At 51.2% G+C, this 70,255-nt stretch overlaps 3 protein-coding genes across 3 annotated transcripts in view; 2 read left to right on the forward strand and 1 right to left on the reverse strand.

The window, feature by feature from the left end:
* The first annotated feature begins 21,130 nt into the window (after positions 1 to 21,130).
* Positions 21,131 to 35,067, forward strand: CIDEB (cell death inducing DFFA like effector b). Its single transcript, XM_060256308.1, has 5 exons — positions 21,131 to 21,258; positions 23,093 to 23,237; positions 25,880 to 26,029; positions 31,075 to 31,265; positions 34,644 to 35,067. Exons 1-5 carry the CDS (start codon positions 21,218 to 21,220, stop codon positions 34,780 to 34,782), a joined length of 666 nt encoding a protein of 221 aa, XP_060112291.1. The 5' UTR covers positions 21,131 to 21,217; the 3' UTR covers positions 34,783 to 35,067.
* Positions 35,068 to 37,442: 2,375 nt separating this feature from the next.
* On the reverse strand, positions 37,443 to 55,356 carry LOC132584433 (nucleolar protein 9-like). Its single transcript, XM_060256309.1, is given in 10 exon segments — positions 37,443 to 37,828; positions 39,653 to 39,758; positions 40,760 to 40,996; positions 44,297 to 44,419; positions 44,512 to 44,652; positions 47,684 to 47,873; positions 48,813 to 48,954; positions 51,457 to 51,582; positions 52,700 to 53,107; positions 55,090 to 55,356. Coding segments are annotated over 10 exon segments (1,836 nt in total). The 5' UTR covers positions 55,295 to 55,356; the 3' UTR covers positions 37,443 to 37,670.
* Positions 55,357 to 64,405: 9,049 nt separating this feature from the next.
* Positions 64,406 to 70,255, forward strand: part of LOC132584598 (geranylgeranyl transferase type-2 subunit alpha-like) — a 44,940-nt gene continuing 39,090 nt past the window's right edge. The window contains 3 exon segments of the mRNA XM_060256500.1: positions 64,406 to 64,514; positions 67,427 to 67,483; positions 68,381 to 68,491. Of these exon segments, the coding sequence (XP_060112483.1) occupies positions 67,481 to 67,483; positions 68,381 to 68,491 (114 nt within the window). The 5' untranslated portion in view covers positions 64,406 to 64,514; positions 67,427 to 67,480.

Here is a 70,255-nt window from a genome sequence, read left to right on the forward strand (position 1 = left end):
GATGTTGATGGCGGATTTCAGTTATTCATAAGCTAATTTAAAAAGGGTGGTCTTGCAGGCCCTGCGGAACTGATCAAGGTTCCGCAGGGCCCGCACCTCCTCTGGGAGTTGGTTCCAGAGATGTGGGGCTGCGGCCGAAAAGGCCCGAGAGCGAGTATTCTGTAGTTTAATTTGTCTTGGCCCAGGGGTAGTCAGTCTGTTCTTTCCTACTGACCTCAGTGCTCTCTGGGGTTCATACGAGGAGAGACGGTCCTTCAGGTAGGCTGGTCCTCGGCCATATAGGGCTTTAAAGGTGATAACCAGCACTTTGTACTGGACCCGGTATACAATCGGTAACCAGTGCAGTTCGCGTAGCCCCGGCCGCACATGTTCCCATCTTGGGAGACCAAGTAACAGCCTGGCCGCCGCGTTCTGCACTAGCTGTAACTTCCGGGTCCGGCACAGAGGCAGCCCCATGTAGAGGGCGTTACAGTAGTCCAATCGTGAGGTGACCGTCGCATGGATCACCGTTGCTAGGTCCCGACGCTCCAGGAAAGGGGCCAACTGCTTTGCCCGCCTCAGATGGAAGAAAGCTGACTTGGCAGTGGCTGTTATCTGGGCCTCCATTGATAATGAAGGCTCCAGTAAAACACCCAGACTCTTCACCTGCTGCGCCGCCTTTAGCTGCACACCATCGAAGGTCGGGAGAGATATTTCCTCCCCTGGAGCGCCGCGACCCACACAGAGAACCTCTGTCTTTGCCGGATTCAGCTTCAGCCCACTCAGTCTAAGCCACGTTGCGATAGCCTGTAACGCCCGATCCAGGTCTTCCGGGGGGGAGGCGGGCCGGCCGTCCATTAGCAGATAGAGCTGGGTGTCATCTGCATATTGGTGGCAACCCAGCCCAAACCTCCTGGCAATCTGGGCAAGGGGGCGCATATAGATGTTAAATAACATCGGGGAGAGGACTGCTCCCTGAGGCACCCCACAATCTAGTGTGCGCCTCTGGGATCGTTCACCCCCGATCGCCACCCTTTGTCCCCGACCCCTGAGGAAAGAGGAGAGCCATTGTAAAGCAGACCCCTTAACCCCAATGTCGGCGAGGCGGTGAATCAGTAGCCGATGGTCGACCGTATCAAATGCAGCCGACAGATCTAATAACATCAGCACTGCTACACCGCCTCGATCCAGTTGCCGTTGGAGGTCATCTGCCAAGGCGACCAAGACCGTCTCCGTCCCGTGGCCCGGTCGGAAGCCAGACTGGCACGGGTCTAGGACAGAAGCGTCATCTAGAAATCTCTGTAGCTGCAACGCCACTGCCCTCTCGATGATTTTACCTAAAAATGGTAAATTAGACACCGGTCGGTAGTTCGCCAATTCGGCCGGGTCTGCTGTTGATTTTTTCAAGAGGGGACGGACCAAGGCCTCTTTCAGAGGCGTTGGAAAACGCCCCTCTAAGAGGGATCTATTTATGATGTCCCGTAGAGGACATCTAAGCTCCCTCTGGCAAGATTTAATCAGCCAGGAGGGGCAAGGGTCCAGATCGCATGTTGTTGGGCGAGCAGCGGAGAGAATTCCATCAACTTCTTCCAGGCTGAGTGGGTCGAAGTGGTCCAGCAGTGAATCCGAAGACAGGCGCGGAGCCTCAGTCTGACTTACTGTATCTAATGTGATAGGCAGGTCTTGGCGGAGTGATGAGATTTTATCTGCAAAATATTTCGCAAATGCCTCACAGCCAATCTCCAATTCTCTAACATTTGGTTTGCCTTGTGGCAGTGTTATAAGATCTCCAATTACCCTAAACAATTGTGCTGGGCGCGAATTTGCAGATGCAATCTTGGCTGCAAAGTATTGTTTCTTTGCAGCCTTGACTGCCATCTCATATGACTTCATAAACGTTCTATAGGATGTTCTCGTCACTTCGTCCCGAGTATGCCTCCACCGCCTCTCTAGTCGTCTGAGCCCTTGCTTCAGCTGGCGTAGCTCCAAGGTATACCATGGAGCCAGCTTCCTACGAGGGCGCAGAGGGCGCCGGGGTGCGATTTCGTCGATGGCCCTGGATAGCTGATCTTGCCAGACTTCCACCAGGTCATTGAGGGAATCGCCAGTGGGCCAAGGGTCCCTCAGGGCCGTTTGGAACCGTTTGGAACCGTTCCGGGTCCATCAGGCCCCGAGGGCGAGCCAAAATAGGCTCTCCGCCCATATAAATCCAATATCTTCATCTACCTCACAGGGTGTCTGTTGGGGGAAGGAAGGGAAAGGAGATTGTGAGCCGCTCTGAGACTCTTCGGAGTGGAGGGCGGGATATAAATCCAATATCTTCATCTACCTCACAGGGTGTCTGTTGGGGGGAGGAAGGGAAAGGAGACTCCCTGGTCGTTTTCCAGTGTGTCTCTGCTTATCTATTCAAATGCCCCACCTTCCTGTATGAGTCCGCTATCAGCTTTCAGCAAGAAGCTTCTTCTCTGCGGGGCCCCTGTCTATTATCTATTTTACAACCTTGGATTCCACCCCTTAGCCTGTCGGTTTTAACAGTTACCGCTGCTTCAAATATTGCATCAGACATTCGCTTCTGACGGCACAAAAACCATATTTTCATTTATTATTATTATAGAGGTATTCATTAATTATTCAGGGGTCTCCCCTTCAAGGTGATGTGATTTACCTCCACCTGAGGCCCTGAACTTGTGGTCTTTGGGGATGAAGGTCACCCCGATACGCGTGATGGAAAAGGGCTTGACTTGGGGGCAGAGAACAGCCTATCGGTGCTTTAAGTGTTAAGAAATGGAGTAAAGAAACAACAAAGACACGCAGCACTTTGGAAGCACAACAGAACGTAAGAAGAGCCCCGCTGGGTCAGACTGGCGGTCCATCCGGGCACCCGCTGAATTCTAGTTTGGTGAGGTTCTGGACAGCATCCAAAGATTTATCTCAGGCCCACCTGGGAAGAGGGAATGTCCAGTTTAAGCTGGTACTTGCTTTCAGCGGCTAGGTCATTGTATGCGCACTTATGGAAGCAAGAAAAAATACCAGAAAAATGGGATTGGATTGTAAAAGTTATAACATGGAGTGAGATGGACAAACTAACAAGAATCTTAAGAGACTATGATTTGGAAGTGTATGAAAAGGAGTGGAAAAAGTTTAGATGTTATGTAGAAGAAGAATGGAATATAAAAGGATATTGGACAATTTTTTGATAATGATAATACTAGAAAAAAGTAGAATATGAATATAAGTTCTTATGGTTTAAGGGTACCTTTAAATGTTAGTATTTTAAGTATATGACTTCGGCAGGAGTCAAGTAACGGGGGGAGGGGGGACTAGAAAATAGCATATGGGATAGATAAAAAGAAAGTATTAATGGATATGGTTACCATATGTTATCAATAAAATTGTGTTTACCAGTTTAAGCTTTTAAAGTTTGGGTTTGCCTTCAGATCTTGGGAGACGGAGGAGCTCCCCAGCGAGACGTACAGCAATTTGCCTTCCCTGACCTGCCCTCTTTCTCCGTTGCCTTCTTCTTTGCTTCTCAGAGCACCTCCCTCCTCCCAAGTTCTCCGTGTCCCCCAGTCGAAAGCTCTACAGAAGCGGGGACCTCATAAACCTCACATGCTCGGTTCCCAACAATCGTCGTCGTGTGTCCAAGCTCATCTTTCTCAAGGGCAGCTGGAGCCTGTCTGCCACCCGGAAGAACTTCACGCACACCATTCGCCTCTCGCCACAAGATGGTGGAGAGTATTCCTGCCGTTACCAGGCTGTGGAATCTGGGCGTCAGATCCCATCCCTCCAAAGCAACATCATCAGGATTTCTGTGATGGGTGAGGCCTTCTTTGTTGATATCCATGTATTAGAAGGGCACGTGCGCATTGAGTCATTTGACTGGAAGGAGAACAGGTAACCCATTCAGTGATATATCTAGCCAGTTTGGTGTAGCGGTTAAGTAGGCAGACTCTTATCTGGGAGAACCGGGTTGGATTCCCTCACTCCTCCCCTTGCAGCTGCCGGAATGGCCTTGGCTCAGCCATAGCTCTCTTATCTGGGAGAACCGGGTTTGATTCCCCACTCCTCCACTTGCACCTGCTGGAATGGCCTTGGGTCAGCCAGAGCTCTCTTATCTGGGAGAATCGGTTTGATTCCCCACTCCTCCACTTGCACCTGCTGGAATGGCCTTGGGTCAGCCAGAGCTCTCTTATCTGGGAGAATCGGTTTGATTCCCCACTCCTCCACTTGCACCTGCTGGAATGGCCTTGGCTCAGCCATAGCTCTCTTATCTGGGAGAACCGGGTTTGATTCCCGACTCCTCCACTTGCAGCTGCTGGAATGGCCTTGGGTCAGCCACAGCTCTCTTATCTGGGAGAACCGGGTTTGATTCCCCACTCCTCCACTTGCACCTGCCGGAATGGCCTTGGGTCAGCCATAGCTGTGGCAGAGGTTGTCCTTGAAAGGGCAGCTGCTGTGAGAGCCCTCTCCAGCCCAACCCACCTCACAGGGTGTCTGTTGTGGGGGAGAAAGGTAAAGGAGATTGTGAACCGCTCTGAGACTCTGAGTGGAGGGCAGAATATAAATCCAATGTCATCGTCTTCTTCTTCTGAGTTGGACTTGGCAACCCTACCCCCTAGGGGACGTTGGTGTTCTGCGGTTCATTCTGTTGTTCTTCCACTTGTCACAGTGCCGGAGCCCCTCACCACTATCCAGGCTGTTCACCCGTATGAAACTACAGCAAGATTTGCTGATTCTCCTGGAGCTCCAACATCATCAGCTTTACAAGCCACGCCATCCCAGCCAGCTATTGAAGAGAACTCAACCTCAGCAGAACCTGGTGGACCAGTGACCCCCATGTCTAGATCTGCACAACCGACATCACATGAGAGCATCTCCAGCAGCACTGGTGTTCAGGGTTCCACAAAGCCATTGGATTCTCAGGGATCGACAGGCGTGTTGGATTCTCTGGGCTCCTCAAAACCATTGGCTTCTCAGGGCACCACGAAGCCATTGGATTCTTCCAGTTCCAGAACAACATTTACAAACAGTACCAGTGATCCCTGCTCAACCTCACAGACAAGGACGGTATCTGAGCCGGACAACCGAAACGGCACACGACCTACTGGTATAATTGTTGGCAGAGCAGGGATGGAATTCTAGCAGGAGCTCCTTTGCATATTAGGCCACACCTCCCTGATGTAGCCAATCCTCCAAGAGCTTACAAAAAAAGAGCCTTGTAAGCTCTTCGAGGGTTGGCTACATCAGGGTGTGTGTGGCCTAATATGCAAAGGAGCCCCTGCTAGAATTCCAAGCTCTTGGGGGATTGGCTACATCAGGGTTGTGTGGCCTAATATGCAAAGGAGCCCCTGCTAGAATTCCAAGCTCTTTGGGGATTGGCTACATCAGGGGTGTGTGGCCTAATATGCAAAGGAGCCCCTGCTAGAATTCCAAGCTCTTGGAGGATTGGCTACATCAGGGGTGTGTGTCCTAATATGCAAAGGAGCCCGTGCTAGAATTCCAAGCTCTTGGAGGATTGGCTACATCAGGGGCGTGTGTCCTAATATGCAAAGGAGCCCGTGCTAGAATTCCAAGCTCTTGGAGGATTGGCTACATCAGGGGTGTGTGGCCTAATATGCAAAGGAGCCCCTGCTAGAATTCCAAACTCTTGGAGGATTGGCTACATCAGGGGTGTGTGTCCTAATATGCAAAGGAGCCCCTGCTAGAATTCCAAGCTCTTGGGGGATTGGCTACATCAAGGGTATGTGGCCTAATATGCAAAGGAGCCCCTGCTAGAATTCCAAGCTCTTGGAGGATTGGCTACATCAGGGGTGTGTGTCCTAATATGCAAAGGAGCCCCTGCTAGAATTCCAAGCACTTGGAGGATTGGCTACATCAGGGGTGTGTGTCCTAATATGCAAAGGAGCCCGTGCTAGAATTCCAAGCTCTTGGGGGATTGGCTACATCAGGGGTGTGTGGCCTAATATGCAAAGGAGCCCGTGCTAGAATTCCAAGCTCTTGGGGGATTGGCTACATCAGGGGTGTGTGGCCTAATATGCAAAGGAGCCCCTGCTAGAATTCCAAACTCTTGGAGGATTGGCTACATCAGGGGTGTGTGTCCTAATATGCAAAGGAGCCCCTGCTAGAATTCCAAGCTCTTGGGGGATTGGCTACATCAGGGGTATGTGGCCTAATATGCAAAGGAGCCCCTGCTAGAATTCCAAACTCTTGGGGGATTGGCTACATCAGGGGTGTGTGGCCTAATATGCAAAGGAGCCCCTGCTAGAATTCCAAGCTCTTGGAGGATTGGCTACATCAGGGGTGTGTGGCCTAATATGCAAAGGAGCCCCTGCTAGAATTCCAAACTTTTGGGGGATTGGCTACATCAGGGGTGTGTGGCTTAATATGCAAAGGAGCTCCTGCTAGAATTCCACCTCTGTGGCAGAGTAATTCACACAGCAACAGTGCACAACCTGAATAAAGAGTAGCTAAAAGTTTATTTAGGAATTAGACTACTTGAGAGGAAAGGGAGGGGGGAGGGATAGGTGCTTAAGTACATCTCTAGCTGAGAGAGAGGTAGTAAGACTGAGAGAGATGTAGTAAGACTGAGAGAGAGGTAGTAAGCACTGGAGAGGGAAGTTAGCCCTTTTTCCTCCTGTTATTTCTCCAAATAAGAATCCCTGCCCAACTGCTTTTGAATGTTAAAGGATCAAAAGTTCTGATCTCCAGTTTCCCATGTGACATACAGTTTTAACTCTCCGTGTCGGAAGACAGTGTTTACTTCTCAATATTCAAGGAGAAGGCATCTCTGAGCATGCACAGAGTTTTTTAAATTCACCAATGAGTAACTATTGCAACCAAACTTGAAACCAATTACGGCCTCCTGCTTGGAGGATTTGATAGTTAATGTCCAAACCGAAGAGGAAAACAACGCTCGGCCAAGGGAGAAGGTGGGGGATGCCATCAGCAGAAAGGAGCCCAAGAAAGCTAGGGAGCTTTGGAGTGTGAAGGACTGGAAACCAGGGAAGACGGGGAGGCTGGCCAGAAAGTCACAGGTCTGTGCGGGGAGAGGGGATATAGCCAATCAGCCTCCCCTCCCGTTTGTACCTGTTAAAACATTCATTGATCAATGACCATTCTCTTGTGCAGGTGAAACTCTTCATCTCCCCCTGGTGGCAGGTGGCAGTGCTGCAGGAGTCCTTTTCCTGGTGTTGCTTCTCTGCCTTTTCAGGAGGAAACTGAAAGGTATTTCATGGAGCAGGGCAGTGCAGGAGGAGACTATTTCAGATCTCTCGGAGGTCCACTGCAGAGCTGGAAGAAACAACAAATTATGAATATTTCAAGTCGGGGTCCCCAGCAAGTTGCGCTTGGACACCACGGCACCCACCGAGTCTTTTCAGAAAGTGTGTGGGGCCAGTTCTGATTGGTTGCACAGACTGAAATAACATTGCTTCGGCAACAGCTCCCACCCCAGTGTTGGTTTTATCCTCTGTTTCATTCTTCTTTCCCAAGGTATTTTTTTTTTAAATTGCCTCACTTTTCTTCTGCACTCCCTCTGAGTGTGCAATTGGCTCCACCTCCTGTGGCCACCATTTTTGTGCTTGGCTCCACCTAGGGTTGCCAAGTCCAATTTAAGAAATATCTGGGGACTTTGGGGGTGGAGCCAGGAGACTTTGGGGGTGGAGCCAGGAGCAAGGAAGTGACATCACTTCCAAGTCAAAGGTCAAGTGATGTCACTTCCTGAACTTCACTCCTCTATATCACTTCCAGCACACTGCATCAAACCCCACCTCTAAAACCCTTCATGGGGGTTTAGGAATCCTAATTTCTACATCACTTAAATTGAATGTGTCCATCTAAAAAATTCAAACCCATGGGCAATGGCTATCCTCCTACACTTCAAAATGGGGTCTCTTCTAATACTAAATGTATATATCCCTCCCCAGCAAAAATGATCAGATATAGCAAGGTGCTGTAATTAATCTGAATTTTTTATTGAAGAACTTTTATTAGATACTCCAGCACACCTGATTCTAAAGGGGGGGGGGGGGGAGAGAGAGACTTTAGTGCTAGACTCAATTCAAATGATAAGATTCTAATTGACAAATTTGGATGAAAGCTTGCTAAATAATGTCACTTAGAACACCTGAGACTCAGAAGCAATGTTCCCTCTAAGCTGTGGGGTCATGTGAGCAAAAAATCTACTTTGTGAGCTATTGGCATTGAAGTCATGAGGTCCTGCATAAATTAGTTTCATGTGGGGCCATTTTTCCTGAGCTAAGACCAAAATGTGTGAGCTGGAGACTAAAAACTGAACTAGCTCACACTAACTCAGCTTAGAGGAAACATTGCTCAAAAATATGTTTAAAAGTCATCTAGAACCAACATATTCATAATGCAATAAACTATATTGCTTCCTTTTCACAAAAATACAATTCCTGTCAAACTATCTGATCTTTACCTGGAAAATCCCTCCCCCCAGTCGTTATAGGATTGGTTTGTTTGGTGTGTTTGTTGTGATAAAAAACCTGCTATATCTTAAGGGGGGGGGAGGAGAGCAGGATAATTAACTCAGCAAAACAATGCTAGCAAATAAAAAATAGGTTAGTTTTAACACCCATTTTCTCAAGTGAAAATGACTTCTGTAATCTGCAAATCAGTTGAATAAATATGCTTGCATATGAAAAAATATACCTTGAATTAAACTTTGTTGGTCTTAAAGGTGCCACTGGGTTCAAAGTTTTAACAAGGTTTTAAAAATTAAGACAAATTTCTTCAGAATGTTCCAGACACCCGGGCCAGCATATACCAAAGTTAAGCTGAACATGGGGTAGCCAAAGGCAATAAAAGCAGAGGAGGCAATAAATCAGATAAGACAATGAAAAAATAAACAGTCTCCACAAGAACACAAGGCTGGGACTGCGCTTAGCCCAGCCCGGCTGAGAAGCACATAAAACGAAAACTTAAGCACTCTAAACCGATACCTTAATCATTTAAAATCAAGCTTTAGAAAGCACCTTAGTCGCAGAGCAAAACAGCGTCAGAAGACTACTCCTTGCCTGCACTTCCTGTTCTGGAAGAGAGGCTTTTCTTCTTAAAGGCAAAACAACCCAAAAGTTCTCAATAAGTATTCTACTGCAAAGTTCTGCAGAAGTTGCTGCTGACAGGTTGAGGGCAAGGCAGTTTATCAGTTCATGCATCATTCAAAATCTCATCAAGAACACCTCATGCCTTTCTGTTCTGCAGTGAAGGCACAGAGCAGTTTGTGTGACGAGAAAATGTTTGCTAGATCTCCCTCTCTCTGTGCCTGGAAGGAATGTTTATTTACACACCAACCACCTCTACAAATCTTCTTTACTAACAGGACAGGACACACACACACACACCCTCCCTTCCCTTCTTTTTCGGCTCTTGCTTAGCATGCCTGGGTGAGGACTGGACTCCAGTGCCGAGCCTTCGGTGGGTGCAGGGAATCAGGCAGGCTCTCTCCGGAGAGTGGCATGAAGTTCCTCCCCTCCCCCCGCTTCTGGACTTTTGGAGACCGGGGGAGGAGGCTATAAATTCTGGAGTCCCCCGCCAGGGCGGGGGGGTTGGGAAGCCTAGCTCCACCTCCTGTAGCAGCCATTTTGTCGTAACGTCTGCCATTTCACCTCAGATTTCCAAAGGTGCCCACTGGCTCAGTAAGTCTGGAGACCCCTAGTTTAGATCGTCACTTTTCTGGCCCTTGGCCCCTCACCTTTCCAGAGCTGGTGAGGCGTTTCCCTACCTTTTGACTCCTTCAGTTAGGAAAGGCCTTGTTTGTTCCACCTATCTGTGTCCCAAATAGCATAGGAGAAATCCTGATTTAAACAAACAAACCAACCTTATGATAGCAATTTCTATCCCTTCCCCTTGTGCTGCCGGCAGAAACGCAACAGGTAAAGCATCCTCTGCCATTGCAGCTTCCTCTCACTGCTTGTCATGCTGCTTCTGATTACTCCTGAGGAGACCTGCACGGGGGGGAGGGCGCAGCGAGGCGTAATCCTCCCACCAGAAGCTGCAGAACAGGCAGTGAAAAGAAGGTAAAAACAACAGGCAATACTTTACCTGTTGCATTTCTGCCTGCAGCACAAAGAGAAGGCGGGCTAAGGTCGACATGGCTGTCATAAGACTGTCCCCCGAGTTACAAAATTCCTGGTGCTGCACGAGAAAAGGGAGGATCTGGGAGCAGAAGGAAAGAGAAACTAAACCCCCCATTACAAAATGCTTTTTCCTCCTTTTTGCAGGTAACAGCAAGAAATCATCCAGGTGAGCAAGGATGAAGCCAGAGGTTGGGGAAAGGCCTGTTGGCAGTCTCCTCTGAAGGCATTTGGAGTGTTGGACTTTATCCAAGACAAGTTTCCCCTTCAGCATTTAAAAGGGGGGGATTTCACAGCCTTCCATGTCAGAGGGCTGCAGGGGCAAGAAGAGGTGGATTAAATTCCCTCTAATGAACTAAGGAGCCAGGAGCACCCGGCTCCTTTCCTAGGGTAGCATCCCTTTTTTCCGCCCTGGCCAGCCTGATGCTTGAAGGAAGTGATCCCAGAGAGCTGATTCCTTCTTCCCTCTCCAACTTCCAGGTCCTTCTGGGAAACCCTGGACACTCAACACGTCCGGAAGTTGAGCCGGTAAGGAGGCAGACCGCCTGGGCCTTTCCCTGCAAGGCTCGATCTAATGTATTTATTGTAGCATGGCACTCAAAGGAGGCTTGGTGGAGATCTGAAGAGGTGAGGTTAGGGTTGCCAATCCCCAGGTGGGGGCAGGGGATCCCCCGGATTGGAGGCCCTCCCCTCGCTTCAGGGTCGTCAGAAAGCGGGGGGAGGGGAGGGAAATGTCTGCTGGGAACTCTGTTATTCCCTAGGGAGATTTATTCCCATAGAAAATAATGGAGAATTGATCCGCGGGTATCTGGGGCTCTGGAGGGGCTGTTTTTTTGAGGCAGAGGCACCACATTTTCAGTACAGCGTCTAGTGCCTCTCCCCAAAATACCCCTCAAGTTTCAAAAAAGATTGGACCAGGGGGTCCAATTCTATGAGTCCCAAAATAAGGTGCCCCTATCTTTCATTACTTCCTATGGAAGGAAGGCATTGAGAAGGTGTGCTGTCCCTTTAAATGTGATGGCCAGAACTCCCTTTGGAGTTCAATTCTGCTTGTCACAGCCTTGATCTTGGCTCCACCTCTAATGTCTCCTGGCTCCACCCCCAAAGTCCCCAGATATTTCTTGAATTGGACTTGGCAACCCTAGGCGAGGTGTTAGTTAACATCAACTCTTTATTGATTTCAGAATAGTAAGGAAAGGAAAGGTCCCCTGTGCAAGCACCAGTCATTTCCAGCTCTGGGGTGACGTTGCTTTCACGTTTTCACGGCAGACTTTTTACGGGCTGGTTCGCCATTGCCTTCCCCAGTCCTCTACACTTTCCCCACAGCAAGCTGGGTACTCATTTGACCGACCATGGAAGGCTGAGTCAACCTTAGGCCGGCTACCTGAAACAGCTTTCGCTGGGATAGAACTCAGGTCGTGAGCAGAGAGTTCAGATCACAGTACTGCAGTACTGCTGCTTTACCACTCTGTGCCACGGGGGCGCTATTCAGAATAGTAAAGGCTAAACATAAGACTGGTGAACAGGGCGGACTTTATACAACTCTGGGTTCCCACACAAGCCTGCTATTGGACCATTCAAACCAGCAGGGGGCTTGTGATTGGTGCAGGGCAGCAGCTATTTGGATCCTACTGTCCATTGTTCCCAAGTACCCAAGCTCTGGTTGTCTGGCTCCAATGAGCCAGGCAGGAACACCCAATTCAGTTCTCACTTGAGTCCACATACACAATGGAGAATTTGAATCCACAGCTCCCCAGCTGCTCACCTTGTCTGCCATCCTTGCTGTTCTCGTGGCTTTTAGCAGCAACCTCAGAGGCAACCCCGTGGCACAGAGTGGTAAAGCGGCAGTACTGTGATCCGAACTCTCTGCTCACGACCTGAGTTCGATTCCAGCGGAAGCTGGATTCAGGGAGCCGGCTCGAGGTTGACTCAGCCTTCCATCCTTCCGAGGTCGGTCAAATGAGTCCCCAGCTTGCTTGGGGGGAAGTGTAAAAGACTGGGGAAGGCAATGGCAAACCAGCCCGTCAAAAGTCTGCCGTGAAAGCAACGTCACCCCAGAGTCGGAAACGACTGGTGCTTGCACAGAGGACCTTTCCTTTCCCAGAGGCAAAATAAACGGGGCGGGGGTGTCAAAGGAAGCTTTTTCTATTATATCACCAGCCTGCCACCTTTTGACTGGGGTTGAAATGCCAGCTTGAAGCGCAAAAGCAGGGCCAGCAACTCCACACCCCTACCTGGCTCCCACCTGACCCCCATGCCCTCCCCCCAGCACCCAGCCTCACAATCCCAACTTGTTATCTTTCCCTTTCAGAATGAACCGTCCCATCGGAACGCATCTCGGTAAGTGGGACCCAGGTCTCTGTTTTCCCCTTTGCTGGCTCCCACGAAACTCCGAGCAAGGTTGCCCCTTCTTCCCTAGCAAGTCTGTATCTTTGAGAGCCGCAGGGCAGGCAGAAATTCAAGCAGGGAAGCTGACTCCTCCACAGATGGATGAGCAAGTTGGGTTTCTGTTTTTCTTGTTGGTTACAGCAGTTGTGCTCGAAGTAAAGGGAGGGAGGGGAGCGCTCGGGCACCACAGTCGTACGGTTGCCAATCCCCAGGTGGGGGCAGGGGATCCCCCGGTTTGGAGGCCCTCCCCCCGCTTCAGGGTCGTCAGAAAGCGGGGGGAGGGGAGGGAAATGTCTGCTGGGAACTCTATCATTCCCTAGGGAGATTTATTCCCATAGAAAATAATGGATAATTGATTCGCAGGTATCTGGGGCTTTGGGGGGCCTGTTTTTTGAGGTAGAGGCACCAAATTTTCAGTATAGCATCTAGTGCCTCCCCCCAAAATACCCGCCAAGTTTCAAAAGGATTGGACCAGGGGGTCCAATTCTATGAGCCCCCAAAGAAGGTGCCTTTATCCTTCATTATTTCCTATGGAAGGAAGACATTGAAAAGTTGTGCCGTCCCTTTAAATGTGACGGACAGAACTCCCTTTGGAGTTCCATTATGCTTGTCACAGCCTTGATCTTGGCTCCACCCCCAAAGTCTCCTGGCTGCACCCCCGAAGTCCCCAGATATTTCTTGAATTGGGCTTGGCAACCCTACACAGTCACCAGCAGACATACACCAGAAGTGCCGATAGTAGAAGGGGGTGGCAAATGTACGGTGGCACAAATGCCAACAACGGCTGTGCCCGAGCTTTTAAGTGACAGAAAAGCACCACGGCATGGAACCTGAGAGCCCACAGGGGCTGACATGAGGCATTGTTCTGAAGGACAAAGGCTCTTGCCCTTTAAAAAAATGCTGAAGCAGAGCAACACCGGGGAAGAGTGGTGTTGGCAAGGGAGGAACCAAGTTCTCCAGGTCTTTTGAAGAAACAACGGCCTAAGGTTGTCAATTCCAGACTGGGAACTTCCTGGATATTTGAGGGTGGAGCCTGGGGAGAGGCGGGACTTCAGCGGGGTATAACGCTATGCAGTCTATCCTCCAAACATCCATTTTTTTCCACGGAAACTGATCTCTGTCGTCTCAGTTGTAATTCTGGGAGGGCTCCAGGTTCTAGGTGGAAGTTGGGAAGTCTAACCCAAAGTGTTTGAGAAGATGCTGTCATTGTGCTCCAGAGAACCTCCCTTTTAAGAAGAGAGTATCTACCTTTGTTGTGGTTCAGTCGCACATCGACTCTTTGCGACCCCATGTACAAAGTCACGCCAGGCCCTCCTGTCTTCCACCATCCTCTGAAGTCTGCTCAAATTCATGTTAGTTACATCAGTAACGCTGTCCAGCCAGCTCCTCTGTTGCCGTCCCCTTCTTCTTTGGCCTTCTGTCTTTCCCAGCATCAGGGTCTTCTCCAGGGAGTGCTCCCTTCTCATTGGGTGGCCAAAGTATTTGAGCTTCAGCTTCAGCATCTGACCTTCCAGGGAACAGTCTGGGTTGATTCCCCTTAGGACTGACTGACTGGACCTTCTTGCAGTCCAAGGGACTCTCAAGAGTCTTCTCCAGGGAGTGCTCCCTTCTCGTTTGGTGGCCAAAGTATCTGACCTTCAGCTTCAGCACCTGACCTTCCAGGGAACAGTCAGGGTTGATTCCCCTTAGGACTGACTGGTTGGATCTTCTTGCAGTCCAAGGGACTCTCAAGAGTCTTCTCCAGGGAGTGCCCCCTTCTCATTTGGTGGCCAAAGGATTTGAGCTTCAGCTTCAGCATCTGACCTTCCAGGGAACAGTCAGGGCTGATTTCCCTTAGGACTGACTGATCGGATCTTCTTGCAGTCCAAGGGAGTCTCAAGAGTCTTCTCCAGGGAGTTCTCCCTTCTCATTGGGTGGCCAAAGTATTTGAGCTTCAGCTTCAGCATCTGACCTTCCAGGGAACAGTCTGGGTTGATTCCCCTTAGGACTGACTGACTGGACCTTCTTGCAGTCCAAGGGACTCTCAAGAGTCTTCTCCAGGGAGTGCTCCCTTCTCGTTTGGTGGCCAAAGTATCTGACCTTCAGCTTCAGCACCTGACCTTCCAGGGAACAGTCTGGGTTGATTCCCCTTAGGACTGACTGACTGGACCTTCTTGCAGTCCAAGGGACTCTCAAGAGTCTTCTCCAGGGAGTGCTCCCTTCTCATTTGGTGGCCAAAGTATTTGAGTATCTACCTACCCAGTCAAAATTTCACCATTTCTCTGTGCAAAAGGGCCAAATTGCAGGTACTGTGTGATGCTGGAAGATGCATCCGTCATGTTATTCTAAGATTATGTTCTGTGGTTAGATCTTCAGGAAACGGCTAAGCCGCAGGAGGAAGTGAACCAAGACTGGGGGATCCTGTCTAAGTCTAAAACTGTGTCCTCCAGACGTGGGGGCCCGTCAAAACCGAGCAAGGCGGATGACGATGCTGACTCTGGAGCCGAGTTTGAATTCCCAGTGAGTGTCAGATTCATTGTATACTCCAGTTTCTGATCTTGATGGAGGTTTTTAATCCCACTATTAGGGTTCCCAACTACAGGGTGAGAAATTCCTGGAGTTTTGGGGGTGGAGCCTGAGGGAGGGCATGGTTGGGGGAGGGGCACGATGCCATACCGCCCACTCTCCAAAGCAGCCAGCTTTTCCACAGCCACTGCCTTCTGTAGTCTGGAGCTCAGTTGTCATCCCAGGAGATCTCCAGGCCCCACCTGGAGGCTGGCAACCTACTCACTAGTAGGGTTGCCAGATCCAATTCAAGAAATATCTGAGGACTTTGGAGGTGGAGCCAGGAGACATTGGGGGTGGAGCCAGGAGCGAGGTAGTGACAAGCAGAATTGAACTCCAAAGGGAGTTCTGGCCATCACGTTTGAAGGGGCCTTGCACCTTTTAAATGCCTTCCCTCCATTGGAAATAATGGATAAGGGCACCTTCTTTTAGGACTCACAGAATGGGACCCCCCGGTCCAATCTTTTTGAAACATGACGGGTGTTTTGAGGAGAGGCATTGGATACTATGCTGCAAATTTGGTGCCTCTATCTCAAAAAACAGACCCCCTAGAGCCCCAGATATCCACAGATCAATTTCATATACCCTATGGAAATCAGTCTCCTTAGGGGATAATATAGTGCCCCCCCTTTCTGATGACCATGAAGTGGGGGGAGGGCCTCCAAACCAGGGGATCCCCTGCCCCCACCTGGGGATTGGCAACCCTACTCACTACCTACTTGGTCTTTCATTTTCCTGTCTCTTCCAGGACATAGATCCTTCTTACAGCCTTCTTGGCTACCCGTTCTCCACGTTCTTTGAGGAAGGAAACAACGCTCCTCCCCAGGACACCCACATATATGAGGATGCTTTGTGATAAAGCCCCTCCCCTCCAGGACAGCAGCGCATCACATGACCTTCTCCCGGTCCCCCTTCCCTCTAGGGTCGGATTCCTACGAACCCAATGTGGGAGCATCAAGTCTGAGACACCGTTGGGGCTTCTTGCTGGGTGTACGTTCTTCTCCATCCACAACCCTAACCCTGTAGAGCCGGGTTTGATTCCCCACTCCTCCACTTGCAGCTACAGGAATGGCCTTGGGTCAGCTCTCTCAGAGGTTGACAAAAGAGCAAAGGAAGAAAGGTTGTCAGCATTGCAAAATGAAATAAATAAAAAAGAAAGGGACTTGAAAAAAAGGCCAGGGAAAAAGAAATTAATAAAAGAAATTACGATATTACAATCCCAAGTTAAGCATTTGCTGAACAAAGAACTCGAATGGAATTTAAAAATCTGAAACAGAGAGGTTGTCCTTGAAAGGGCAGCTTCTCTCAGAGCTCTCTCAGCCCCACCCACCTCACAAGGTGTCTATTGTAGGGGAGGAAGGGAAAGGAGATTGTGAGCCGCTCTGAGACTCTGATTCAGAGAGAAGGGCGAGTATAAATCTTCTGTCTTCTTGTTCTAGTAATTTCTCCTCCAAGTAATACCCTTTAGAGAAGTAAGGGAATAAAGCTAGAACAATTTAATGTAAACCTTTAACTCCAATTAAAAGTTAAAAGAATCTATTCCCCCTAGGGCTGCCAAGTCCAGGCTGGGGAATTCCTGGAGATTTGGGGGCAGAGCCAGGGGTAGAGGAGGTTTGGGGAGGGACCACATCAGGGTAGAATGCCAAGGAGTCCATCTTCTGAATTTCCTGTTTTCGGGGGGGGGAGGGGGAGGCAGGATTGATTCCTGTCGTCTGGAGACTACAGTTGTAATTCCGGGATATCTCCAGGCTCTGCCTGGAGGCTGGGAACCCTAAATTTCCCCTTCCCCACTTTGCTAAAGGTGGCTCAGAGAACGTTCTAATCCGGGGATGTACCGTGAAAGGGCTTTTTGAATGATTCTGGGTTCCAGCAGATATGCAGAGATAAGGAACAGCTTAACTCAGGAGCTTCAAACTCATTTGTTATGAGGGACGGATCTGTCATAAATGAGACCTTGTCGGGCTGGGCCATGCGTGTCTCCTCCTTCCTTCCTCTCCAAAGGAGGAGCCTCAGCCAATGGAGAAAATAGAGGCTTTGCTCTGCAGCTCCTGTGTGATTCAGCAAGCCTGGCAAAGCAAGCTATCCAACCCCCCCTTCCTTCCCAAGGGAGGAGCCTCAGCCAATGGAGAAAATAGAGGCTTTGCTCTGTAGCTCCTGTGTGATTCAGCAAGCCTGGCAAAGCAAGCTGTGATGCAGAAGGAAGCAAGAGAGAGGGAGAAGGAAGCAGGTGGCAGCCAGTTGCTCGGGGGCCTGATAGGAGCCCTTGGGGGGGAGGGCCTGACTTGGCCCCTAGACCGCATGTTTGACACCCCTAGCTTAACTAGTTCAATCGTCCAGTGTGACAGCAGAGGGCCCTCCTTTCTTTTCCCACAAGGCACAGTTCCTTGACCTCCAAATACACATCACAGAGACACAACTGAGGCTTTTCCCATCACCGCATCTGTCTTATGGAGAGGGGCCCTGGTGGCTCAGTGGCAGTGCCTCTGCTTGGCATGCAGAAGGTCGCAGGTTCAATCCCCAGCATTTCCAGTTAAAAGGACCAGGTAGGTGATGGGAAAGACCTCTCTGCCTGAGACCCTGGAGAGCCACAGCCAGTCTAACTAGACAGAACTGACCTTGATGGACCAAGGGTCTGCGTGGGGAGGAGTCATGGCTGAGTGGCAAAGCATCTGCTCGACATGCAGAAGGTCCCAGGGTCAACCCCCAGTATCTTCAGTTCAAAAGTACCAGGCTGAGGCTGGGAGGGATGGTGGGCTCAGCGGTAGAGCATCTGCTTAGGAAACAGGAGGTCCCAGGTTCAATCCCCGGCATCTCCAACTAAAAAGGGTCCAGGCAAGTAGGCGTGAAAAACCTCCGCTTGAGATCCTGAATAGCCACTGCTGGTCAGGGGAGGGACAAGTGGCTCAGTGGCAGAGTATCTGCTTGGGAAGCAGAAGGTCCAGGTTCAATCCCCGGCTTCTCCAACTAAAAAGGGTCCAGGCAAGTAGGCGTGAAAAACCTCCGCTTGAGACTTTGGAGAGCCGCTGCCAGTCTGAGTAGACAAGACTGACTTTGAGGGACCCAGGGTCTGATTCAGTAGAAGGCAGCTTCATATGTTCATATGTTTGGGAGGGATGGAGGCTCAGTGGTAGAGCATCTGCTTGGTAAGCAGAAGGTCCCAGGTTCAATCCCCGGCATCTCCAACTAAAAAGGGTCCAGGCAAGTAGGCATGAAAAACCTCAGCTGGAGACTCTGGAGAGCCGCTGCCAGTCTGAGTAGACAAGACTGACTTTGATGGACAGAGGGCCTGAATCAGTAGAAGGCAGCTTCATTGTAAAGGACACCTACTGCAGCTATTAAATGACTTTGTTTTCATGTGTGTTTTGTCTCATTCCACCCTACTGTTCAGTAAAACCTCCAGAACAGTTTACAATCAGAATCTTCAATTACAATGAAACCCCAGATTCAAGCCACGGACAGTGGTTGAAAGAGCAAATAACTATACAGACAATCAGGGCAAGCCCAGCAGGGACTAATTTGCATAGTAAGCCACACCCCCAGATACCAAGCCAGCCAGAGCTGCGTTCCTGTGCGTTCCTGCTCAAAAAAAAACCCCCCAACAACAACCCTGCAGACTATAGCTCTACAGACTAAAACTCAGCAGACACACAAAAGACATACAGCAAAATCCCTTCACAACCATCCACCATTAACTCGGATCAGAAGTCTACCAGTCAAAGAGGATCCTCTGAAAGAAAAGGGACTGGAACAAACTTGCCCTGGTGGGAAGGCAAGTCAAAAGCTTTGGGACTGCAATTTGCAATGTCCCACCCCAAAGAATCACTCCCTTTGTAGGGTTGCCAGGACCAATTCAAGAAATATCTGGGGACTTTGGGGGTAGAGCCAGGAGACTTTGGGGGTGGAGCCAGAACTAAGCTTGTGACAAGCATCATTGAACTGCAAAGGGTGCCCTGGCCATCACATTTAAAGGGACCGCGCTCCTTTTAAATGCCTTCCCTCCATTGGGAATAATGAAAGATAGGGGCACCTTTTGGGGGGCTCATAGAATTGGACCTCTTGGTCCAATCTTTTTGAAACTTGGGAGGGTCTTTTGAGGAGAGGCATCGGATGCTATGCTGAAATTTGGTGCCTCTACCTAAAAGAACAACCCCCCCAGAGCCCCAGATACCCACAGATCAATTCTCCTTTAAACCCTATGGCAAGGATGGCCAACGCTAGCTCTCCAGATGTTTTTTGCCTACAACTCCCATCAGCCCCAGCTGTCAGTCATGCTGGCTGGGGCTGATGGGAGTCGTAGGCAAAAACATCTGGAGAGCTACCGTTGGCCACCCCTGCCCTATGGGAATCGGTCTCCATAGGGAGACCCCCCCCCCTCCCGCTTTCTCACAACCCTGAAACGGAGAGGACTTCCAAACCAGGGGATCCCCTGCCCCCACCTGGGGATTGGCAACCCTATTGCCAGCTCTGGGCTGGGAAATACCTGAAGAGCCGGGGGGGGAGGGGGCGCCAGGAGAAGGTGGGATTTGGGAAGAACCTCGGTGGGGTATAATGCCATCCAGTCCACCCTCCAAAGCAGCCATTTTCTCCAGGGGAACTGATCTCTGTAGTCTGAGGGGTCAGTTGTAATAGGAAGAGATTTCCAGGTGCTGCCTGGAGATTGGCAGCCCAACTCACTCCACTCCCAAAGGCGGGAAAACCCAGAAGAGGCCCGCCACCCCGAGCGTCCTCCAGGAATCCTGCCCCCAAGCCATTTTAAACTTTCCAAATACCGTAGCAACCAGGAGCCTACCCAAAAGAGGACAACAGAGAGCAACCCAGCTGTGAAAACAGCAGGCAGTGAAATACCATAACCAGATTTATGTGGTTTCAGAGGGAAGCCGCCTTGGTTTGTAGTTAAAACTGGAGTCCGCTGGTGGGATTTGCTACCCTAACTGAGGGGCTTTTTGAAATGGATCGATAAATTCATGGGCGTCTATCAACAGCAGCATGAGCCCCGTGGCGCAGAGTGGTAAAGCTGCAGTGCTGCAGTCGAAGCTCTGCTCACGACCTGAGTTCGATCCTGGTGGAAGCTGGGATCAGGTAGCCGGCTCGAGGTTGACTCAGCCTTCCATCCTTCCGAGGTCCGTAAAATGAGTCCCCAGCTTGCTGGGGGGAAAGCGGAAATGACTGGGGAAGGCAATGGCAAACCACCCTGTAAAAAGTCTGCAATGAAAATGTCGTGATGCAACGTCACCCCAGAGTTGGCAACGACTAGTGCTTGCACAGGGGACTACCTTTACCTTTTATCAACAGCATTAAAAAAGATGGATTGATAGAACATCCATCTTCTAAAGCAGTCTATCTCTTGGTACCTGGTGAAGGCAATGGGGCCATTTGTTACCTGGAGGCTTCCTGGAATCATCTGAGAGCCAGTTTGGTGTAGTGGCGAAGCGTGCGGACTCTTATCTGGGAGAACCGGGTTTGATTCCCCACTCCTCCACTTGCAGCTGCTGGAATGGCCTTGGGTCAGCCACAGCTCTCGTAGGAGTTGTCCTTGAAAGGGCAACTGCTGTGAGAGCCTTCTCAGCCGCACCCACCTCACAGGGTGTCTGTTGTAGGGGAGGAAGAGAAAAGAGACTGTGAGCCGCTCTGAGACTCTGAGATTGAGAGTATAGGGCAAGATATAAATCTAATTTCTTCTTCTTCTACCTGGGACACACGGTCCAATCCTGCAGTGATCACCTTACGGCTTGCTGCACCAAATCAACAAAGAAGGAAAAGTGCTCTTCACATGCTCAGAGGCCGCATTTTGCAACGGGGCTATTGGCTGGCAGGGAGGACCCCAGTTATCAAACGATATGGGAGATGTAAGCCCCCCGTTCCCATGTCCCAAAGTCGTCCTGACATTTTGTCTCCCCCGACCCCCCCATCACCTTCCGCCTTTGTGCCTTTCTCTTCATAAATGTCTTGAGGTCCTGCAACACAGGACGATGTCACTCAGTGAAATTACGCAGCATTAAAAGCCAGACTGTCCAGTCGGCTCTGCCTCCCCTCCACCGGCCTTATCTGGCCCCACGTTTGATTGCTCACCTTGGAGTTTGCCCCCTTCTCCTCCACTCCTTGCGCAGAAGCTGACTGGTTCAGAGTCCGCACATACAAAACAGACTGCCACACCAAACGGAGGGAACGGAGGCAGGACACAGTGCCCCCCGCCAACTCCTCACGGCCCCATGGAGTACCTCAGCTCCTTGGCTCCATCCGCTCTGTTAAGGTGAGTAGCTGTGGGTGACCACAGGGTTGCCAACTCCAGACGAGGAAATCCCTGGAGGTTTGAGGAGGGGAGAAGCCAGGGCACAATGCAGCCATTTTCTCAAGGAAGATCCCCAAAGCAGCTATTTTCTCAAGGAAGATTTACTTCAGTGGTCTGGAGGACAGGTGTAATTCTGGGGGATCTACGGGTCCAGCCTGGAGATTGGCAACTCTAGGGAGGGGAAGAAATGAAAACGGGTGCTAAAGAGTGAGACAGACTAAGGCAATCGACTGGATCCCTCTGTGTGCCACCTGTGTGTGTTGCATTCCCTGCCCTCACCCCCCCCCCCACACACACACACATAGCTTTTATTCCTCTTTTTGCCATCGAGAATCTCTTCCGGTGTCTGAACTAGTCTGAAAGGAATATGAGGCAATCAGATCCGTGCTTGAGTTCTCAACCTTCTTGAATCTCACACCGCAATCAGGAAAACAGAGGGGGAAAGATGAGCTCGCACAAAACTGACAAGAAGTCATATGCAGGGGTGGCCGACGGTAGCTCTCCAGATGTTTTTTTGCCTACAGCTCCCATCAGCCCCAGCCGTCGACCACGCTGGCTGGGGCTGATGGGAGTTGTAGGCAAAAAAACATCTGGAGAGCTACCGTCGGCCACCCCTGATATAGGGTTACCAACTTCAGATTGGGAAGTTTCTGGAGATTTTGGGAGTGGAGCTCAGGGAAAGCAAAGTTTGGTGAGGGGAGGGACCTCCATGGGAGTATAACGTCAGAGTCCACCGTTCAAAGTGGCCATTTTCTCCAGCGGAGCCAATCTCTGTCACCTGGGGATCAGTTGTAATTTTGGGAGATCACCTGGAGAGTGGCAGCCCTCTATCAGCCCCACATTGATCACTGAAAGCTGAGAGGATTTTAAGTGGAACGGTCAACCGCGTTTCACTTTGTTGACACTGCAGGAGGTCAAGTAGTAAAGTCTCAAGTGGTAAAATGGGCAATTAATGTGAATAGAGAAATACAAATGGATACATGGGAGCACCTTTGGAAGAATTCGATGAAGATCTCAACTTGCCAGAATATTAAGGAGAACTGTTTCAAGATGATGTATAGGTGGTATATGACTCCGAAAAAGCTGGCTAGGATGAGTAAAAAGATGTCGGATAGATGTTTGAAATGCAGAAAACACGAAGGTTCTTTCTTTCACATGTGGTGCACTTGTGAAAAAGCGAAAGAGTATTGGAAGATGATACAGCAAGAAATCTCTAAAATTTTGGGTTATGACTTTAAGAAAACTGCAGAGACTTTTTTGCTTGGATTACAATTAGAAAAATTCCCAAAGGAAGACAGGACTTTAATTTGGTGCTTGCTCTCAGCTGCTAGGACATTGTATGCGCAGCTGTGGAAACAAGGAAAAATACCAGAGAAATGGGATTGGATTGTGAAAGTTTTATCGTGGAGTGAGATGGACAAATTAACTAAATTAACAAAACTTTAAGAGACTATGACTTAGATATATTCATAAAGGAGTGGAAGAAATTTAAAGGATCTATGGAGAAAGAGTGGAACATAAAAAGACAATGGACAATTTTTTAGTATTAATAAGAAAAGAAAAGTATTGAACTTTGATAGATTAGTGGTACCTTTATAATTGAACTTAAATTTATAACTTCGGGGAAGTCAAATATTGGCGGGAGGGGAGGCAGAACTATCATATGGGTTAGTATAGAAAAAGACAATTAAATATTGTAACCGTATGTTATTAATAAATTGTTAAAACAGACACTGTAGGAGGTCACACCGCAGTGCCCAACGTGAGATCATCAAATAATTCTCATGTCCTGCAGGACGGTATCGAGCGCAGGATCAGGCCTCACCCGGCGGGTCTGGGCCCCGAGCCCCCCACCCCAGAGGCCCTTCCGGGTCTGCGACCACAAGCGCAATGTGCGGAAGGGGCTGATGGTGGGCACCTTGAAGGAGCTGCAGACCAAGGTCAGTGTATGTCTCTCGCCCCACACATCCCAGCGCCTCTCTCACAATTGCACCTGGTTCGTCTCACTTCTTTCATTATCCATGGTTTTGTCGTATCGTTTATGGGATGTTTACATTTAAAAAAAAATTGTTTTGATAAGTGTGTAAATGCCTCACAGCTAGGGTTCCCAGGCCCCTGAGGGGATACCCCAGCCCCCTGAGGGGATACCCCATAGCAGAGGAGCTGGTCAGTCAGAGAAACCCCTGCCCTAAACAGGTGTGATGGCATCACCTGGAAGTGACATCGTGTCAAGGATGTCACGCAGGGGACACTTTGGTTTTGGAGCAAACTCTGGTTTAAAAACCCAATTGAACCAGAGCCTGCCCAAAAACCAGAGAGTCCCCTGCGCAACATCCCCAGCACAATGACGTCACTTTCAGGGAGGGTTAACCTTCCAATGCATTTTATGGTAAGATTTCACATTATTCTGCCAATCTATGGCTTTTTTCCAGCTTGAAGAACAATCTGTCTTGTCTGTTGATGGCTCCAATCTGCAGATATAAGTATCCACAGATCTGGCAACAGTGAGAATTAAATATATAGATACATTAAGAACGTAAGAGAAGCCATATTGGATCAGGCCAATGGCCCAACCAGTCCAACACTCTGTGTCACATAAGACCATAAGAGAAGCCATGTTGGATCAGGCCAAAGGCCCATCCAGTCCAACACTCTTGTGTCACATAAGAACATAAGAGAAGCCATGTTGGATCAGGCCAATGGCCCATCCAGTCCAACATTCTGTGTCACATAAGAACATAAGAGAAGCCCTGTTGGATCAGGCCAAAGGCCCATCCAGTCCAACACTCTTGTGTCACATAAAAACATAAGAGAAGCCATGTTGGATCAGGCCAATGGCCCATCCAGTCCAGCACTTTGTGTCACATAAGAACCTAAGAGAAGCCATGTTGGATCAGGCAAATGGCCCATCCAGCCCAATACTTTGTGTCACATAAGAACCTAAGAGAAGCCATGTTGGATCAGGCAAATGGCCCATCTAGCCCAACACTTTGTGTCACATAAGAACCTAAGAGAAGCCATGTTGGATCAGGCCAAAGGCCCATCCAGTCCAACACTCTGTGTCACATAAGAACATAAGAGAAGCCATGTTGGATCAGGCTAATGGCCCATCCAGTCCAACACTCTGTGTCACACAGTGGCCAAAAAAACCAAGTGCCATCAAGAGGTCCACCAGTGGGGCTAGAAGCTCTTCCACTGTGCCCCCCCCAAGCACAAGAATACAGAGCATCACTGCCCCAGACAGAAAGTTCCAACAATAAGCTGTGACTAATAGCCGCTGATGGACCTTTGCTCCATATTTTTATCCAATCCCCTCTTGAAGCTGTCTATGCTTGTAGCCGCCACCACCTCCTGTGGAAGTGAATCCCACATGTTAATCACCCTTTTGGTGAAGAAGTACTTCCTTGTTGGTCTAACAGAAAATTTTCTGCTGCTATTGACATCTCATGCTATTTTAATTGTATTTGTGGCATGTGTGTATGTGTTTTAAGTGGAGAATACAGATAATAAGTGGTATAACGCCTCTCGTACTATTACCTAGCCCCTCCTCAGAGAAATTGCTGCTGGCTTCAATAAGAAACTGGTATCTTGTAGATACCGCTCATTATTTGTGGTCCCGCCTTGCAACTCTCTCCACCATTAGCCTTTTGAAGAGCTCGAAAGAGTGAAACGTAGCAATTTTAGTTAAATAAAAATATAGACAGGTTATAAACCCAACACTTGGTGAGGGGTCTGGAGAAGAAGTGTTATGAGGAAAGGTTGAAGGAGCTGGGCATTTTTAGGCTGGAGAGGAGGCGGCTGAGAGGTGATAGATGATCACCATCTTCAAGGACTTGAAGGGCTGTCATAGAGAGGATGGGGTGGAATTGTTTTCTGTGGTCCCAAAAGGTAGGACCAGAACCAATGGGTTGAAATTAAATCAAAAGAGTTTCCGGCTCAACATTAGGAAGAACCTCCTGACCGCTAGAGCGATTCCTCAGTGGAACAGGCTTCCTTGGGAGGTGGTGGGCTCTCCTTCCTTGGAGGTTTTTCAACCGAAGCTAAATGGCCATCTGGCAGCGATGAAGATCCTGTGGATTTAGGGGGAGGGGTTTGTGAGTTTCCTGCACTGTGCAGGGGGTGGTTGGACTAGATGACCCTGGAGGTACCTTCCATCTCTATGATTAACTTCCTGACCGCTAGAGCAGTTCCACAGTGGAAAAGGCTTCCTCGGGAGGTGGTGGGCTCTCCTTCCTTGGAGGTTTTTCAACAGAGACTCGATGACTACCTGACAGCGATGAAGGTCCTGTGAATTTAGGGGGAGGTGTTTGTGGGTTTCCTGCATTGTGCAGGGGGTTGGACTAGATGACCCTAGAGGTCCCTTCCAACTCTATGATTCTGTGACTGTTTTGGGTATCCAATGAGCATTACCCGGACAGAGGATTTCTGTGTTCCGTTTTAGTTCAGGGCACAAAGAGCGCTGCTCATTTAAAAAAAAAAAAAAAGCAACCAACAGCAGCATCTTTCGCATCGAAGCCTCCGCTTGCTTGTTGTCCCTCCGTGGGGAAGCCTCAGCCTGCCTGTTGTTTCTTTCCCTGCTCAGGCCGCGGAGGCGTTACTGTTCTGTGGGGTGGTTTGTTTGGTGCTGGAGGAAGATGGCACAGCGGTGGAGAGCGAGGAGTTCTTTCAAGTTCTGGACGACAATACAACCCTCATGGTGCTGGGAAAGGATCAGAAATGGAGTCCTGGGAAGGTGAGCCGGGGGGAGCAGATTAGAGGAGAGCGGGGGGTGGGGGGCATGTTCGTCAACGGATGGACAATCCAGTGTTGGGATAAAAGGGAGATCGACAAACTTTGTGAACTCACCTGCACACCTTTCGCATTTTGGTTTAGTGTAGAGCCAGTTTGGTGTAGTGGTTAAGTCGGTGGGTTCTTATTTGGGAGAACCGGGTTTGATTCCCCACTCCTCTACTTGCAACTGCTGGAATGGCCTTGGGTCAGCCATTGCTCTGGCAGAGGTTGTCCTTGAAAGGGCAGCTTCTGGGAGAGCTCTCTCAGCCCCACCCATCTCACAGAGTGTCTGTTGTGGGTGGGGGGGAAGATAAAGGAGATGGCAAGCCCCTTTGAGTCTCTGATTCGGAGAGAAGGAAAGGAAAGGTCCCCTGTGCAGGCAGGGTATAAATCTGCAATTCTTCTTATCTGGGAGAACCGGGTTTGAGTTCCCCCTCCTCAACTTGCAGTTGCTGGAATGGCCTTGGGCCAGCCATTGCTCTTGCAGAGGTGTCCTTGAAAGGGCAGCTTCTGGGAGAGCTCTCTCAGCCCCACTCACCTCACAGAGTGTCTGTTGTGGGGGGAAAAGATAAAGGAGATGGTAAGCCCCTTTGAGTCTCTGATTCGGAGAGAAGGAAAGGAAAGGAAAGATCCCCTGTGCAGGCAGGGTATAAGAACATAAGAGAAGCCATATTAGATCAGGCTAATGGCCCATCCAGTCCAACACTCTGTGTCACACAGTGGCCAAAAAAGATATATATATACTCACACACATATACACACTGTGGCTAATAGCCACTGATGGACCTCTGCTCCATATTTTTATCTAACCCCCTCTTGAAGGTGGCTATGCTTGTGGCCACCACCACCTCCTGTGGCAAGAATCTGCAATTCTTCTTATCTGGGAGAACCGGGTTTGCGTTCCCCCTCCTCCGCTTGCAGCTGCTGGAATGGCCTTGGGTCAGCCATAGATCTGGCAGAGGTTGTCCTTGAAAGGGCAGCTTCGGGGAGAGCTCTCTCAGCCCCACCCACCTCGCAGAGTGCCCGTTGTGGGGGAGGAAGGAAAAGGAGATTGTGAGCTGCTCTGAGATTTGCAGTGGAGGGCAGGATATAAATCCAATATCATCATCATTTTATCTTTGCGACAATGCTCTGCGACAGGTTATGTTGAAGGAGACGCAGCTTGGCTCCTGATCAACCAGGGATCTTCGTGACGGAGATAAGATTTACCTTATTTCATCAACCCACCAGCCTTGATAAACCCAGACTAGCCCAATCTGGTTAGATTTTGTGAAGCAAAACCAAGGTCAGTTCACAGATGGGGAACCACCGAGGAAGACCGGGGTTTCTATGCAGAGCAAGAGAAACCTCCTCTGCTCACCTCTCGCCTTAAAAACTCCATGAGCTGGAGCTTGGCGGGGTCGCCGTGAGTCTGTTGTGACTCACTTGTTGGCACACACTTTAGATGTTAAACCGGCTGAGATTAGGATTGTGAGTCCACGGAGGAAATAATCCAATTGTGACGAAGAGTCAGGGGCACAACGTTTACACTGATGGATTAAAAAGGCACATCCGGTTTTTTAAAGCCTTGCTTTTTAATCAAGGCGTTTCCGAAAAACTGCAGGCAGACAGCTCGATTTTAGAAGACGACGACGATGTTGGATTTAGATCCCGCCTTCCATTCCAAATCTCAAAGTCTCAGAGCAGCTCACAATCTCCTTTCCCTTCCTCCCCCACAACAGACACCCTGTGAGGTAGATGAAGATATTGGATTTATATCCCGCCCTCCACTCCGAAGAGTCTCAGAGTGGCTCACAATCTCCTTTACCTTCCTCCCCCACAACAGAAACCCTGTGAGGTAGATGAAGATATTGGATTTATATCCCGCCCTCCACTCCGGAGAGTCTCAGAGCGGCTCACAATCTCCTTTACCTTCCTCCCCCACAACAGACACCCTGTGAGGTAGATGAAGATATTGGATTTATATCCCGCCCTCCACTCCGAAGAGTCTCAGAGTGGCTCACAATCTCCTTTCCCTTCCTCCCCCACAACAGACATCCTGTGAGGTAGATGAAGATATTGGATTTATATCCCGCCCTCCACTCCGGAGAGTCTCACAGCGGCTCACAATCTCCTTTACCTTCCTCCCCCACAACAGACACCCTGTGAGGTAGATGAAGATATTGGATTTATATCCCGCCCTCCACTCCAGAGAGTCTCAGAGCGGCTCACAATCTCCTTTCCCTTCCTCCCCCACAACAGACATCCTGTGAGGTAGATGAAGATATTGGATTTATATCCCGCCCTCCACTCCGGAGAGTCTCACAGCGGCTCACAATCTCCTTTACCTTCCTCCCCCACAACAGACACCCTGTGAGGTAGATGAAGATATTGGATTTATATCCCGCCCTCCACTCCAGAGAGTCTCAGAGCGGCTCACAATCTCCTTTATCTTCCTCCCCCAAAACAGACACCCTGTGAGGTAGATGAAGATATTGGATTTATTTCCCTCCCTCCACTCCGAAGAGTCTCAGAGTGGCTCACAATCTCCTTTCCCTTCCTCCCCCACAACAGACACCCTGTGAGGTAGATGAAGATATTGGATTTATATCCCTCCCTCCACTCCGAAGAGTCTCAGAGGGGCTCACAATCTCCTTTCCCTTCCTCCCCCACAACAGACACCCTGTGAGGTAGATGAAGAGATTGGATTTATATCCCGCCCTCCACTCCGGAGGGTCTCAGAGCGGCTCACAATCTCCTTTCCCTTCCTCCCCCACAACAAACACCCTGTGAGGTAGATGAAGAGATTGGATTTATATCCCACCCTCCACTCCGGAGAGTCTCAGAGCGGCTCACAATCTCCTTTCCCTTCCTCCCCCACAACAGACACCCTGTGAGGTAGATGAAGATATTGGATTTATATCCCGCCCTCCACTCCGAAGAGTCTCAGAGCGGCTCACAATCTCCTTTCCCTTCCTCCCCCACAACAGACACCCTGTGAGGTAGATGAAGATATTGGATTTATATCCCGCCCTCCACTCCGAAGAGTCTCAGAGCGGCTCACAATCTCCTTTCCCTTCCTCCCCCACAACAGACACCCTGTGAGGTAGATGAAGTGATTGGATTTATATCCCGCCCTCCACTCCGGAGAGTCTCAGAGCGGCTCACAATCTCCTTTCCCTTCCTCCCCCACAACAGACACCCTGTGAGGTAGATGAAGAGATTGGATTTATATCCCGCCCTCCACTCCGAAGAGTCTCAGAGCGGCTCACAATCTCCTTTACCTTCCTCCCCCACAACAGACACCCTGTGAGGTGGATGAAGATGTTGGATTTATATCCCGCCCTCCACTCCGGAGAGTCTCAGAGCGGCTCACAATCTCCTTTCCCTTCCTCCCCCACAACAGACACCCTGTGAGGTAGATGAAGAGATTGGATTTATATCCCGCCCTCCACTCCGAAGAGTCTCAGAGCGGCTCACAATCTCCTTTCCCTTCCTCCCCCACAACAGACACCCTGTGAGGTAGATGAAGATATTGGATTTATATCCCGCCCTCCACTCCGAAGAGTCTCAGAGCGGCTCACAATCTCCTTTCCCTTCCTCCCCCACAACAGACACCCTGTGAGGTAGATGAAGATATTGGATTTATATCCCGCCCTCCACTCCGAAGAGTCTCAGAGCGGCTCACAATCTCCTTTACCTTCCTCCCCCACAACAGACACCCTGTGAGGTAGATGAAGATATTGGATTTATATCCCGCCCTCCACTCCGGAGAGTCTCAGAGCGGCTCACAATCTCCTTTCCCTTCCTCCCCCACAACAGACACCCTGTGAGGTAGATGAAGATATTGGATTTATATCCCGCCCTCCACTCCGAAGAGTCTCAGAGCGGCTCACAATCTCCTTTACCTTCCTCCCCCACAACAGACACCCTGTGAGGTAGATGAAGATATTGGATTTATATCCCGCCCTCCACTCCGGAGAGTCTCAGAGTGGCTCACAATCTCCTTTCCCTTCCTCCCCCACAACAGACACCCTGTGAGGTGGGTGGGGCTGAGAGAGCTCTCACAGCAGCTGCCCTTTCAAGGACAGCTATGAGAGAGTTATGACTGACCTAAGACCATTTCTGCAGGTGCAAGCGGCGTAGTCGGGAATTAAACCTGGTTTTCCCAGATAAGAGTCCGCACACTTAACCACTACACCAAACTGGTGTTTCTCCTTTCTTTTGAGTGTTCCTCCTTTCTCTTGATGCCCAAGGGAATGCCTCTCCCAGGATTGTGTCTGCTGTAATCTGCAACCCAGATAGGCCCTCTGTGCACCATTGATGGTTTATGGCATCACAGTAACAAACAGTGGGGATACTCTAGCACAGGGGTGTCAAACATGTGGTTTGGGGGCCGAATCAGGCCCCCGGAGGGCTCCTGTCAGACCCCCGAGCAACTGGCTGTCATCTGCTTCCTTCTCCCTGTCTCTGGCTTCCTTCTGCATCACAGCTTGCTTTGCAAAGCTTGCTCAATTGCGCAGCAGCTACAGAGCAAAACCTCTATTTTCTCCATTGGCTGAGACTCCTCCCTTGGGGAGGAAGAGGGGGGAGGCACAGCTGGTTTCCCCAGGCTCTCTCAATCACACAGCAGAGCTACTGAGCCAGGGCTCTCTTCCTTCTATTGGCTGAGGCTCCCCCCCCATCCCCTGGGGAAGGAAGGAAAGAGCCAGAGCTTCCTTTGCCCAGTTCCCTGGATCCCATGGGAGAAATGCAAAGAAAGCACCTTTAAGACCAATGAGTGCTAATGTCTTAAGCATGTTTTAAGTTTGCTGTATCCTTTATAAAATTGATATCTCTGCCACCTAATTTTAAATAGGTACACACATGGCCCAGCCTGACATGGCCTGGCCCGACAAGGTCTCATAAACGATAAGGTCAGATCCAGCCCTCATAACGAATGAGTTTGACACCCCTGCTCTAGCATGGCAGACGCCTCCCCCTGCCCAGTCTGAGTCATACAACAAATATTCTCCTTCTCCACCCCAGGGTGGCAGCCGCTCATACGCACTAAGCCGAGGGAAGCCCCAAAACAGCCGAGACATCGCCCGCATCACTTTCGACGTCTACAAGCTCAATCCCCGTGATCTTTTCGGCAGCCTCAACGTTTCAGCAACCTTCTATGGGCTCTACTCCATGAGCTGTGACTTCAAGTGTCTGGGACCCAAGAAAGTGCTCAGGTAAGCACCCACCCACCCACCCTGGGATAAGAACATAAGAGAAGACATGTTGGGTCAGGCCAAGGGCCCATCCAGTCCAACCCTCTGTGTCACACAGTGGCCAAAAAAACCTAAGTGCCGTCAGGAGGTCCCCCAGTGGGGCCAGGACACCAAAAGCGCTCCCACTGTGCCCCTCCAGCACCAAAAATACGGAGCATCACTTGCCCCAGACATAAGAACATAAGAGAAGGGGAGGGACGGTGGCTCAGTGGTAGAGCATCTGCTTGGGAAGCAGAAGGTCCCAGGTTCAATCCCCGGCATCTCCAAAAAAGGGTCCAGGCAAATAGGTGTGAAAAACCTCATCTTGAGACCCTGGAGAGCCGCTGCCAGTCTGAGAAGGCAATACTGACTTTGATGGACCAAGTGTCTGATTCAGTATAAGGCAGCTTCATATGTTCATATATGTTCAGAAGCCATGTTGAATCAGGCCAATGGCTCATCCAACCCAAAACTCTGTGTCACACAGGGGCCAAAAAAACCAAGTCCCATCAGGAGGTCCACCAGTGGGACCAGGCCACTAGAAGTCCTCCCACTGTTCCCCTGCCCCCCAAAGCAGCAAGAATACAGAGCATCACTTGCCTCAGACATAAGAACATAAGAGAAGCCATGCTGGATCAGGCCAATGGCTCATCCAGCCCAACACTGTGTGTCACACAGTGGTCGAAAAACCCAGGTGCCATCAGGAGGTCCACCAGTGGGGCCAGGACACTAGAAATCCTCCCACTGTTCCCCCCTCCCCCAAGCACCAAGAATACAGAGCATCACTGCCTCAGACATAAGAACATAAGAGAAGCCATGTTGGATTATGCCAATGGCCCATCCAGTCCAACACTCTGTGTCACACAGTGGCCAAAAAACCCAAGTGCCATCAGGAGGTCCACCAGTGGGGCCAGGACACTACAAGCCCTCCCACTATTGCCCCCCACAAGCACCAAGAATACAGAGCATCACTGCCCCAGACAGAGAGTTCCGACGATGAGTGAGACACAATTATTTGGAGGGGAGCACACACCATCTGTCACCTTTTGACTAACCCAAATACCACCTATCCCGTAGCTCAGGGGTGGCCAACGGTAGCTCTCCAGATGTTTTTTGCCTACAACTCCCATCAGCCCCAGCCATTGGCCATGCTGGCTGGGGCTGATGGGAGTTGTAGGCAAAAAACATCTGGTGAGCTACCGTTGGCCACCCCTGCATAGCTTAAAAAAAAAAAAAAAAGTGAAGATAGTCCCCTGTGCAAGCACCGAGTTGCTACCGACTCATGGGGTAACATCACATCACGTTTTCTTGGCATCCTTTTTACGGGGTGGTTTGCCATTGCCTTTCCCAGTCACCTACACTTTCCCCCCAGCAAGCTGGGTACTCATTTTACGGACCTCAGAAGGATGGAAGGCTGAGTCAACCTGGAGCCGGCTACCTAAACCAGCTTCCACTGGGATTGAACTCAGGTCACGAGCAGAGTTTGGACTGCAGTACTGCAGCTTTACCACTCCCATAGCTACCAAGGGGCAACGTTGCTTGTATAAATCTGCAGTCGTCGTCTTCTTCCCTCGCTCTGTCCTGACCTTCCTTCAATAAGATCACAGCACAAGACAGCTCCCCATTCCATCCTCAAAAGCTGTCCTCCCCACCCAATAATACTGGAAACCGAAGTCATCCGATGAAGCTGAACGGAGGGGGTTTCAGAACAGGCCCTAGGCGAGGCTTCTGCACACAGTGCAAAGTTAAACGGTGGAACTCACTGCCACATGATGTGGCATAAGGGGAGTGGACAACCCCATGGAAGACAGGAGAGCTACCTGTGGCTTCTGGTCATGACTACCTTTCTCCTTCCGGTACCTGAGGCAGTGGTCTTCCTCATAGCTGGGAGCAGAGGCAGAAGGGGGCTGTTGCAGCTATCCTGCGGCTACTTAGCTTCTGAGACCTGAAGGGCTTTTCTAGAGGCAGCTGGATGGCCGCTCTGTGGCCAAAATATTGGAACAGATGGGCCTTGAGTCTGATTCAGCCGTCCTTTCTATGTCAGGGGTGACCAACGGTAGCTCTCCAGATGTTTTTTGCCTACAACTCCCATCAGCCCCAACCATTGGCCATGCTGGCTGGGGCTGATGGGAGTGGTAGGCAAAAAAAAATCCGGAGAGCTACCGTTGGCCACCCCTGTTTTATGTTCTTAAAACCCCGCGTGTGAGGTAGGCTAAGTTGGAGAGGCGTGACTGCCCCAAGATCACCCGGCGAGCTTCAGGGCGCAGCAAAGATAAGAATCTGGGCTTCCCAGATCTAGCACAGCCCTCTAATCATGACATCACGCAGATGTCATCTCATCCCCACCGACCGGCGGTAGAAAGTGGTATCAAATCCCAACCAATTTATGGCAAATCCCAGGGCTTTTGTTTATATATAGCAGGAACTCCTTTACCTATTAGACCAAACCCCCTGAGGTAGCCAGTCCTCCAAGAGCTTACAGTAGGCCCTGTAAGAAGAGCCCTCTAAGCTCATAGACTCTATGAGCTTAGAGAGCTCTTCTTATAGGGCCTACTGTAAGTTTTTGAAGGATTGCCTACATCAGGGGGTGTGGCCTAATAGGCAAAGGAGTTCCTGCTACAAAAAAAGCCCTGGCTAATCCTTATGGGATTTTCAAGGCAAGAGAGAGAGCTTACCATTGCCTGCCTGGTATTCCTTGGTGGTCTCCCCTCAGAGTACTAACCAGGGCTGACCCCTGCCTAACTTCCCAGATTGGTCTGAAAGGCGCTTTCTTTGTATTTCTCCCAGGGAACCGGGCAAAGGAAGCTCTGGCTCTTTTCTTCCTTCCCCAGGGAACCAGGAGGGGGAGGAGCCTCAGGCAACAGAAGGGAGAGAAGCTTGGCTCGGTAGCTCTGCTGTGCGATTGAGAGAGCCTGGAAAAACAAGCTTGGCCTTCCCCCCCCCTTCCTCCCCAAGGGGGGAGCCTCAGCCAATGGAGAAAATAAGAGCTGTTGTGCAGAAGGAAGCAAGAGAGGGGGAGGTGGAAGCAGAGGATGGCGAGTTGCGCAGGGGCCTGATAGGATCCCTTCCGGGGGCCTGATTCAGCCCCCCGGTCCTCATGTTTGACACGCCTGCTCTAAGCTGCGGAGCCTTGTGAGCAAAAATGCCACTTTACGAGCTCCTGGCGTTAGTTAGCATGCTTACGGGCCATCCTTCCTGACCAGGCTGAGCGGAGACAAAAACTGATGAGCCAAAGGCTAGAAGAACTGAGCTAAGCTCGCATGAGCTCAGCTTAGAGGGAACTCGACTGCCCTGTGTCACCTGACTAGCGTGCCCCTTCACTGATTCCTGTTCTTCTTTGTTCTCTCCCCTCCCCACAAGGGAGATACTTCGGGTGGTCTCCGGCATCATGCAAGGGATCGGGCACATCCTCCTGGGCGCTTCTCACTACATCCGTCGCCTCCTGGAGGGCAGCGAGAACTGGCATTCCCACAGCCGGCTGCGCGCCTACGAAGACTGAGCTCTCCCCCCGCCCACCTCCCGTCCTGAGACACCGAGGGAGAACTCCCCTACTGCAACCCCACCAAACACCGAGGAAGATAATTTAAAAGTAATGGGGTGTGTGTTTTTTTGCTGTATACCAGGGGTGGCCAACAGTAGCTCTCCAGAAGTTTTTTTGCCTACAACTCCCATCAGCCCCAGCCATTGGTCATGCTGGCTGGGGCTGATGGGAGCTGTAGGCAAAAAACATCTGGAGAGCTACCCTTGGCCACCCCTGCTGTAGAGAGTAGACTGTATACCAGGGGTGGCTGATGGTAGCTCTCCAGATTTTTTTGCCTACAACTCCCATCAGCCCCGGCCATTGGGCATGCTGGCTGCGGCTGATGGGCGCTGTAGGCAAAAAAACTTCTGGAGAGCTACCCTTGGCCACCCCTGCTGTAGAGAGTAGACTGTATACCAGGGGTGGCTGATGGTAGTTCTCCAGATGTTTTTTGCCTACAACTCCCATCAACCCCGGCCATTGGGCATGCTGGCTGCGGCTGATGGGAGCTGTAGGCAAAAAAACATCTGGAGAGCTACCATCAGCCACCCCTGCTACAGCGAGGACAACAAATTAAAACAGTGATTGTACCGTTAACAAAAAGACCCCAAACTTATTGGATAAATTAATAGGGACTGTGGGGTCCATACTACTGTGTATATAGTTTTTCTGCTATGTAATTTTTCCTTTGTTTAACGTACCGCGTTCATACTTATGCTTTGGTTCCGTTTTTGTAGATTTCTGGGTAGTTCCAGGCTTTCTACAGAGGATTCTATTTAACTTTGGGGGGTGAGGGGGGAGTCATATCCTGTTGCCTGTATAATCCACCTTCAGTCCCAGTGAGAAAGGCAGACTAGAAATAATAATTAAAGGAGAAGAAAAAAGAGGTGCCCTCGAACTCTTCGTCAATTTCCCGTCGTGGGGTAAAAAAGAGGTGCCCAAGGTTTTCTTATGTAAACCAAGAAAGGGCGACCCCTGCTGGTTTGGACAGCATAATGCGCCACCGGATCAAAAATAAATTCTATCAGCCCCGTGGCGCAGAACGATAAAGCTGCAGCATTGCGGTCGAAGCCCTCTGCTCACGACCTGAGTTCGATTCCGGCGGAAGCTGGTTCAGGTAAGCCGGCTCGAGGTTGACTCAGCCTCCCATCCTTCCGAGGTCGGCGAAAGGAGTCCCCAGCTTGCTGGGGGGAAAGTGGAGATGACTGGGGGAGGCAATGGCAAACCACCCCGTAAAAAGCCTGCCGTGAAAACGTTGTGAAAGCAACGTCACCCCAGAGTCGGAAACGACTGGTGCTTGCACAGGGGACCTTTCCTTTCCACAACTGCTAAGAGCCCTGTGGCACAGAGTGTTAAAGCTGAAGTACTGCAATCCAAACTCTCTGCTCATGACCTGAGTTCGATCCCAGCGGAAGCTGGTTCAGGTAGCCGGCTCCAGGTTGACTCAGCCTTCCATCGTTCCAAGGTGGGTAAAATGAGTCCCCAGCTTGCCAGCGGTGAAGTGTAGATGACTGGGGGAGGCAATGGCAAACCACCCTGTAAAAAGTCTGCCGTGAAAACGCTGTGAAAGCAACGTCACCCCAGAGTCGGAAACGACTGGTGCTTGCACAGGGGACCTTTCCTTTCCTTCTATGGAGCCAGATCATTGGGCCAACAGCACCACCTACAACTGGCAGGAGTTCTCTGCTATTTGGGCAGGAAGCCGTTTGACAATTCGCAACACAAGATCCTTTTCCAATTGGGGGGTCACTAGGGACGGGATATTGCATTTGCAACACATATGCTCCACGCAGCAAGCTGTGACGTGCCCCGCCCGAGCCAGGGCTCATGAAATCTGCCGGGCTTTTCCAACTATTCCCCCTATAGCTTTGGACTGCTTGAACCTGCTTGCAAGAACTCCCAGGCCCCGGCCCTGTTGCTGTGCTCCCCGGCAACACAGCGAACCTCCACCAAGGCACCTTTCCTTGAGGAAACACGATGGGCAAGATCTGGAGGAGAAGGAGCCAGGTCTAGCACACACATTCAGTGCAAGGATTGCAAAAATGGTTCCTAGTTTGGTGTAGTGATTGTGCGCGGACTCTTAACTGGGAGAACCGGGTTTGATTCCCCACTCCTCCACTTGCACCTGCTGGAATGGCCTTGGGTCAGCCAGAGCTCTTGCTAAGTGGTTAAGTGCACTGACTCTTATCTGGGAGAACCGGGTTTGATTCCCCACTCCTCCACTTGCACCTGCTGGAATGGCCTTGGGTCAGCCAGAGCTTTTGTAAGAGTTGTCCTTGAAAGGGTAGCTTCTGGGAGAGCTCTCTCAGCCCCACCCGCCTCACAGGGTGTCTGTTATGGGGGGAGAAGATGTAGGACAGGAGCGGCCAACAGTAACTCTCCAGATGTTTTTTGCCTACAACTCCCATCAGCCCCAGCCAGCATGGCCAATGGCTGGGGCTGATGGGAGTTGTAGGCAAAAAACATCGGGAGAGCTGCCGTTGGCCACCCCTGATGTAGGAGATTGTGAGCCGCTCTGAGTCTCTGATTCAGAGAGAAGGGCGGGGTATAAATCTGCAATTCTTTTTCTTACCAGAGCCCGCCCGCACCATTTAATTGAGGGACACTGTTCTACTAAAGGAGGTTCACAGCCAAAAAGATTAAGAAATAATTCACTTAATTACATGGAGGGTTTAGGGAGTAGACAATAGAATACAAGGGTGCCTCTAGCCCCCTCTGGTGGACAGTCCTCCAAAGTCTTTGTGGTGAGAAAAAGCAAGGAGCACAAATATGGAGCGCCCCCTGGAGGACACAGGCCTCCATTGCCCCGGGGCAGCTGCTCCAGTCTTCCATCCAGCCCGGAGGACGCACGCCCTCTCCCGCCCAAGTCAGTCCTCCAAGATGTCGGCGAAAAGCTCCCGCCGCTTCTTCTCTGCCTCCTGGAGCCGGTCCCAGTCTCGGCGGCGCTTGAGGAAGTGCGTCAAGGCGAAATTGCGAACCAGGTGGTGGCCGAAGGGGTCGTTCCGCAGCTTCTGCTCTTGCTCCGCTGCAAGGGGAAGGGAAGGGGAGAGAAATGCACCGTGGGAAGCCTGCGCAAGGGGGCAGCGTTTCTGATCTCCACTGGCAGGGCTGGGGATCCAGGCTTCCCCCTAAGCTGCAGGGTCTCGTGAGCAAAATCTGAGCTCCTGGCATTAAGGATGAGTTACAGCATCAGTTATTGTGCTCTGGGGCCATTTTTCCTGAGCTAAGACAAAAACATGTGAGCTGGAGGATACAAATCTGTGAGCCGGCTCACACTCACTCGGCTTAAAGGGAACGCTGCTGGGAGTGTCCCTGGATGCCAACTGGAGTCCTGGGTTAGATGGACCAACGGTTGGATCCAGGAGAAAAACGCCGCTTCCTTTGTGCATAAAAGGCAAACGGCAGCATGGCTCAGTGGTAGAGCCTCTGCTCGACATGCAGAAAGTCCCAGGTTCAATCCCCACCATCTCCAGTTGAAAGGATCAGGCAGGAAGGGATGGGAAAGACCTTTCTCTACCTGAGACGCTGGAGAGCAGCTGCCAGTCTGAGTAGACAATACTGACCTCAATGGACCATGGGTCTGACTCAAGGCTTCCTTTAGGGAGGGGCTGTGGCTCAGTGGTAGAGCCTCTGCTTGGCATGCAGAAGGTCCCAGGTTCAATCCCCGGCATCTCCAGTTAAAGGATCAGGCAGGAGATGATGGGAAAGACCTCAGCCTGAGACCCTGGAGACTAACAGAGAAGGGCTGTGGCTCAGTGGCAGAGCCTCTGCCAGGCATGCAGAAGGTCCCAGGTTCGATCCCCAGCTTCTCCCCTTAGAAGGACCAAGCAGGAGGTGATGGGAAAGACCTGTCTCAGACCCTGGAGACTAAAGGAGAAGGGCTGTGGCTCAGTGGCAGAGCCTCTGCCAGGCATGCAGAAGGTCCCAGGTTCGATCCTCAGCTTCTCCAATTAAAAGGACCAGGCAGGAGGTGATGGGAAAGACCTCTGCCTGAGACCCTAGAGACTAAAGGAGAAGGGCTGTGGCTCGGTGGTAGAGCCTCTGCTTGGCATGATGCAGAAGGTCCCAGGTTCAATCCCTGGCATTTCCAGTTTAAAAGGACCAGGTGATGTGATTTACCTCCACCTGAGACCTTGGAGAGCCACTGCCAGTCTGAGTAGACAATAATGACCCTTGGTGAACGACTTCGTATAAGGCAGTAAGCAGGGCATTGGGTTTGTGCCTTTACTCAGAGCCACTGTGCAGAAAATACACACACACACACCAAAGAACTATGCATGGGCAACTAGAAACAAGAGACAAGCCAGAGATCCTGGAGGGATGGTGGCTCAGTGGCAGAGCATCTGCTTGGGAAGCAGAAGGTCCCAGTTTCAATCCCCGGCATCTCCAACTAAAAAGGATCCAGGCAGGTAAGCGAGAAAAACCTCAGCTGGAGACCCTGGAGAGCCGCTGCCAGTCTGAGTAGACAAGACTGACTTTGATGGACCCAGGGTCTGATTCAGTAGAAGGCAGCTTCATATGTTCCTGGAGCAGGGGTCACTGGGGATGTGAGGGCATGTGGGGGGGGAGGAAGTATTTGTGAATTTCCTGCATTGCACAAGGGGTTGGACTAGATGACCCTAGAGGTCCCTTTCAATTCTAGGATTCCATGAAATCATTTTGAAATTGTTTGCAAAACAGATCTCAGAGCCAGGGTGCAATTCCCATTGCAGCCAGCGGGGGTGCTCACTGCACAAACACTCGGAAACCACGGCCGAATTCACCCAGCCCTCCCAGTTCACAGCCAGCAGGCCGCTTACAGGGACTCCTGCAGAACCATCGCTTTGGCTGAAGGCAAAGGCGGCCTTACCCAGTTCCTGGGCCATCTCCCGCTTAGCTGGCAGCGTGGCTCTGCTCCAGATGGCGTCCAAGACCCGGCTCCCGTGCTTACTGCAGGCCAGAGAGACGAGGTGGCCCTGGGAAGAAAAAAAGGGACAGGGAAATGAACGTATGAAGCTGCCTTCTGCTGAATCAGACCCCCCTCGGTCCATCAAAGTCAGACTTGTCTACTCAGACTGGCAGCGGCTCTCCAGGGTCTCAAGCTGAGGTTTTTCACGCCTACTTGCCTGGACCCTTTTGAGTTGGAGATGCTGGGGATTGAACCTGGAACCTTCTGCTTCCCAAGCAGATGCTCTACCACTGAGCCACTGTCCCTCCCCTGACCAGCAGTGACTCTCCAGGGTCTCAAGCTGAGGTTTTTCACGCCTACTTGCCTGGACCCTTTTTAGTTAGAGATGCCGGGATTGAACCTGGGACCTTCTGCTTACCAAGCAGATGCTCTAAGACTCAGCCACTGTCCCTCCCCAAAAATAAGGGTGAACATAGGAAGCTGCCTTCTACTGAATCAGACCCTGGGTCCTTCAAAGTCAGTCTTGTCAGACTACAGCAGCTCTCCAGGGTCTCCAGCTGAGGTTTTTCACACGTATTTACCTGGGCCCTTTTTAGTTGGAGTTGCCGGGGATTGAACCTGGGACCTTCAGCTTACCAGGCAGATGCTCTTACCACTGGGCCACCCTCCCTCCCCTTGTCAGTCTTGTCTACTCAGACTGGCAGCGGCTCTTCAGGGTCTCAAGCTGAGGTTTTCCGTGCCTCTTTGCCTGGACCCTTTTTAGTTGGAGTTGCCGGGGATTGAACCTGGGACCTTCTGCTTACCAAGCAGAGGCTCAGTAGCCACCATCCCTCCCCTATAAGAGGCGTGATCCCACATGGTCCCTCTCTCATTCTGTTGCAGCTAACCAAAGTGAGAGGCAAAGGGCAGTAAAGAGAAATAACGCCCCTGCTCTCCTGGCCGAGGAAAAGACAAAAGCACACCCCTTCTCCAGTTTCTGCTAACCCACTTTCAAGAGCCTTTTCTCCAAACTGGCATAGGACACCAACCAACCTTGTGTTGTTTCGGCCTCCGTGCCGTGACTCTTACCTTCAGCAGGCGCAGGACTTTCCGCCTCTGCTTCCCGGGGACGGAAGGGCTGGCCAGGAGGGCGTCGAAGACGTGGCTGCCTGCTGGGTCACAGGCCAGCGTGACCAGATCCTGGGGGGTCGTGGCAGCCAAGCTGCGCAGCAGGACGGAGGGGTCGGCAAAATGCAAACAGTGCTGGAGCATCAAGGAGCCGTGATAGGAGATGGAGGTCAGACGACGCTAGGGGATAGAAAGACCCTCAATATGGGAAGAGGCACAGAGGCTAAGAGCAAATTCTTTCCCCTCCACCTTTTAGAGCCAGTTTGGTGTAGCGGTGAAGTGTGCAGACTCTTATCTGGGAGAACCGGGTTTGATTCCCCACTCCTCCACTTGCACCTGCTGGAATGGCCTTGGGTCAGCCAGAGCTCTCCTAGGAGTTGTCCTTGAAAGGGCAGCAGCTGTGAGAGCCCTCTCAGCCCCACCCACCTCACAGGGTGACTATTGTGGGGGAGGAAGATAAAGGAGATTGTAAGCCGCTCTGAATCTGTGATTCAGAAAGAAGGGCGAGGTATAAATCTGTAGTCTTCTTCTTACCTGTAGGCCAAACCAAACCAAATCCTTGCCTGTAGCCTGTAGAAATCACTACTTTGTTTTAAACTTAAGTTGCCAGTCCTCAGGGAAGAAGTCTGAGCAGCAAGGTTCTTTTTTGAGCAGGAACACAGCTCCAGCTGGCTTGGTGCCATGGGGTGTGGCTTAATATGCAAAAGATATCCAGCTGGGTTTTTCCCCACAAAAAAACCCTACCCGCGTGAAACGATGGTGGCATCAAGGGGGGGGGTCTAAGATGTAAATGAGTTCCTGCTGGGCTTTTCCTGCAAAAAAGAGCCCTGTGTGAAACCATGGTGGCGTCAGGGGGTGTGGTCTGATATGCAAATGAGTTCCTGCTGGGCTTCTCTACAAAAAAGCCCCACGCGAAACCATGGTGGCATCAGGGGGTGTGGCCTAATATGCAAATGAGTTCCTGCTGGGCTTCTCCTGCAAAAAGAGCCCTGTGTGAAACCACGGTGGCATCAGGGGGTGTGGCCTAATGTGCAAATGAGTTCCTGCTGGGCTTTTCTGGGGAAAACCATGGGAGACCATGGTGGCACTGGGGGTGTGGCCTAATATGCAAATGAGTTCCTGTTGGGCTTCTCCTGCAGAAAAAGCCCTGTGTGAAACCATGGGGGGGGGGGGCACGCTAAGAAGCAAATGAGTTCCTGCTAGGCTTTTGTGAAACAATGGTGGCATCAGGGGTGTGGCCTAAAATGCAAATGAGTTCTTGCTGGGCTTTTCCTACAAAAGGCGGCCTGCGGAGGGGCATGGCAGAGACACAGGATACTTAGTTTATTTCAGGGGACTCCACATGGGCAGCTCACACAGAGGAACGTGGCTGGAGAGGCTTGAAGCCCTTCCCACCCACACTGAGATTTATCCAGTCGCAACAGACAGCCTGCTAGTCCCAATCACAAGAATGCACACAACGCTGCTTTCTACTCAATCAGACCCTTGGTCCTTCAAGGTCAGAGCTCAGACCGGCAGCAGCTCTCCAGGGTCTCAGGGAGAGAAAGGCCTTTCACATCGCCCACAGCCTGGACTTTTCAACTAGACAAGCCAGGAATTGAACCTGGGGGGCCAGCAGGCAAAGCGGAGAGCTACAAGCCCCCTCTCCGATTCCGGCAAACCGCTCAGGTAGGAAGGAGGGAGGGCGGTTAGGAGGCCACGCGTGGCTGCAGGCACGAGACCCCCTTGATCGAGTGAAGAAACACTTTTCAGTTCCCATCCATTTGGCAGTGGGAGACTGAATATGCAGAAACACACACTGAGAAGAAAGCTGCCAGTTTCAGCAGCAGGCTAAAAGCAGGGGGGGGGGGGGGTGATCCAGATGAAGCACAGTCCAACACCAGCTGGATCATACACCACGTCTACCCTCAGGCCCCTCCCTGCTTCCATAGCTCCTTCCAATCAGGAAGAGTCCACAGCTCAGAGATACAGCAGCTGCTTGGCAGGCAAAGGGTCTCACGTTCAACCCCCAAGTTAGAAGACAACACTGGATTTATATCCCGCCCTCCACTCAGAGTCTCAGAGCAGCTCACAATCTCCTTTATCTTCCCCCCCCCCCGCCCCACAACAGACACCCTGTGAGGTGGGTGGGGCTGAGAGGGTTCTCCCAGCAGCTGCCCTTTCAAGGACAGAGACTCAGTGCTCCTCACAATCTCCTTTACCTTCCTCTCCCACAACAGACACCCTGTGAGGTGAGTGGGGCTGAGAGAAGCTGCTCTTTCAAGGACAACTCCTGCAAGAGCTCTGGCTGACCCAAGGCCATTCCAGCAGCTGCAAGTGGAGGAGTGGGGAATCAAATCCGGTTCTCCCAGATAAGAGTCTGTGCACTTAACCACTTAGCAAGAGCTATGGCTGACCCAAGGCCATTCCGACAGGTGCCAGTGGAGGAGGGGGGGAATCAAACCCGGTTCTCCCAGATAAGAGTCTGCACACTTAACCACTACACCAAACTGGCCCATCAGTTAGAAGAACCAGGCAGCAAGTGATGGGAAAGACCTCCGCCGGAGACCCTGGAGAGCTGCTGCCGGTGTAAGAAGTTAAAACTACCCTGGATGGACCAAGAATGTTCGGGGAGGGACCGTGGCTCAATGCTAGACCATCTGCTTGGCACACAGAAGGCCCCGGGTTCATTCCTTGGCATCTCTTGGCATCATGATGTGAACGACCTTTTTTCTGCCTGACACCCTGAGGCAGGGGTGTGAAACGCATTTGTTCTGAGGGCTGGATCTGACATAAATGAGACCTTTTCGGGCCGGGCCACGTGCCACATAAAATGTAATGCCAGGTAGCAGAGATATAAACTTCATAAAGGGCATGAACACAATGAGAGATTTTTTTAAAAACTTAAAACACTCTTGAAAAATTACCACCCTTGCAATATTTTGCTTTTTTAATCTCAGATAACTGACGCCTCTTGTTCAGAATTATTGCATCAAAATCTGGAGGCAAGGTCTGTGCTGTAGCAATCTCGAGTACGCTGTTCAGGTGCTGCTCCGGTGCGGATCTGTAAGTTGCAAACCTCTTTTTGATTTACTGACATTCGTTACAGAAATCTTACGGTCAATGCTTTGAGCCTAAGAGCCAGAGGAAAAGATTACACGGCTGGGCATCGTGAGCTTTTCTACGTACGCTGCTTCACACCCTGGTCAGTGAATGGAGAAAATAAAGGCTTTGCTCTAACCTGACCGATCAAGCCTAGCAAAGAACGCAGACAACGATGAGTTCCTCGTGTGCCTGATAGAAGACCTCCGGGGGCCTGATCCGGCCCACCGCTGCATGTTTGAAACCTCTTCCCTGGAAAGCTGCCGCCAGCCTCAATGGGCAATTTGGATGGACCGCTGGTCCGATTCGGTAGAAGGCAGCTTAGGGTGTGCCCTTCAATCCCATCCTGATTCTTGGTTACCTTTATTTGCCCTCTGACTTCTTGTCCCAAGTACCGTCACTGCCCTGAGAGCCTACCTGCTCCTCCAACGTTGTCTCTTCCTCCTCCTCCTCGCCGTGATACACCTCGTAAGCCAGAAGCGAAGCAATGAGAGGGGCACACACCAACTGGCGGGAAGGGGGCTCCCAGCAGTGAAAAGCCTGAGGGGGGAGAGACAGCAGAGACCAGACTGAGCCACAGGGCGCAAAGGTTACAGATGTGGGATGGGAAGGGAGCAGCAAGGGATTCTCACCTCCATGAGTATCCGCAGTACCTCCTGCTGGTTAGCCCCGTGTTTGCGGCAGGCCCCCAAGAGGGCTGTGACCACACCCAAGTGCTCAAGAGCCAGGATTTCTTCCAGGCCAGGGCTCAGCTCTTCAAACAGTTTTCCTAGCTGGGGAGGAGAGAAAGGAAGGTTGATCAACATGTGGAATTCACTGGCAACAGGAGGTGGTAGCTGCAAGCACAGTCAGCTTCAAGAGGGGACTGGATAAAAATATGGAGCAGAGGTCCATCAGTGGCTATTAGCCACAGTGTATTGTTGGAACTCTCTGTCTGGGGCAGTGATTGCTCTGTATTCTTGGTGCTTGGGTGGGGGGCACAATGGGAGGGCTTCTAGTGTTCTGGCCCCACTGGTGGACCTCTGATGGCACCTGAATTTTTTTGGCCACTGTGTGACAGTGTGTTGGACTGGATGGGCCTTTGGCCTGATCCAACATGGCTTCTCTTATGTTCTCATGTGACACAGTGTTGGACTGGATGGGCCACTGGCCTGATCCAACATGGCTTCTCTTATGTTCTTATGTGACTCAGAGTGTTGGACTGGATGGGCCTTTGGCCTGATCCAATGTGGCTTCTCCTATGTTCTTATGTGACTCAGAGTGTTGGACTGGATGGGCCTTTGGCCTGATCCAATGTGGCTTCTCCTATGTTCTTATGTGACTCAGAGTGTTGGACTGGATGGGCCGTTGGCCTGATCCAACATGGCTTCTCTTATTATGTGACACAGAGTGTTGGACTGGATGGGCCAATGGCCTGATCCAGCATGGCTTCTCTTAGGTTCTTATGTGACACAGTGTTGGAATGGATGGGCCATTGGGCTGATCCAACATGGCTTCTCTTATAGTTCTTATAGATGAAACTCTCTGTGTGGGGCAAGTGATGCTCTGTATTCTTGGTGCTTGAGGGGGGCATAGTGGGAGGGCTTCTAGTGTCCTGGCCCCATTGATGGACCTCCTGATGGCACTTGGGTTTTTGGCCACTGTGTGACACAGAGTGTTGGACTGGATGGGCCATTGGCCCGATCCAACATGGCTTCTCTTATGTTCTTATGTGACACAGAGTGTTGGACTGGATGGGCCATTGGCCTGATCCAACATGGCTTCTCTTATGTTCTTATGTGACACAGTGTTTGACTGGATGGGCCATTGGCCTGATCCAACATGGCTTCTCTTCTGTTCTTATGTGACACAGAGTGTTGGACTGGATGGGCCCTTGGACTGATCCAACATGGCTTCTCTTCTGTTCTTATGTTCTCTTACCATGAGGGCAAAATACCTGCCCCGCTTGGTTGTATTTCTCTTACATGTCTTATCAGGCCTCTCTTCACAACCAGACATCGTGCTGATTTCACCAGTGGCCCAGAGAGTCGCTCCCCTTTTATACAGTGCGATGTTAAAAGTTGCATGACATTAAAGCCCTCTTCCCCGCCTCGGCCTAGTGTGGTTTCTCCAAAGCAGTTTCCTAAGCAGCTAAAGCGAGCATCTGAAGAGCTGGTCTTCCCTGACTGAAGCAAAAACTCCTTAGGAAACAGCTCAGCTCCCTTTCAAGAGCTCAGGCCATCTGCAATTGAGCCTGATACATTTCTAGCCTTGGAGACCCAGCAAGAGTTCAGACATGCCTGGAAGCCTCAGCTATCAAGCGGAAACAAAGGTATATATAACCCCAAGTGACATCTTGAAGATCCCAGGTTCAATCCCCAGCATCTCCAACTAAAAAGGGTCCAGGCAGGTGTGAAAAACCTCAGCTTGAGACCCTGCAGAGCCGCTGCCAGTCTGAGTAGACAAGACTGACTTTGATGGACCCAAGAGGGTCTGATTCAGGATAAGGCAGCTTCGTATGTTCATATAGTGAGAGGCTGGATCAAGATGGCTAGTCCTGTCAGTCTGGCTGGAACAGTAGTAAGAGTCCAGGATCAGCTTAAAAGACTAACAAAATTTGTAGCAGGGTAGGTGCTTTCGTGAGTCACCGCCCGCTTCTTCAGATACAGCTAAAATGTGAGACTATTTGTCCTATATATTGGAAAGTGGTGTGGTTTCAGATGCCAAATGACAACAGAAGGTGTGACTGGATTACGTGTGATATGCAGAGGGGGAGCAGGTGTGGAGAAATCAGTGTTGGTAATGAGAGAGGAAACCCAGGTCTTGATTCACTCCAGGAGGATGCACTGTCATGAGCTTCACTATCAGTTGCAATTCAGCAGGTTGGGGGCTGTGGCTGTACGGCGGAGCATCTGCTGGGCCCGCAGAAGCTCCCTAGTTCAGTCCCCGGCAGCATCTCCAGTTAAAAGGCCCAGGTAGGAGGTGACAGGAAAGACCTCTACCTGAGCCCCTGGAAAGCCACTGCCAGTCTGTAGATAAGAATGACCAGGGCTTTTATTGGAGCAGGAACTCCTTTGCCTATTAGGCCACAATCTTTCAAGAGCTTACAGGGCTCTTCTTACAGGGCCTCCTGTAAGCTCCAGGAGGATTGGCTACATCAGGAGGGCGTGGCCTAATAGGCAAAGGAGTTCCTGCTACAAAAGAAACCCTGCATTTGCGTATTAGGCCACGCCCCCCTGATGTAGTCAATCCTCCAAGAGGTTTCAGGGCTCTTCTGACAGGGCCTATTGTAAGCTCCAGGAGGACTGGCTACATCAGGGGTGTGTGGCCTAATAGGCAAAGGAGGAGTTCCTGCTACAAAAGAAACCCTGCATTTGCATATTAGGCCACACCCCCCTGATGTAGCCAATCCTCCAAGAGCTTTCAGGGCTCTTCCGACAGGGCCTATTGTAAGCTCCAGGAGGATTGGCCACATCGGTGGGGTGTGGCCTAATATGCAAAGGAGTTCCTAACGCAGAAAAAAAAAATCCCTGCGGATGGCCTTGATGGACGGAGGATCTCATTCAGCGCAAGGCAGCTTCCTGTGCGTGAGTTCGCAGGGAAGTATTTATGGGCTTGAGGCCAGCGTGCCAATCTGGACATCACAGCTGCAACACTTGAAATGGCTCCACCTGACGGCTCTCACCCCCACCCCTAGAGATCCCCTGCAGCAGAAGAGGGAGAGAAGCCGACGACCCCCAGCTCCACCAGAAGAGCTTCCCGGGGACAACTGTGGCCGGACTCCAGGGAAACGCCACGAGCCGAGCCTCGGGAGCTCTCCCTCACCAGCTTGCGGGGGGCTGCCCGGATGAGCCGCTGGAGAGTGAAGTTGGCCACGGGGTGGACGGCCAGGTCCCGCAGCTGCCCTTTGACGTGGACCTTGTAGAAGGAGCGCAGGCCCTTCGGGGCCGACACTTCCAGCACCTTGTCCAGCACCCGGCTGCACGTCGCGTCCTTCAGGAACACCAGGAGGGCGCTGGGGAGAAGAAGCAGAAGACGAGATCACCCAGACGCCCAGGCAGAAGAAGCCTTCAAGGTTGGCCCTGCCGCGCTCTTGGAAACCGTCAGAGCCCACCTTTCGAGCCCCAGAACCAATCGAACGTCAGCCGCCAATCAAGGGAAGCGTAGCTGGGTCAAAGTGTGGGTCGTCGCCGGTCAGCCAATCGCAACGCACACCTACTCCAGCCAATGAATCCATCACATTTTTAGCTCACCCTTTCCTCAGGGTGACTCGGGTGGTCCTCCCTCCACTATTTGAGCCTCACAACAACCGTACGAGGTAGGCCAGGGGTGGCCAACGGTGGCTCTCCAGATGTTTGCCTACAACTCCCATCAGCCCCAGCCACTGGCCATGGTGGCTGGGGCTGATGGGAGTTGTAGGCAAACAACACCTGGAGAGCTACTGTTGGCCGCTCCTGTCCTACATCTTCTCCCCCCATAACAGACACCCTGTGAGGCGGGTGGGGCTGAGAGAGCTCTCCCAGAAGCTAGCCTTTCAAGGACAACTCTTACAAAAGCTATGAGATAGGCTATGCTCAGAGGAAGTGCAGTTCAAGGGAAATGTGATGTCTCCTAATGCAACGCTCTAACCACCACACCATCCTGGGTTCTCAGGGCTAAAAACAAATCACATCTTTCACTTCCTCCTTCCTCTTAAATGTCTTCCTATTTCTCTTGAAAGAAAGAAAAAAAAAACAGAAGCTCCGGCAAGAAGCACTGGAGCCCCTGAATAATACGGCTCAACACAAATCAGAATTTAAAATGGGCAGACAGCTCCTTCTAACTCTCCCACCCTCGCCTGGCTCTAGAGTGCGACGTGACGTGATTGGCCTTGTCCTCCGAAAGAGGCAAACCAATGAAAGCCAGATGGCTCTAAAATGATGGCTCCATTCACCCAGCCGATCAGTCCATTTACCTTTGCCCAGCGGCCGGGTTGCGAGAGCTCAGGTAGCCAATCACTGAGCAGCAGAGCTGGGAACAAGCTTCCGGCAATTTCCGGTGCAAGACCTCCAGTGCCACCTGGAGGCAGAGGCTGAAGAATTTGTTGGTGATGAAATCTGGGGGGAAAGGGGAGGTTTGAGAGAGATTAGAGACACAGAAAGAGAGCCTCGCTCCCTCCCTTGAGGAGAAGGTGGCAGAGATTATGATGACGATATTGGATTTATACCCCTCCCTCCATTCTGAATCTGAGTCTCAGAGTGGTTTACAATCTCCTTTACCTTCCCCCCACCCCACCAACAGAAACCGTGTGAGGTAGATGGGGCTGAGAGAGCTCTGACAGAATCTGCCCTTTCACGGACAACCTCTGCCACAGCTATGGCTGACCCAAGGCCATTCCAGCAGGTGCAAGTGGAGGAGTGGGGAATCAAACCCAGTTCTCCCAGATAAGAGTCCACGCACTTAACCACTACAGCAAACTGACCTCCAAGTGAGCGATTAAAATGTGCAAATTGCTGCCAGAGGATGATAAAGTTATTGGATTTATATCCCACCCTATACTCTGAATCCCAGAGTCACAGAGCGGCTCACAATCTCCTTTATCTTCCTCCCCCACAACAGGCACCCTGTGAGGTGGGTGGGGTTGAGAGAGCTCTCCCAGCAGCTGCCCTTTCAAGGACAGCTCTGTGAGAGCTATGGCTGACCCAAGGCCATTCCAGCAGGTGCAAGTGGAGGAGTGGGAAATCAAACCCGGTTCTCCCAGATAAGAGTCTGTTCACTTAACCACTTAGCAAGAGCGATGGCTGGCCCAAGGCCATTCCAGCAGCTGCAAGTAGAGGAGGGGGGAATCAAACCCGGTTCTCCCAGATAAGAGTCTGTGCACTTAGCCACTTAGCAAGAGTGATGGCTGACCCAAGGCCAATCCAGCAGGTGCAAGTGGAGGAGTGGGGAATCAAACCCGGTTCTCCCAGATAAGAGTCTGTGCACTTAGCCACTTAGCAAGAGCGATGGCTGACCCAAGGCCATTCCAGCAGCTGCAAGTGGAGGAGTGGGGAATCAAACCCGGTTCTGCCAGGTAAGAGTCCACACCCTTCACCACCACGCCAGATTGGCTCTCACCATGACCCTGACAGTACATTTCAAAGCTGGGCTGTCGCTGCCGCCGTGGGTGCTAATGAAATTAACGCAGACGGGGCCTCTGCACAGCTGCTGCCTCCACTCAGCTCTACCAGGCAGAAGCAATAGGAGTCGACAGATGTTTTGGCCGTGGGAGCCAGAACATGAAGTTCAGTTTTTAGACCCTGCTAAGCTCCACGCGTGCTCACTCAGCACCCATCCTTCTCCTTCCTAAAGACTGCACGAGTGCCAAGACGTCTCTTATCACCAGAGGCTCTTGTTCCTCGGAGAGACATCCTTCTTTGCTTCTCAGCACAGCCTTCAGGGTTTTTGCTGCCATCCCACCAAAACTCAGCCTCTCGCCTCCCACCGTTCTGAGGACTCAGTTTTCACTTGCTCTATGCAATACATGCACAAGCGACAACAGGGGACCACGGCCATCAGCAGGTACCACAAGCAGCTAGACACGGTGGGGAAGAGTCACCGTCAGGGCTACAGGTTGGGGACCATCCTGCAATGCAATTGTGTAATGCAGCCATAGCTGCCCGATAAGCAATGAGAGATCCAGGTGCGAGATCCGATGCACTGATTCATTTATACAGAAGCCCTACGTGCCTTGGAGCCAAGGTATCTGAAAGACAGTCTTGTCCCATGCATTCTTGCCTGGGAATTAAGATCACAAAGAGAATCCCTTCTGACCCGCCCAGTGATCAAAGAAGCTTGTCTGGAGGCACACAAAACAGGGCCTTTTCAGGGGCAGCCCCGCAATTGTGCAACAATCTCCCCAGGGAGGTGCGCCTGGCCCCCTCATTTCTGTTCTTTAAGAAGCACCTGAAGACCATTTGATTTAGGGCAGCATTTGATCAAAGCAGTCTTAAATTGTGGCTTTATAATGTTTGGTGTTTATGTATTTTTATGCAATCTATTTTGTATACGTTTTTATAGTGTAAGGCCCCTTGAGCTGCATAAGGAAGAAAAAGGTAAAAAGGTAGTCCCCCTGTGCAAGCACCAGTCGTTTCCGACTCTGGGGTGACGCTGCGTTCACAACGTTTTCACGGCAGACTTTTTACGGGGCGGTTTGCCCTTGCCTTCCCCAGTCCTCTACACTTTCCCCCCAGCAAGCTGGGTACTCATTTGACCGACCTCGGAAGGATGGAAGGCTGAGTTAACCTCGAGTCGGCTACCTGAAAACCCAGCTTCCGCCGGGGATCGAACTCAGGTCGTGAGCAGAGGGCTCCGTCTGCAGTACTGCAGCTTTCCCACTCTGCGCCGCGGGGCTCTTATAAGGAAGAAAAGCAGCAGCCGATACATTTTTCAAAACAATTAAACAAATAAGTCCAGAGTCCCTCCTTTTAAGGGGACCCTATTTTGGTAGGAAACAGCCCGTAAACGTTTTAAAGAGATAAAAAAATAAATTAACAAGGTTTTGCTTCCAAACATCCCGCATTTTGAGAGCCACCCTGGACAGATAATCTCCAGCTCCCCAGCAGGTGGCGCCATCTCACCGGAAATAAGCTCACAAAAGCTTTCGCTGAAACCCTGCAGGAGGGACAAGAAGGAGCCGGGGACCTCGAAGTCCGTGGGACCCTCACTTCCTGGTTTGGCTTGCTTGGCTCTGGAATGCGACGTCCCTGGAGGGTCAAGGAGGAGAAAGTGGTAATAAATGAGAGAGAGGGGAAGCCAGCTGAATTCTAGCGCACGAATTAAGAGAACACAAGAGAAACTGTGCTGGAGCAGCCCAATAGCCTACCTAGCCCAAAACTCTGTGTTACACAGTGGCTGAAACCCAGACGCCATCAGGAGTCCACCAGTGGAGCCACAATTCCAGCAGCCCTCCCCCTGTGCCCCCCGCAAGGCCCAAGAGTACACAGCATCGTTGCCGCAGACAGAGTATTCCATTAATACCTTGCGGCTCAGAGCCACTGATGGACCTCTGTTCCATATGTTTATCCAGTCCCCTCTTAAAGCTGTCTGCGCTTGTAGCCACCACCACCTCCTGTGGCAGTGAATTCCACAGGTTTATAGCCCGCCCTCCACTCCGAAGAGTCTCAGAACAGCTCACAGTCTCCTTTCCCTTCCTCCCCCACAACAGACACCCTGTGAGGTGGGTGGGGCTGGAGAGGGCTCTCACAGCAGCTGCCCTTTCAAGGACAACCTCTGCCAGAGCTACGGCTGACCCATGTCCATTCCAGCAGGTGCAAGTGGAGGAGTGGGGAATCAAACCCGGTTCTCCCAGATAAGAGTCCGCACACTTCACCACTACACCAAACTGGCTCTCTTACAATCTTTCCCTTCCTCCCCCACAACAGACACCCTGTGAGGTAGATGAAGATAGTGGATTTATATCCCGCCCTCCACTCTGAAGAGTCTCAGAGCACTCACAATCTCCTTTACTTTCCCCCCACAACAGACACCCTGTGAGGTGGGTGGGGCTGAGAGGGCTCTCACAGCAGCTGCCCTTTCAAGGACAACCTCTGCCAGAGCTCTGGCTGACCCAAGGTCATTCCAGCAGGTGCAAGTGGAGGAGTGGGGAATCAAACCCGTTCTCCCAGATAAGAGTCCGCGCACTTCACCACTACACCAAACTGGCTCTCTCTGGAAATGAGCCTGGAAATGAGTTCGACACTCCCTGCTCTAACCACTCCACCACACCACCTATCCGCGTCAGGACTTCTCCATTCTCAAAGCTGGACTCACCCTCGCTGCCCCAAATCCTGGGGTGGGGGCTGCGTCGCCATCAGCACTTACCTAATACCTGGAGCCCACGACCCCCATCTGAACCGACGCGGGCCCCTCCGAGCGCCTGCAGCAGAGTCCGCACCACGAAGCTGGCATGGGCGTCCAGCGCAAAGGCCGACAGTTCCTCCTGCACGCTCCTGCCCAGCTCCAAAACCAGGTCTTCCAGAGTCCCAGAGTCCTCCGTGCCATCCTGGATCGACAGCGGGGCCCTCAGCAGGGCAGCTTCCAGGATGTGGGCCCCGCAGGCGTGGCGAGCCACCAAGGGCAGGGAGGGGATCAGGGCCCGCAGGAGGCGGCAAAGGCTGGCAGGCGAAGCGGAGGGCACCAGGGCCTGCAGGAGAAGGGAGCCGGCTGGGTCCAGGGACAGAGGCACAGCGACAGCCGCGGCTTCCTCCAAAACGTTGCTGACAAACAGCGCTGGGGATGGGAAAGGAGAGAGATGTCACACAGAAACGTTACTTCTGGGCAACGCTTTTTTTTGTAGCAGTACAGGGCCTACTGTAAGCTCCAGGAGGATTGGCTACATCAGGGGGGTGTGGCTTAATATGCAAAGGAGCTCCTGCTACTTCCTGAGCCCTCCTTTCTTGGCATCTTCCTGCTTCTGGCTGCTTTCTCGCATTGGGGAGAGAAGAGCCAGTTTGGTGTGGCGGTTAACTGTGCAGACTCTTATCTGGGAAAACCGGGTTTGATTCCCCCCCACCTCCACTCGCAGCTGTTGGAATGGTCTTGGGTCACCCATAGCTCTTGCTAAGTGGTTAAGTGCACTGACTCTTATCTGGGAGAACTGGGTTTGATTCCCCACTCCTCCACTTGCACCTGCTGGAATGGCCTTGGGTCGGACATAACTCTCGCAGGAGTTGTCCATGAAAGGGCAGCCTCTGGAAGAGCTCTCTCAGCCCCACCTATCTCACAGGGTGTCTGTTGTGGGGTGGGGGGAGGAGGTAAAGGAGAATTGTGACTGCTCTGAGATTCAGAGTATAGGGCAGGATATAAATCCAATATCATCTTCTACGATTCTATGATTCCATGAAATATTATAGTGTATGTGGCTTTGACAGAGAGAAACTGTGTGCCTTTTTCTTTTCACCCATTTCGAGTTTCTCACTTTGTCCTAAAGCTTCCAAGATCTGACAAAACTGTGCCAGTGCGAGCCATCCATGGACCATCTATGTGGGCAGGAGTATAGCCACATATTTTCCCATACCATGAATCATAAATCAAAAAGCAAGTATGCAGACGGTTCATTTCGGAATATGCTTTCTACATGTTGGTGGGGGGGGAAAGCCAACCGTTCCCTGACAAGAACCCCCTACACCTAAAAAAAAATGCATCACCTGTTGAACCTCTGCCTTTGCAAGGAAAGCCAAAGGGAAGGAGTTACATCACACACACAGAGGGAAGGAGTTGCACCCCCACTCCACCAACATTCCTATACTACCACCACACCACCATTCAGGTTCCAAGATCGTATTATACACGCCTCCGATTTCTCCAAGGACTAGAAACTTGGGGGCTTCTTTGAGAACCTTCCAATGCACCCAAGTGTGCTGCTCTGAGACAGCACCACAGAATATTCAGAACTCCAGATATGGGTCACTTCATTGCACGGCTTTGAGTTATGGCTGAGCCTTTTGAACCTATTTCCCTTTGATGCCAAGGCCCAGTTCTGGGGCATGGAAAAAGAGCAGCGAAAGGGCATGGCCCCCGAACACGTTGAGATGGCGTTTTCTTTACGGAAGACTACCCAAACTCCACTTGCGCTTCTTGGTCTGTGAGTGAAGACAGGGAACGGCAATTCTCAGGAAAGGGTTCAACCCTAATATCTTTCTTATTACAGGTTAACCTCTGCTGGGTTAACCAGCCTTCTTCTGCTGTCCACTCACATCCACATGTCCCTTCCCACAATACTTCCCCACCAGCCCACACCTTTATGGCAGTCGTGAGTATAAACTTCCAAGTCCTTTTCTCTTTTCAATGCAATGACCATATGAAGCTGCCTTCTACTGAATCAGACCTTCAGTCCATCAAAGTCAGTCTACTCAGACTGGCAGCGGCTCTCCAGGGTCTGAAGCTGAGGTTTTTCACACCTCTTTGCCTGAACCCTTTTTAGTTGGAGATGCTGGGGATTGAACCTGGGACCTTCTGCTTACCAAGCAGATGCTCTACCACTGAGCCACCGTCCCTCCCCTGACCAGCAGTGGCTCTCCAGGGTCTCAAGCTGAGGTTTTTCATGCCTATTTGCCTGGACCCTTTTTAGTTGGAGATGTCAAGGATTGAACCTGGGACCTTCTGCTTGCCAAGCAGATACTCTGCAACTGAGCCACCGTCCCTCCCCAATGCTTGCCATAAACACAGTTGAGAAGATAACTGTATCTCGACCTCACCCCAAGGAATCTTACCTTTCTCCTCATCAGAGCCAAACCCAGATTTCAAGGTCTCGTGGGCCCTTTGGAAATACTCAGCTGCTGCAGGCTCCAATCGAGGGAGCGGGCCGCCCTGGTTTGTCTTCGAACCTTCCTTCTTGGCCGAGGAGACACCTGAACCCTCCTTTCTTGGTCTCTTCCGACTTCTGGCTCCTTTCTCATGTTGGGGAGGTACCCCCATGGTTCTGGCAGGGTCTCTCTACACAAGGCAGCCTGAGGTTAGGAAATCCGCAGGAAGTAGGGCTGAGGGAGTGGGGAACAGGAGGGGGATAAAGAGAAGAAGGGTCAGGAAGATCCAGGTTCGAGTCCACAAGTTTGCTGAGTGAGTTCGGCCAGTCACAATTGCTCAGCCTAGCCTACTTCACAGGACGGTACTAACAAAAGAGTAGAAAAAAGTCAGAGTCCAGGCAAAGGCACCTCTGAGCCAAACAAATTTTAGCACCTTAAAGACTAACAAAAGGCTAACATGGCAGAGTGGTGATTTGAACCTCGGTCTTTCAGATCCCAGCCAAACACTCTAACTACAAAACCACTGTAGGCTGACAGCTGGTTTCATTACAAGCCACCTTGGAAATTGTTTGGCTGAAAGAGGTGAGCATTTGGGGGCAAGTTACAAAACACAAGGCTTAGGAACTCAATAAATAAAACCCAAGTGAAACTTTACCTTTGTTACTTCACTATTATGCCAAGAAAATATACCACCTGTTGAGCTGCTGCTATGCAAGGCAACTATAGACAACAAAACCCTGACTCTTAAAAAAAAAAATAGGACACATCACCTATTGAAACTCTGGCTGGGCAAAGCGACTGTTCCCTGACTAGAATCCCCTGCCTTTAAAAAGAAAAAAAAGATGCATCACCTGTTGTGCTAGGCAACCCAAGAACACCCACTCCAGGGGTGACCAAAAAGCTTAATGTAAGAGCCACATAAGATAAACATCAGATTTTTGAGAGCTGCAAGACATGGAAGGAAGGAAGGCAAATAGATGGCGGGGGAGGGAGACAAGGGAGAGAGAGGTGGAAAGAAAGCAACTTTCAATGCATTCTCCAAGCCACCGGCTGGCTTGACTTAGAAAAGTGATTTAAAAAGAGAAATGCGTGCTTCAAGCCAGCTACAGGGCAGGATAGGATAGCAGGGGCTTCAAGAGCCACACAATATGTACAAAAGACAAACATGAAGCTCTAGAGCCAGTTTGGCCACCCCTGCCCTAGTCTTTAAAGGGCACATCACCTGTTGAATCTCTGCCTGTGCAAGACAACTATTGCCAATGCAGAACCCTGATGCTAAAAAATTAAGCTGTACCACCTGTTGATTCTCTGTTTGTGCAAGGCAACTGCCATAGGCAGAGAACCCCTACTCTTAAAAATACGCATCACCTGTTGAATCTCTGCCAATGCAGAACCCTGACGCTAAAAAAGTAAGATGCACCACCTGTTGATTCTCTGTCTGTGCAAGGCAACTGCCATGGGCAGAGAGCCCCTACTCTTAAAAATACACATCACCTGTTGAATCTCTGCCTGTGTAAGAAAACTATTGCCAACACAGAACCCTGGCGCTAATAAATTAAGATGCACCACCTGTTGATTCTCTGTCTGTGCAAGGCAACTGCTGTGGGCAGAGAACCCCTACTCTTAAAAATACGCATCACCTGTTGAATCTCTGCCTGTGCAAGACAACTATTGCCAACACAGAACCCTGGCGCTAATAAATTAAGATGCACCACCTGTTGATTCTCTGTCTGTGCAAGGCAACTGCTGTGGGCAGAGAACCCCTACTCTTAAAAATACGCATCACCTGTTGAATCTCTGCCTGTGCAAGACAACTATTGCCAACACAGAACCCTGGCGCTAATAAATTAAGATGCACCACCTGTTGATTCTCTGTCTGTGCAAGGCAACTGCTGTGGGCAGAGAACCCCTACTCTTAAAAATACGCATCACCTGTTGAATCTCTGCCTGTGCAAGACAACTATTGCCAACACAGAACCCTGGCGCTAATAAATTAAGATGCACCACCTGTTGATTCTCTGTCTGTGCAAGGCAACTGCTGTGGGCAGAGAACCCCTACTCTTAAAAATACGCATCACCTGTTGAATCTCTGCCTGTGCAAGACAACTATTGCCAACACAGAACCCTGGCGCTAATAAATTAAGATGCACCACCTGTTGATTCTCTGTCTGTGCAAGGCAACTGCTGTGGGCAGAGAACCCCTACTCTTAAAAATACGCATCACCTGTTGAATCTCTGCCTGTGCAAGACAACTATTGCCAACACGGAACCCTGGCGTTAAAAAAATTAAGATGCACCACCTGCTGAGTCTCCAAAAGAATGAAAGTCGCACCCACGTGGCCCCAAACCCATGCTCAGAAGCCAGGACTCCTCGGTGGAGTTTGAAGCTTCGGCCGGGAAAGATAACCAGGCAGGGAGGCCCAAGGAGGCGTCTGGGGTCCGGGACTCACCCCCAGGGCTTCCTCTCTTGCAGTTCTGCTACCGGACCGGAACCGACCGACTTCCTTCCGGGAGTGCCCAGCGAGCACCGCTCCAGTCCCAGCCAGCGGCATCCCGCCATGCACCGCGCGCTCAGCGTGCCGCTCTAGGCGCTACCCGCCATGCAACGCGCGCAAAGCGAGAGACTCCCCACGCTGCATCCCGGCATGCGCCGCGCGAGACTGGTAGCCTCCTGACCCACAATGCATTGCGCCCAGCCTTGGGTGGTTGTGTTTTTTTTAACCCCATGTGTGCCTTCGCCCTTCAGATCTTTCTCCTTATTCTTCTTTATCAGGGGTGGCCAAACTTGCTTGACGTAAGAGCCACACAGAATAAACATCAGATGTCTGAGAGCCTCAAGGCATGAACATTAGTTGTTTGAGAGCCACAAGGGAGGGAGGGGAGGGAGGAAAATAGATGGAAAAGGGGAGGTGGAAAGAAAGCAACTTTAAATGCATTCTTCAAGCTGCCACCTGACTTGGCTTGGAGAAGTGATTTAAAGGAAGAAATGCCTTCTCCAAGCTGGCCAACAGAGTTGTGGGGGTTTCATGAGCCACACAATATGCGTGAAAGAGCCACAGTTTGGCCTCCCCCCGCTCTTTATGCTTCTTATGTTTAAACAGGACACTTTGGGGCAATTCACAAAGGGATTCGTAAAACTGGGTTCCCAACTCCGGGTTGGAACATTCCTGGAGGTTTGGGGAGGGCGGGGTTTGAAGAGGGAAGAGAGATAAGTGGGGTAATTTAGTGTTGCCAACTCCCGGGTGGGAAATTTCTGGAGATTTGGGGATGGAGCCTAGAGAGGGCAGGGACCCCAGCAGGACACAATGCCGTACAGTCCACCCTCCAATGCAGCCACTCCCTCCAGGGGAACTGACCACTGTCATCGGGAGATCGGTAGGAATTCTGAGAGGTATCCCGGTTCCGAGGCCCTCCCCCCACTTCAGAGGCATCAGAAAGCGGGAGTGGGGGTGCGGTGGGAAATGTCTGCTGGGCACTCCATTATTCCCTAGGCAGACCGATTCCCATAGGGAATAATGGAGAATTGATCCGTGGGTATCTGGGGCACTGAAGGGGCTGTTGTTTGAGATAGAGGCACCAAATTTTCAGCATAGCATCCAGTGCCTCTCCCCAAAATACCCACCACGTTTCGAAAGGATTCGATCAGGGGATCCAATTCTATCAGCCCCCAAAGAAGGTGCCCCTATCCTTCATTGTTTCCAACAGAGGGGAAGCATTTAAAAGGTGTGCCGGCCCTTTGAAATGCGATGGTCAGAGCTCCCTTTGGAGTTCAGTCGTGCTCGTCACACTCTTGTTCCCGGCTCCACCCCCAATGTCTCCTGGCTCCTCCCCCAAAGTCCCCAGATATTTCTTGAATTGGACTTGGCGACCCCCACCGGTGTATGCGAATAACACGTTTCACAGCTTGCAGCAGCAGGTTTGCCTTTCGGAGTCCCTTTGCCCTTCTGTCTGCCTCTGGCACTGGCTTTCCGGATATCACTATCGAAAGAGGCACCTTTGTTATCCTCCCAGTCCCAGAAGGCTTCTAGGAAAGGCCAGATCCAGATCGGCTGCATTCCCTTCCTGAAATAGTCGTGAGCCTTGAGTGTCAGGTGAGTAATGCTCCCAATTACATGACAGCTCCTTCTTAAGCCCCAAAAAAAAGGATCAGACCGACCTGGTCAACCAGGTGTTCCCAGCCTAAGGAATATAATTCATGCCCAAATGTCACCTTCTTCGTTTCTCTTTCCTCTTGGCGTCGACTTGAGCCACAGCCCTTCGGGATGGGAAATTCTGGATGCCTGAAGGGTGTGGCCGATTCCTTGCCAACGCCAGATATCTTCCAGCTCCGCTTCATAATGGGCAGAAACCGCTTCCATTGAGAAGGCAGAACACCCACAGAACGGGGAGGGAGCTTTCTATGCTGGTCAAATGGCTCGATTCATGTTCAGAAGCACCTTAGAGACAAACTAAATTCTTAGGGTAGAAGCTTTCAGGAGTCAAAGCTCCTTTCTTGGGTACAAATTCTCGGAGCTGGCCCTTCCACTAGGTGATTGCCTAGGGCGCCAGCCTTCCGGGGGTGCCAAATTGGGTGCCCCCCATGTGACTCCGCCCGTGGCGCAGAGTGGTAAAGCAGCAGTACTGCAGTAGTGTGATCTGAACTCTCTGCTCACGACCTGAGTTCGATCCCAGCGAAAGCTGGTTCAGGTAGCCGGCCCAAGGTCGACTCAGCCTTCCATCCTTCCGAGGTCGGTGAAATGAGTCCCCAGCTTGCTGGGGGGAAAGCGTAAAAGACTGGGGAAGGCAATGGCAAACAACCCCATAAAAACGTCTGCCGTGAAAACGTTGTGAAAGCAATGTCACCTCAGAGTCGGAAACGACGGTGCTTGCACAGGGGACCTTTCCTTTTCCTTTCCATGTGACTCGGTGACATTAGCAGTGGGGGGGAGGGTGTGCCAGAAGTCAGCCTTGCCTAGGATGCCAAAGGAGAGGCAGTTTGGTGTAGTGGTTAAGCGCACAGACTCTTACCTGGGAGAACCAGGTTTGATTCCCCACTCCTCCACTTGCAGCTGCTGGAATGGCCTTGGGTCAGCCGTAGCTCTCTTATCTGGGAGAACCGGGTTTGATTCCCCACTCCTCCACTTGCAGCTGCTGGAATGGCCTTGGGTCAGCCGTAGCTCTCGCAGGAGTTGTCCTTGAAAAGGCAGCTTCTGTCAGAGCTCTCTCAGTCGCACCCACCTCACAGGGTGTCTGTCTTTGGGGGAGAAGATATAGGAGATTGTAAGCCACTGTGATAGAGTCTCTGATTCAGAGAGAAGGGCGGGGTATAAATCTGCAATTCTTCTTCTTCTTCAGAGTCTAGGGCCAGCCCTGCAAGTTCTGCTCTCATACCTTCAGAAACCTTGGACCCCTCAGTGGTGCAACTGGACTCTACCACAGACCAACACAGCTACGCTGGTTGTAAATGATTCCAGCTGCAAGGGGATTGGAATGCTAACCCGTCACAGGATCTGTAGCAGCCTTCGTACTATAGGATGGCAAGTCTCCAAACTAGGGTTGCCGATCCCCAGGTACGGGCAGGGGATCCCCCGGTTTGGAGACCCTCCCCCCGCTTCAGGGTCGTCAGAAAGTGGGGGGAGGGGAGGGAAATGTCTGCTGGGAACTCTGTTATTCCCTATGGAGATTTATTCCCATAGAAAATCATGGAGAATTGATCTGCGGGTATCTGGGGCTCTGGAGGGGCTGTTTTTTAGGGTAGAGGCACCAAATTTTCCGTATAACATCTAGTGCCTTTCCCCAAAATACCCCCCAAGTTTCAAAACGATTGGACCAGGGGGTCCAATTCTGTGAGCCCCAAAAGAAGGTGCCCCTATCCATTATTTCCTGTGGAAGGAAGGCATTGAAAAGGTGTGCCGTCCCTTTAAATGTGAGGGCCAGAACTCCACCAGCGAAGGGACCAACGCTGCTTAGAACTGAAGGATGGAGGGATGTCTGATCAGGAAATTCGTTGTAAAAAAGCTGCGGGGTATAATAGCGACGGGTTAGGGATGGATTTAATGGTGAGTGTGACCGCGGCCTTGGAGTTCAATTATGCTTGTCACAGCCTTGATCTTGGCTCCACCCCCAAAGTCTCCTGGCTCCACCCCCAAAGTCCCCAGATATTTCTTAAATTGGACTGGGCAACCCTACTCCAAACGCTGGATGGCCCAGGCGAGCCCAATCTGGTCAGATCTCGGAAGCAAAGTACTGGTTAGTACTTGGATTGGAAAGCCTCTGAGGAAGTTGGGTTGCCAGGCCTGTGTTGGAAACCACCCAGAGACTTTGGGGGTGGAGCCAGGAGAGGGCGTGGTTTGGGAAGGGGAGGGGCCTCAGCATGGGACAATGCCATGCAGCTCACCTTTCGAAGCAGCCATTTCCTCCAGGGGGAGCTGATCTCTGCCAGCTGGAGATCAGTTGTAAAAGCGGGAGTTCTCCAGGCCCCACCTGGAGGCTGGCAATCCTGTGAGGAAGTCTAAGATCACTGCACAGAGGCAGCCAATGGCAAACCACCGTTTTCAGATCTTGGAAGTTAAGCAGGCTTGGCCATATTGGATTTATATCCCGCCCTATGCTCCAAATCTCAGAACGATCCTTTTACCTTCCCACGCACACACAACAGACACCCTGCGAGGTGGGTGGGGCTGAGAGAGCTCTGACAGAAGCCGCCCTTTCAAGGACCTCCTGCGAGAGCTCTGGCTGATCCAAGGCCCTTCCAGCAGCTGCGAGTGGATTGTGAGCCGCTCTGAGATTCTTGAGTGGAGGACGGAATATAAATCCAATGTCGTCGTCTTCTTCTATTCCTCCCTGCTTCCTCCCCGAGGAGCCTCAGCCAATGGAGAAAATAGAGGTTTTGCTTTGTAGCTCCTGTGCAATTGTGCAAGCCTGGCAAAGCAAGATGTTATGCAGAAGAAAGCAAGAGAGAGGGAGAAGAAAGCAGATGACAGCCAGTTGCTCAGGGGCCTGATAGGAGACCTCCGGGGGCCTGATTCGGCCCCCAAACTGCATGACACTCCGGCACTACCCCATACTGGCTCTCTACAGGGTTCCCATAAGTCAGCTTCAATTGGAAGGCACTTTCCACTGCTATCACAGAACTCTTCTTCAGCCAGGAAGAAAAGTCTCTTAAGAAGGATTCTGTGCTCCCTGGAAGCTTGATACCACCCACACCCCACTCAAAAACGACACTCTCAGGCCTGAACATTCGTAGCGTTCTCTAGTGCCTTTGACACCTCACAGTTTCCCCTCTGATGTCATGGGCAGCACTGAAGAGAGAGAGATTGTGTGTGTGTTTTCAGATTCGTCTTCACTGGGCTCATATTTTTACTGGCACTAAAAGTGGAACCCACCCACCAAAAGCAACAATTAGGACCTATTGTTCATGCACAATAACGTCACACTCATGCACAGTCATACCAAGGAAAGGGATGCTGGATTTGATGGGGAAAAAACCCTGCAGTGTTCTTATTTCCTCATTTTCCCCTTTTTTCCCTTTGAAAAGTGATTCACTGGCACTTAGTATCAATGTTCTTTCAGTGCTATGATTCAGTCACGGAACACGTTTTTCTTTCTTCCTTTCAAGTATTTATTAGCCACCTTTCTTCCTTATGGAGCTGAAGGCAGCTGGCAATATAAACCAATAAAGTACATAAAAACGCATTAAACTAAAATGTTAAAATCACAATTAAGGACTTCTTTAACCAAGCACGGTGCCTTCCTAAGCCAGGTTACGCTCTTCTCGCTGACGTCAACGGATCTAGAAGGGCGTAGCTTTGCTTAGTGGCTCTAGGAAATGCATTAACAGATAAAACGCCTCTGAGCACATGCAGAAAGAATTTAAGGAATCAAAGAGTGAGTTTTCGAGCTGTGGATTGGCTGGAAGTGGAGCACCTTGGGGTTGTGTTTGTGCTGTCTAGGATAGACGCACCTGTTTCCTTAACAGTGTTCTGCTTGTATACTTGGAGATGAAGCAAACATTACTAAGGCCCTATAAACCCTCATCCGAAGAAACAAACCTCTTAACTATTGTCCTCTGTGGAATGCCTAGTGGGATTGTTAAACAGTGAGTAACTTCATTCAGCCTTACACATAACCTGAGGAGAGTACGCAGGACATTTTCCTTGTTCCGAAATGTCTCCCAAGCACACTCCTCTCTTGCCCTTCATTCTCTGTTCTTGACTTAAGCGTGGGTCTCACCCAGTCCCGGAAAACCTGTTTTAAGAGTTGCCAGCCTCCAGGTGAGGTCTGGAGATCTCCCAGAATTAGAACTTGGTCTCTGGGCATCAGAAATCAATTACCACGGAGAAAATGTAGGGTTGTCAATTCCCAGGTGGGGCAGGGGATCCCCCAGTTTGGAGGCCCTCCCCTCGCTTCAGGATCATCAGAAAGGGGGGGGGGAGGGAAATGTCTGATAGGCACTCCATTACTCCCTATGAAGACCGATTCCCATAGGGTATAATGGGGAATTGATCAGTGGGTATCTGGGGCTCTGGGGGCCTGTTTTTTTTTAGATAAAGGTACCAAAGTTTCAGCATAGCATCTAGTCCCTCTCCCCAAAATACCCTCCAAGTTTCAAAATGATTGGACCAGGGAGTCCAATTCTATGAGCCCCCAAATAAGGTGCCTCTATCCTTCATTATTTCCAATGGAAGGAAGGCATTGAAAAGGTTTGCGGTCCCTTTAAATGTGATGGCCAGAACTCCATTCAGTTATACTTGTCACAACCTTGCTCCTGGCTCCACCCCCAAAGTCTCCTGGCTCCACCCCCAAAGTCTCCTGGCTCCACCCCCAAAGTCTCCAGATATTTCTTGGCAATCCTATCTCCTTGGTCCCCCGGCCCATCCTTTTCTCATCCCTGCTCTGCTTCAAAGCAGTTTGATGCACAAATTCCTTTTTTCTGAAAATGTTAATATTAATCACGTGCTTTCAGCTCCAGGTTAGCCACCACCTTCCCTTTAAGGGGAGGGGGGGGAAAGACGCTGCTCCTTTAAGAATGTGGACGTTCTGGCCCTTCCCGGAGGCTTCGGCTCTCTCATTCCTGGTGCTCCAATGGTACGTTCCGCCACCTCCCTTCCTCCCCCCCCCCCACTCGCTACTCCCCAGGTGGAATCGCCCACAGGCACTCCTCGTTGCTGTCGGAGCCTCTTCGGACGAAACCACTCGGCTCCGGTCGGGCTCATCTCCCATCTCCCCCTCCGGGCTGGTTGGTATCGCCCCCAACAGGGTTTTCCGGAGCCGCCCAGCAGTTCTTCCCGTGGTTTCACCGCACCCCTGCCGCTTATGGAATGGTCTCTTCCTTCGGGAGTCTGATTTCTGCGGAAGAGACCATTTGTCTGTCCAAAGAGGGGTGGCAAGGGAGCTGGGAAATTCAAGAGGAGGTAAAGCGGCATGTCCAAAGCGGCAGGGAAGGAGAGGAGGCTTGGGGATGTTGAGCTCCCGGGCGTTGTTGCGGAGGGGAGGGCTGCGTGTGGCTCGGAGGCAGCAGGGCGCCTGCGTGGCAGGGAAAAGGTCCCAGGTTCAAGCCCACCGCGTCTCCAGTTAGGTGCACAACAGCCCTTCCAAGAGGGCTGCTCTCTTGCTCAATCCCAGAATGCATCTGGCTTGGCTCCAAAAGGGGTACCAATGCCATAGGGTTGTCAGCTGCAGGTTGGGAAATGCCTGGAGGTGGTGGATGGGAGTAGAACATGGTAGGGGTATGGAATGCCAGCTTCCAGGTGGGACGTGGGGACCCCCCAGAATTACAGCTCATCTCCTGACTGCAGAGATGAGTTCCCCTGGGAGAAAAGGGGTGCTTTGGAGGGGGGACTCTAGGGCACCGTACCCCACTGAGCCAGTTTGGTGCAGTGGTTGCGTGCGCGGACTCTTATCTGGGAGCACCAGGTTTGATTCCCCACTCCTCCACTTGCAGCTGCTGGAATGGCCTTGGGTCAGCCATAGCTCTGGCAGAGGTTGTCCTTGAAAGGGCAGCTTCTAGGAGAGCTCTCTCAGCCTCACCCACCTCACAGGGTGTCTGTTGTGGGGGGAGAAGATATAGGAGATTGTGAGCCGCTCTGAGTGGAGGGCAGAATATAAATCCAATGTCGTCGTCGTCTTCTTCTTCCTGTCCTCCCCAGGCTCCATTCCCAAATCTCCAGGAGTTTCCCAACCTACATCTGGTTACCAGGGGTGGCCAAACTGCGGCTTGGTGGCCAAAATGCGGCGCGTGACTCTTTATCACATATTGTGTGGCTCTCAAAGCCCCCATCAGCCAGCTTGGAGAAGGCATTTGTCTCTTTAAATCACTTCTCCAAGCCAAGCCTCCTGGCGTCTTGAAGAATGCATTTAAAGTTAAAGTTGTTTCCCTCCCTCCCTCCCTCCCTCCCTTCCTTCCTTCCTTCCTTCCTTCCTTCCTTCCTTCCTTCCTTCCTTCCTTCCTTCCTTCCTTCCTTCCTTCCTTCCTTCCTGTCTTAAGGCTCTCAAACATCTGACATTCATGTCTTGCGGCTCTCATCTGGCTTTACTCTATATGGCTCTTACGTTAAGCCAGTCTGTCCCAGGGAGAGTTCAGCAGGGATGTGAAGCTGTAGAGTTCACTCTGTGAAAATTTTACCGTCTCCAGGGGAACAAATCTCTCGAGTCTGGGGAGCTGGTGTGATTCCGGATCTCCAGGCCTTACCTGGAGGTTGGCAAAGGTAGCCCACCTTTGATGCATAAATAAACTGCCCTGCAGCCATCAGCAAGAGAGGGATAATAACACCGGCCCGTCTTAACAGGGTTGTTGTGAAGATTGCAGGTTAATGAGCATGGTGTGCTTTGAACACTGCATATGCGGTAGAAGTCCTTGAAGCAATGGTTCCGTCCTCTCCTAAGTTGCTCTCGAGTTCCTGCTGGCAGCAAAAGTTTGGACCTGGCAGCTTGGGCCGGTGGGCATGTATGAAGAAAGGTTAAAACACTTGGGGCTCTTTAGCTTGGAGAAATGTCGACTGCGGGGTGACATGAGAGAGGTTGACAAGGTTATGCGTGGGATGGAGATGGTAGAGAAAGAAGTCCTTTTCTCCCTTTCTCACAATACAAGAACTCATGGGCGTTCGATGAAATTGCTGAGCAGTCGGGTTAGAACCGATAAAAGGAAGTCCTTCTTCACCCAAAAGGTGATCAAAACATGGGATTCACTGCCACAGGAGGTGGTGGCGGCTATAAGGATAGATGGCTTCAAGAGGGGATTGGATAAACATGGAACAGGGGTCCATCAGTGACTGTTAGCCACAGCGTATTGATGGAACTCTCTGTCTGGGGCAAGTGATGCTCTGTATTCTTGGTGCTTGGGCAGGGGGGGGCAACAGTGGGAGGGCTTCTAGTGTCCTGGCCCCACTGGTGGACCTCCTGAAGGCACCTGGTTTTTTGGCCACTGTGTGATGCTGAGTGCTGGACTGGATGGGCCTGGTCCAACAGGGCTTCTCTTATGTTCTTATTTAAAGAGTGGCTGGGATATTATTTGCAGACACAGCAGGCTTCCAAAGGCCTGCTGAAACGCAGGGAAGCCCCGCATTGGTCCAGCAAGCTGTCAGTTCAGCTGAGGTCTGTGCAGGGCAGGGGAATCCAAATCAAACTTGCTTGGCACGTGGAGCTCACAGAGAGACTAGGCACATTCTCCCAGCCAAGCCTACCTCGCAGGGCTGTTGCCAGGCTGCAGTGAGAGCAGGCGGAGCTCTTGCCCACCATGAACTCTGAAACTTAGGTGCGATCAGAAGGTTTCCAGTACTGCTCTCCCCAATTGCACTTTGGTGTAGCACAGGGGTGGCCAAACTGTGGCTTTTCTTTCATACATCTTGAAGCCCCCACCTCCCCGTCTGCTGGCTTGGAGAAGGCTTTTCTCTCTCTTGAAATCACTTCTCCAAGCTAAGCCACTTAGCAGCTCGGAGAATGCATTCAAAGTTAAAGTTGCTTTCTTTCCACCCCTCTCTCCTCATCTATTTTTCCTTCCTTCCTGTTCACGTCTTGCGGCACTCGAACCTCTGCCGTTTGTTCTGTGTGGCTCTTACGTTAAGCAAGTTTGGCCCCCCCCTGGTGTGGCAGATAAAATGCAGGTCTCGGATGAGAGAGACCCAAGCAAATCCCTACTGAACCAGGGGGTGGGGACCTTTGGGCCAGTCACTTCCCTCTCCCCCCCAACCATCAGTGCTGGGTGGTTTTGAGGACAAAGCAGTGGGGAACCGTGCCCGCCATTGGCTTGCTTTCCTGGTAGGAAGGCGAAATCAAAACATGAATAATAAGATCTTCCCACAAAGCTCCTTTCATCTTTCTTTCCTAGGAGACGTGATTCGTTCATTTGCCCTTTTGGAGTCGTTTTTGCAGTGCTGTCAATATGGTAAGTCGGGGGGCTTTCCTACTTCCCGCCTACATACCCCTCAGCTAGAGAGTCAGGGTGAGGTAGTGGTTAGAGTGCCCGGCTAGGATCTGGGAGACCCACGTTCAAATCCCCACTCTGCTGTGAAAGCTTGCTGGGTGCCTTGGGTGAGAGAACCAGTTTGGTGTAGTGGTGAAGTGCGCGGACTCTTATTTGGGAGAACCGGGTTTGATTCCCCGCTCCTCCACTTGCAGCTGCTGGATTGGCCTTGGGTCAGCCATAGCTCTCGCAAGAGTTGTCCTTGAAAGGGCAGCTGCTGTGAGTGCCCTCTCAGCCCCATCCACCTCACAGGGTGTCTGTTGTGGGGCGAGAAGATATAGGAGATTGTAAGCCGCTCTGAGTCTCTGTCCATGAAAGGACAGCTGCTGTGAGAGCCCTCTCAGCCCCACCCACCTCACAGGGTGTCTGTTGTGGGGGGAGAAGATATAGGAGATTGTAAGCCGCTCTGAGTCTCTGTCCTTGAAAGGGCAGCTGCTGTGAGAGCCCTCTCAGCCCCACCCACCTCACAGGGTGTCTGTTGTGGGGGGAGGAAGACATGGGAGATTGTGAGCTGCTCTGAGTCTCTGATTCAGAGGGAAGAGTCGGGTATAAATCTGCCAATCTTCTTCTTCTTCAGTCGCATGCTCTCATCCTGACCTACCTCACGGGGTTGTTGTGAGGAAGAAAAGGAGACTGTTGGAAGCCACTGTGGCTCCCTGTTGGACAGAAAAGTGGGAGTATAAATGAAGTTAATAATAATGACTTCTCCCAGCCGCTCTCTGTCCTGGTAGTTTCCTTTCTTCCCGCCTGCACACAGACACCGCTCCCAGACAAAAGTCACCTCTACGTGGTTGTTTTCTGCTCTCTTTCCCCTGCCAGCACGGGAGGCTGAAGGTCAAGACGACAGAAGAGCAGGCAGAAGCCAAACGCCTGGAGCGGGAGAAGAAGCTGCACCATTATGTGACGGCCACCAAAGCCATCTTTGAAAAGGTGAGGCTTGGGGGTGGGCAGGAACAGACCCTGGGGGGGCAAAGAGAGGCCTCAAAGATGTTGCAGTGCATGGGTCAGGGGAGTTGGAAGGAGCCATACGGGCCATTTAGTCCAGGGGTGTCAAACATTAGACCTGGGGGCCAAATCAGTCCCCTGGAAGGCTCCTATCAGGCCCCTGAGCAACTGGCTGTTGTCTGCTTCCTTCTCCCTCTCTCTTGCTTCCTTCTGCATCACCGCTTAAGAACATAAGAGAAGCCATGTTGGATCAGGCCAATGGCCCATCCAGTCCAACACTCTGTGTCACATAAGAGAAGCCATGTTGGATCAGGCCAATGGCCCATCCAGTCCAACACTCTGTGTCACATAAGAGAAGCCATGTTGGATCAGGCCAATGGCCCATCCAGTCCAACACTCTGTGTCACATAAGAGAAGCCATGTTGGATCAGGCCAATGGCCCATCCAGTCCAACACTCTGTGTCACATAAGAACATAAGAGAAGCCATGTTGGATCAGGCCAATGGCCCATCCAGTCCAGCACTCTGTGTCACATAAGAACATAAGAGAAGCCATTTTGGATCAGGCCAGTGGCCCATCCAGTCCAACACTCTGTGTCACATAAGAACATAAGAGAAGCCATGTTGGATCAGGCCAGTGGCCCATCCAGTCCAACACTCTGTGTCACATAAGAACATAAGAGAAGCCATTTTGGATCAGGCCAATAGCCCATCCAGTCCAACATTCTGTGTCACATAAGAACATAAGAGAAGCCCTGTTTTATCAGGCCAATGGCCCATCTAGCCCAACACACTGTGTCACATAAGAACATAAGAGAAGCCATGTTGGAACAGGCCAATGGCCCCTCCAGTCCAACACTCTGTGTCACATAAGAACATAAGAGAAGCCATGTTGGATCAGGCCACTGGCCCATCCAGTCCAAAACTCTGTGACACATAAGAACATAAGAGAAGCCATGTTGGATCAGGCCAGTGGCCCCTCCAGTCCAAAACTCTGTGACACATAAGAGGAGCCATGTTGGATCAGGCCAGTGGCCCCTCCAGTCCAAAACTCTGTGACACATAAGAACATAAGAGGAGCCATGTTGGATCAGGCCAATGGCCCATCCAGTCCAAAACTCTGTGTCACATAAGAACATAAGAGGAGCCATGTTGGATCAGGCCAATGGCCCATCCAGTCCAAAACTCTGTGACACATAAGAACATAAGAGGAGCCATGTTGGATCAGGCCAGTGGCCCCTCCAGTCCAAAACTCTGTGACACATAAGAGGAGCCATGTTGGATCAGACCAATGGCCCATCCAGTCCAAAACTCTGTGACACATAAGAACATAAGAGGAGCCATGTTGGATCAGGCCAATGGCCCATCCAGTCCAACACTCTGTGTCACATAAGAACATAAGAGAAGCCCTGTTGGATCAGGCCAATGGCCCATCCAGTCCAACACTCTGTGTCACATAAGAACATAAGAGAAGCCATGTTGGATCAGGCCAATGGCCCATCCAGTCCAACACTCTGTGTCACATAAGAACATAAGAGAAGCCCTGTTGGATCAGGCCAGTGGCCCATCCAGTCCAACACTCTGTGTCACATAAGAACATAAGAGAAGCCATTTTGGATCAGGCCAATAGCCCATCCAGTCCAACATTCTGTGTCACATAAGAACATAAGAGAAGCCCTGTTTTATCAGGCCAATGGCCCATCTAGCCCAACACACTGTGTCACATAAGAACATAAGAGAAGCCATGTTG

The sequence above is a fragment of the Heteronotia binoei genome, chromosome 15, assembly GCF_032191835.1.
Source record: "Heteronotia binoei isolate CCM8104 ecotype False Entrance Well chromosome 15, APGP_CSIRO_Hbin_v1, whole genome shotgun sequence".
Classification (NCBI taxonomy): Eukaryota; Metazoa; Chordata; class Lepidosauria; order Squamata; family Gekkonidae; genus Heteronotia; species Heteronotia binoei.

Excerpts from the sequence above, each read along its gene's own strand:
- CIDEB (XM_060256308.1), top strand. The coding sequence starts at position 21,218 with ATGGAGTACCTCAGCTCCTTGGCTCCATCCGCTCTGTTAAG. Across the intron at positions 21,259-23,092 it reads GCTCCATCCGCTCTGTTAAG|GACGGTATCGAGCGCAGGAT; the intron begins GTGAGTAGCTGT and ends CATGTCCTGCAG. Across the intron at positions 31,266-34,643 it reads GGACCCAAGAAAGTGCTCAG|GGAGATACTTCGGGTGGTCT; the intron begins GTAAGCACCCAC and ends CCTCCCCACAAG.